Source organism: Cyclopterus lumpus, chromosome 13 (genome assembly GCF_009769545.1).
Source record: "Cyclopterus lumpus isolate fCycLum1 chromosome 13, fCycLum1.pri, whole genome shotgun sequence".
Classification (NCBI taxonomy): Eukaryota; Metazoa; Chordata; class Actinopteri; order Perciformes; family Cyclopteridae; genus Cyclopterus; species Cyclopterus lumpus.
In genome coordinates this window covers 3,920,743-3,992,831 of record NC_046978.1, presented here as the reverse complement: position 1 = coordinate 3,992,831, position 72,089 = coordinate 3,920,743, and the positions used below count along the sequence as shown (strand labels likewise).

The 72,089-nt window shown below is 40.0% G+C and overlaps 2 protein-coding genes across 3 annotated transcripts in view; one reads left to right on the top strand and one right to left on the bottom strand.

Moving 5' to 3' along the window:
• The window catches only part of ankk1 (ankyrin repeat and kinase domain containing 1), a 9,263-nt gene extending 2,894 nt beyond the window's left edge, over window positions 1-6,369 (top strand). For both annotated transcript variants that reach the window (XM_034549275.1, XM_034549274.1), the window contains exons 5-9: window positions 344-499; window positions 1,366-1,487; window positions 3,064-3,109; window positions 3,564-3,804; window positions 4,145-6,369. In XM_034549275.1, coding sequence (XP_034405166.1) covers window positions 344-499; window positions 1,366-1,487; window positions 3,064-3,109; window positions 3,564-3,804; window positions 4,145-5,183 — 1,604 coding nt within the window. In that variant the 3' untranslated portion in view covers window positions 5,184-6,369. The remainder of the gene's footprint in view (window positions 1-343; window positions 500-1,365; window positions 1,488-3,063; window positions 3,110-3,563; window positions 3,805-4,144) is intronic.
• Window positions 6,370-20,248: 13,879 nt separating this feature from the next.
• On the bottom strand, window positions 20,249-36,844 carry drd2a (dopamine receptor D2a). Its single transcript, XM_034548545.1, has 7 exons — window positions 36,566-36,844; window positions 30,708-30,817; window positions 27,640-27,776; window positions 25,340-25,548; window positions 21,662-21,748; window positions 20,982-21,369; window positions 20,249-20,445 (listed from the first exon to the last, which is right to left on the bottom strand). Exons 1-7 carry the CDS (start codon window positions 36,842-36,844, stop codon window positions 20,249-20,251), a joined length of 1,407 nt encoding a protein of 468 aa, XP_034404436.1.
• Between the last annotated feature and the right edge of the window lie 35,245 nt (window positions 36,845-72,089).

Genomic DNA, 72,089 nt, shown 5'->3' with positions numbered 1-72,089 from the left:
CTGTGCACAGGTAATTTTAATATGATGTAAAATTATTTGCTGTTCCTTGATTTACTGTGACCCAGTAATATATATATATATATATATATATATATATATATATAAATACAGATGCCCACGCCTCGGCATAGTATATCACAGTGTTACATTTATTATGATTAAGATTGTTCAAACAGACCTTGTAATTGCAGAGATATTCTTTATTTATGTTGAGCATGCCATATTCCTAGAGTTAACATAACAAACAAGTGAACTGGTCTGTTGAATCCACGTTTAATATCTGTCTTATGATTGTGTTCATCTTCATTGAACCTTGAGTCTTATATCTGTTTTATTGGCCCAGGGAGCAGTATGACCACAGTACTCTTACAGGTGTCACACGGTAAGAGACCCTGTGTGGAGAAGATGCCCGAACAGAAGCCCCAGGAGTGTGAACAGATGATCGGCATCATGAGGCAGTGCTGGAACCAGGACCACTGGAAGAGGCCTGAGTTCTCAGGTGCAGATGTCAAATAAGTTCTTAATGGAACTGCAGCTCTTTGTGTCATTTGCTCATTGTGATGAAAAATAACACAAATCTCATGTAGACGATACACATAAAAAAGTTAAGTAACGGCGAAGGTTTCTGGTGACTCAAAATCTTGCAAATGTTGACACATTTCAAAATTTATTTTATTCTCTAAGCTCAAGGAATTATATTTCTCCTGTATCCTAATGTTTAGGTTTATTTATACAAAGACTGTCGCCAGTCCTCCCTAAAGCTATTACAAAATACTTTAGAGAAAGGATCATAGCAAGCACAATATCTTGACTAAAAAATCATGGGAAAATTGGTGTTAAATTTGTCAAATTTGTCTGGTGTTCTGTGATATTGCAGTTGTCAATTTAATATCATATTAAAAGTTTGAGTGTAAATTGATGCCAAGTAGTTTTCCCTCAATGATATTGACATTCGTGTTTTAATCTGCTACCATCGAAGGCATTTGGCTGCTGTCCCTCTGACATTCTTTTACATGCAAAAATGATCAAACAAAGCAACCATGTACCCTTTGGTAAGTACAAGTAAAGTAAAAAACAATTATCAAATTGCTTAAAAGAAAACACATTATATTTCGTGAAATGCATACATTACAAGTGGGTCATCTTTGTGTCGACAAGACAGCAGATATTACAATTTGTGATTTTCACAAAAGCTTATTGCTGTTACTTTATATATCAAATCTGTAATTTGTGCATGGCTGATCATACTCTGTATGAAATTATGAAATGATCCCACTGGGTTTTGAAGTTGGGAGTCTAGGAAAACATTTGTTTGATTTGATAAATGAATAACAGTCCATTCCTTGACTGCTTTTTTGTTTGCAGACACTGTGAGGAAAATGGAGGCTCTAAGCAAAGTCCTGAAGATCCCAGGACCAAACCAAATCAAAAACGGGGACGAGGGACAGAAATCAGATTATCCGTGGCTGGTTTCCCCGATACATAAAGTTAGTTTATACTTTATTTGAATGTTACTGTAGAATCTACCGTACGCTCCCCTTTTGGCAGAGTGAATAGCTCAGGTTAATAGTATAATAAGAAAGAGTGGAAAAGGGTAATGTCGTTTACACAAGAGTCCTGCGGCTCTGAGGATGTAATTAGGCTTTGAACCTCCAATAACTAATTATTTGGTCACCTGGGGGCAGCAGAAACAATCTGTGAACACAACATTGACATATAATCCCCTTTTTAGTTGATCTCGCAAACTTGTATGAAAATAGTTGATTTTTTTTACATATCCAGGAGTTACGGAGCAGCATTAACATTTGTTTGGAGTTGTGTTTCTGGCCCCCTGGCAAATGTAAGTCCAATATTCACACTCCTTTAGCTCTCTACTAACTCCTGAGGGAAATATCTGGCTCTTTAGATACTAAATGCTTCACTATGTTCACCAATTAGCTGCTAACTGTGTCTGTCAGCCATTTTGTGCTGAACAGATAGTGAACAGAGAGTTTAGAGCTATTTTACTGAAAACAGCTGCCTGCTGCTAAAAACGACACAATGAGAGTAAGCCAAAAAAAATTGAGACTTGAACAGCAAATCAATAATCTGAATCTCACAATAAAGCTCTGCAAAGCCAAGGGGAGCTATGGGTGACCATTCACCCATAGCTTTCAACACTTTCACTGAGCCATATTATTTTCAAATTGCCATTTGATACATGGTTATAAAAAATATAAATTATAGCCAGTTTTAGGCAAATGCTAGACTGAGCATCCTAAAATGACACTATGTTTACTAGGTATGCCATTCATCATGTTGAACATCTTAGCTTAATGTGTTAGGATGCAAACATTTTCTAATTAGCACTAAACACAAGTACAGTTGAGATAATGGGAATGTCATTGGTTATGCGCTACATGAAGTCAGTGGATCTTCAAAGTTTTTAGGGTTCATCCTCCACGCACCATGGATTATCTATACCAAATTTCATAGTAATCCATTGATTATTTGTTGAAACAATTCAAGAAACTAAAGTAAAACCCAGGGGTCACCAATGTCAGTAGGTGTCATCCTGTCCCATCAATGGAAATGTTGGTTGCTGGTGTAGTTTGAAACACACATAGGAACCATTTCATGTAGTGAGACCATTTTTTCATGCATTTCTTACAGAATTCTCGAAGATGTCAAAAGTTTTTGATATCATGGCATGGCTTTTTCTCAACATCTATGTATCTCAATGTGAGGGATTGTTGATATTTTTTTTACCAATGTTTAAGTGGTAGAACATTGTTAAATTGAGCACCAAATCTGTGAAACGGACAAAAAATAGAGCATGCTGTCCATCAAATACTTTCATTATAATGTTCTAAGATCTTTAACACTTTTTCATTTAATTAAATTAAATTAATTAATTCTACTTACTACCTTCTATCTCCCACTAAAGATTCCCCCGCTAAAAAACACAAATACAGACATATGTGAGTCTCTTTGAGTTAAGTGTTGAATCCGCATGCTCACATATTGATTGATATGTGCTTATTAACCACTTTTCTTTTGTCCGTTCTTTCTTTTCCATTTTAGATTGCTTTGCCTGAGGTGCCTGACCTTCCCTTAGGAAAACACAAAGGTAGAGTAGGATGGGAAATCATGTTGCAGTACAAGGCCTGGAGGGTTGACATTTAAGAGGTGCTATGTACAGTGCTGTCATATTTATATATTCTATTACCTTTAGTACTGAAAAGAGTAAACTATTAATGGAAAGGTAAATAAAAGAAACATCCACCCAGCCTTAAATTTCCTCTGAAATGTTGACTATATAGGTAATGCACAATAATGATCTGCCACTCTCTATTAACATATGCATCTATAGCTACATATGTTCAAATACTAATGCTCAAGGCATTGACTGAGAACCACACAATCCACAGAGATCTATCCTGATCATGTACACATTCACTTTGAAATGAGGAAACTCAACTGTAATGCAGGAGGATTCATAAACATAAAGGTTCTCTGGGTACGCTAATATTCCCATTTCTGCTGCTATGTTTCTCACATAATGCCCTTTGCTGTCATTTCAGATGACCATCCTGGAAGCGACAGCATTCTCTCACTGCTGTACAAAAAGGACTTTGATAGTTTCAGACATTCGGTGAAAAGAGACCATGTACGCATACAGTTTCCGAGTAAAAACAGCCTCCTCCACTACACGGTAGCCAGCGGGGATGCAGAGAGTGTCGAGCATGTCCTGAGACTGGGTGCTGAAGTCAACTGTACGACTGCCAGAGGCTACACTCCTCTGTTTGTTGCTGTTATGCACAGGTGTGTATGAACATACAGTATATTTTAAAAATCTGTTTTTCAAGTTACAAAAGGAAACATAATTTGTGCTAGCAGCTGGGTATTTACAAAAGTGTCTGCAGTTCTAAGTTAACCAAAGACCTAGTCTCCCTCCATTCGAAGTCAACATTTTGGGAAATACACTTGTGTGCTTTCTTGCCAAGAGTTCAATGAGAAGATAAATGCCACTCTCATGTCTGTAAGGTAGCCCCAGAAGACGGTTTGCTTGGCTTAGTAGAAAGATTGGAGTTTCTACTGACAACCAAATGGTGATGACGAGAGTCAGTAATATTATATTATAAACTGAACTTCTTTTCTACAGTCTTCATGATATCATCTTATTGTTGCTGGAACATGGTGCAGCTACCACCCAAGAAGATGAGGACCTGTGGACAGCTCTCCACTTCGCTGCTCAGAGCGGCGATGACAGGACTGTCCGTCTACTGTTGGACAAAGGAGCTGTGGCGGAAGCTCGGGAAAAGAACGGTTGGATGCCGCTCCACCTGGCCTGCCAGAATGGACATGAAACAGTGGTGCGCCTGCTGCTATCACGGATGTCGGAAGAAGTAGTCGGAGAACGGGAAGCAAAAGGGAGGACGCCGCTCCATATAGCCTCCGCCTACGGGCATCTGAGTATTGCCAAGCTCCTCCTCTCTCAGGGAGCAGATCCCAACGCGACCGACTGCTCTCTCTCCACTGCTCTTCATATTTCAGCTGAGAAAGGCCACAACCGAGTAGTCAGACAATTGATGCAGAGTAAGGTGAACATTGACAGTGCAAACAGCAGAGGATACACTCCACTTCACCTGGCCGCTCTGAAGGCCCATACAGGCATATGTAGGCAGCTGTTGACAAAAGGAGCCAGCCCCAACTGCAGAACCCTCCAAGGGTGGACACCCATGCACCTGGCCGCCCTAAGGGGACATGAAGCCACAGTAGTCCAGCTGGAGAGTCAGGGCAGTTGTGTGAATGCTGGTGGTGAGAATGGATGGACCCCACTCCACCTCGCATGCCACCAAGGCGAACCAGAAGTGGTGGCAAAGCTCCTGGCAGCTAAAGCCGATCCAAACATGTCAGAGGACAGTAAAGGGTGGACGCCACTGCATGTAGCTTGCGCCAGTGCTAGTTACCCAAGTGTCCTCCACTTAATATCACATCATGCAGATGTTAATGCTGTAAACTCAGGAAAGGTGACACCTTTACACCTGGCTGCCCAGCATGGCTGCATATCTATTGTAAAGGCTCTGCTGCTGAATGGAGCAGACAGGACTCTGCTGGACTCTTCTGGATCCACAGCTCTGAATGTGGCCCAGAGGTGTGAAAAATTGGAAATAGTGCAACGACTGGAGAAGTTGTCGTGAAAACAATATGAGTGTGAGGATCACAACGAAAACATCGATGCCACAGCTGGAATATTATCCTCCATTTGACTGGGGCTTTTATTAAACAACTTTAAAGGAACAGTCTGTAAGTATCAAAAAAGTACAAATTAATAGCATTAGTAACGTTGGAGCTTATCAACACCCCAATCTTTATGAATTTAGCATCGTGGCACGTTTAAAACCAAGTTTCGGAAGCTCATCTCCACCTCAAACTTGAACGGCTGTCGCTAGAGCCAGTGTTAGATTAGCCTGTTCTGGGTTACTGTGGAAACACGGCGGTGCTACATGGCAGACTCCGTGGAAGAGTATATCAATATAAATGGCTTTTTCTTAGCCAAATAAAACACCACAAGTCTTAGTTTCAGGTCATCATGCACAAATGAAAACATAGTTTTGCATATTATATTAAATTTCTGCCAATTAATTCCCCTAAATGTAACAGAATACAGGTTAAGATTTAAGATATAGATACACAAAGTTGTAGAGTCATTGCAGAGTAAGATGGATAATTTTTATGATACATTTTAAACAAAAATTTAAATGTATTTGTTTCACTATTATAATGGAAATGTGAGGGAGCCGATACAAGGGGTCAGGATCAGGTGAAGTACCCTACAATGACCAAACACATATTGATTTCCTTCTTTGACTCACCTTACTTGCTTATGCTTTCCTGGTGAATGCAATTATGGCTGCTGCCTGCTGTCTTGTGAAAAGGAATATATAAAAGAGTTGCTGTTATTATGATTTACAGAGGCATTCATTTGATTAAATCTGTCAGACTTTATGATGGTGTTATCTGTCATGATACTGGAGTAGTGGATCACTGTTACTGGCATTACTTGGATGTGTCTATTGAACTCTAATATGTATGCTTTATGACAAAGCAAGGTAACTCTGATTATCAGCCATTTCCAGGCTTAGGGCAGCACTGCCCAGTTTATGCCATACTCATTTACACAGTGACACCTTATTAAATTGAAATGAAATGGAGGGAATCAGGAGCTGTATTGACCTGCACCTTCAAAGGGTTTTCACTGGAACCACAAGAGACTGACTCTGGAGGGTGAGCAGAATCAAATTACTGTAAATAGACAGAGCAGAGTTAAGTTGGACTCAGATTGATCTTGGATTTGTTTTCTTTTTTTTCCGTTGCTACATAAGTGTGTGCTTTTTTTAATAAAAAATGTTTTTAATAGTTATTTTATTCCATGACATTGCGTGTTTAATTGTGTTGTCGACCACTATTAGTCATTTTTCAGTGTTGGTATGACAACACAGAACCATCCTTCCATCCTCTTCTAATTCTCGAGGAAATAGACAAATTGGAAAAGGCATACTGTATGTATGTATTGAAGGTTTTATGTTCACTAAAATTAGGCTACACCTGTGGTTATTGACCAGTGCACTGCGTAAAACATGCCCACCGACAGAAAACGCAATTTCTTTTTATAGACTTACATTACCCTCTCATGTCAACTACAACCTACTAAAACTACTAAGCTGTGTACATGACATCTGTGTACATGACACAATAAAAGACACACCGGTACACTAAAAAGGCTTTCCTTTGAAATGGTTCATTTTTAGACAGCTGTCAGGAGGCGGCACTCCCTTGATCGATCAGGGATGCTGTAAAATATCTGATGACCCTGCTCTTATTGTAATTTGTCCACTAGTTTGAAAAGTAGCTATCATATAATGAGAACAGGCTCCCTAAAGAGGGATGTGTATTTCAGATTGGCTCAGATGATTTATAGTTGAAAGTGTACTTTCTGCTGCGGCAATTCCCATTTTTTAATTTACGAGACCCTCAGTGTCTCAAACATGGGAAGCAAACCACATTTGTGTGAATGTTATCAACAGTAAACCTACTGTTGTCAAGTTAACAGATGGGAATTACATACATCTGTGGACTCCACAGTGCGGTGCCATTGTTTAAATGTCAGTGTTTTTGTCCTTCTATCGTTGAAACAAAACAAGCCTTTGTGTTAACTACAACATTGTTCTACTGACAGTTCCTGAAAAATGTAACTCACTTTTTTAACAACATCTAATCAGGCCCGACCTAAATCAATGGTGCTGCCCCACCTTTTTACAAACATGGTGACACATCGGCTTCTTTCTATCAGCCAGTAATTGGGTTTGCTGGGCCCTAAACTAATTGTATTGTCTAATTGGGAGACAAGCAGGAAGAAGAGAATGTCATGTAAGTTGCTGGGACAACAAACACCACATAAAGAAAGAAGAAGGGTGCAACGTTGCTTCACTTTCTTTAATATACCCTTCTAATATTTTTAACTGAACAGGTAAAATGAATATAGTTCACATTTTGGTTTGTGTCGCGCAATTGGCCGACATAATAGCATTTTCAACAACTTGCACAATTTTGTAATTTCGAGCCTTCTCTGTGAGAGCTGTTTGATCTTCTTGTCTAATGTTGGCTAAACCCCTGTACACTCTTCACCCTGTTTAAGAAGACATATTATATGTTTGCATAAAGATTTTTTAGTTTGTGTTACTCACAGCTCTCGTCTTAATGATAGGATGTTTTACAGTTATTTATGGATATTTAGCTTCTCAGAGGAGAGCCATTACAAGCTTTCTCCAGAGCTCCTCTTGACTGGCAGGGTTAATCTCGCCAATGAGCCGCTCCCTGTGGTGTTAAGCAGCTGCAGTCATGACTGATGCAGCTCTGTCTTTCCAGGTGTGCCGGCTCAGCAGCGCCAAGCAGACATCTAGGCAGGCATCTCTGGTCCTTGCCCTGGTAATTGATTGAGTGATCTATTATCTCTCCCGAGGGATGATTTTTTTCTTTTGCAGAGTGATGATATGGGAAACTTTTTTTCCCCTGCCATCTCTCTGTCACCTCTTACTCTTTAATATTACAGTGGAGAAACACACAGTCCCCAAGGTTGCTGCTTGCTACAAGTGCTCTTTTTCCACCTCAGTGATACTCCATTAATGTTATTGAGTGTAAGCGTTTACTTCCTCATCACATAAACACTTTTAATAGCCTGTACATAAAGGTCAGACATTGGCTTTAGAAATATTATTCTTAATTATTATTTAAAAATCATAACCTCTTCCTATCCTGCAGAATGTACTTTCAAAGCTATTGACCTTTTGAATGGCCTTGTTGTCTACAGTGTATTCTTATTATCCTCTCAGCTCCTTTCCTTGGTGTTGTCATATTCCTGTAAAATGATTAATGGTGGATCTCACTCCTATCTCCCTAGCACAGAGTATAAACCCCCAATACTTTACACTATTTAAATACCCTAGATAGTACACTATGCATAGCTTAGCAGTATATCCGAAGACAGGTGGTTAGATAAATCAAACACAGCATCTTGGTCAGGGTCCCTACACTTCAATCAATGATGCTCTGTGTGGCCGTAGTTATCTGCATATGAAATAATCAAGTAGTTAGTAGACCTGTAAACACAGTTTATTTAGAAAAATCTGTGAATGCATGTAACAAGCAGAAACTGACACGTGCAAAACTGATGCTAAAGGGGTACGTAGAGCATCATAGTTTAAGCATAAAGCACGTCACAATACAATCTGTACATCCTGCCTGAGATAGGAGTGACATTGCCATAAGGCTGAGCAATCGTTTGAGTGTTTATAAAAATGTAATTACCGAAGAAATTATTTTTAATGGTATATGATTGTGTTTTTATTCAGACAAAGAAAAAGACTGGATGGCTGCTTTTAGTGCAGCACCGACACTGTGCAAGTTGTTTGTCTTCTGTCTCAAAGGCTCTAATCAAATTTAATGGCGAGGTTATAAATAGAGGTTACACAGAAAAAAAGAACACAATTTACTGTAAAACATGAATTCTCTCTATAGCATATTTGTTTCATCATTGGTCTTAGCCTTTGAGCATTGCAATTGAAAGGTCTCTGCAACACTGATGCACTTGTATGTGGTAGGTGTGTGGGCTGCAGTCTCCAGTTATCTATGAGGCATTACCAAAGACAATTAACTTAATTTACCACACAGCTGGCAAGATTTTATTGTATATTGATTATCATACACCACAGCACTTAATTTACTTTAGTTATTAATAATCAAAGTTGTGAGATATCTAAACACATAAATGTGTGTCAGCAGGGTTTTATAATTTGAGGGTAATTTTCTTGAGGGGTGTGTGTGGTGGGTTAGGAGGTGAAATGGTGTGTCATGTATAATATAGATGTTTTTTGTCTCTGAGTTTATTTGTGCACCAATTTTACCATTAATAAACAAAGAGAAAGAGAAAATGTCCAGCAGGGCACTTTGAGCAACGTTGACGAAACTCTTTAAAAGTTTTAAGCCGCAGATTAATGACTAAATGATATATTGATGATGTAGCGCAAGTGCAGTGGAGATGAGATCATAATATCATAACGTCCAAACACTTCTCACCTTGGACAAGCTGAACCGACAGTGAATCAAACACCACTCAGATATGTATCTTTCATTTCCCCCCTGCCTCAACCTCTTGTCCTTCAGTGAAGATTACATACCTTTGCAGATTAACTCGAATTGAAAAACAAGCCTCTCTTTCCCTTCAGCCTGAAGAACACACCTCAAAGCATGCTGCTTGCTGCTCACTTCCTGTCACTCGAAACAGGCTTCTGAGTCACTTACTTTATGCATTATTAAGAAAGGAATGGCATATCAAAACGCATACACACATGTATAGCCTTCAGACTGTATTGTTACTATGCATCTTTGTTTACATTTGGGCTAGAAGCTAATGCAAGATACCTCAGAACAATAAAAGACAGTAGATTAAGATAGCACAAATTAATTATATGTTTGCGACACGCAAAATATTTATTTATTGAAGTTTTAGGAAAAGTACCGGACAATGCTGCTGTATCTGTTTTCTAACCTTAAATTCTGCCTTCTTTGTTTTGGTTATTTCAGAGTGGCAGAAGTTTTAGACATTGTATGCATGTGATAGCATACATTAGCTTTATTTAGCTGTGTTGTTAACACTGTAGGCCCCAACTTCACCTTCATCTATAATACAACATGTTAAATGTCCATTAAAATTTGGTCTTGAAGTCAATTTGGAAACTTTTACCAGTCTTAAAAAAGGCTGTTGTTAACAAGTAGCTCAATGAGACGACAAAATGTAATCATACCCGTACAACCTGGTTGTGTATACTTGTGCTTAACATTAGCTTTGTCCTTATGTCGATTGCATTAAAAAATCATAAAAGTGGAGTTCATTTGTGGAAATTATCTTGCAAAACAAAACATGTAAGAATCAACAATGTTTTTCTACCACAGAGCATAGCCTAATTTCTATGATTTCAAAATCCAATGCACTGAAATACTTCTCCTTTCTCTGATTTTTAGAGGGAAAGAAAAGGAATAGGGGGGAGCGGTATGCATTTAACAAGGCTAAAGTCTAGACAGAGAGAGAGAGAGAGAGAGAGAGAGAGACTCATCTCACAAAGGATGTGATAATGACTATCTCCACTAAGAGAGCTCTCCAATCTCTCACTTTTAGCCCCATCAAAATTAACAACACATCCTATTACTCCTATATTAATTCCAGGCTTCTGATTTTGTAGATTGTGTTAATATTTAGATAGATACTCTGCCTAGAGGATAATTGATTTCAAATTATTTGGACTAAAGCAGGCAAAAGCCAGGTGGAATCAGTTAAAGAGAGGAGGGAAGTGGAAGGAGGCTTAGTTGAAAAGCTCAGCTCCCTGAACTCAACTTCAATCATTTTTACATTACATGTCATTTAGCTGACGCTTTTATCCAAAGCGACTTACAATAAGTGCATTAAACCATGAGTTCAAACTCAGAACAACAAGAATCAAGCAAGTACAATTTCTTCAATAAAGTTACTACAAAGTGCTATCAGTAAGAGCCATTTAAGTGCTACCAAAGTGCTACTACGGCTCTACCTTCCCTATTCAAGGTATAGTCGAAAAAGATGTGTTTTTAGTTTGCGACGGAAGATGTAGAGACTTTCTGCTGTCCTGATGTCAATGGAGAGCTCATTCCACCAATGAGGAGCCAGCACAGCAAACAGTCGTGACTTTGTTGAGTGTTTAGCTCGTAGTGACGGAGCTACAAGCCGATTGGCAGAAGCCGAGCGAAGTGAACGGGCTGGGGTGTACGGTTTGACCATGTCCTGGATGTAGACCGGACCCGATCTGTTTGCAGCACGGTACGCAAGTACCAATGTTTTGAAGCGGATGCGGGCGGCCACCGGTAACCAGTGAAGGTCGCAGAGGAGCGGAGTAGTATGGGTACATTTCGGGAGGTTGAAGACCAGCCGAGCAGCTGCATTCTGGATGAGCTGTAGAGGTCGAATGGCATAAGCAGGTAGACCTGCCAGGAGGGAGTTGCAATAGTCTAGCCGTGAGATGACCAGAGCCTGGACCAGAACCTGTGCCGCCTTCTGAGTGAGAAGAGGTCGTATTCCCCTGATGTTGTACAGCATGTACCTACAGGAGCGTGTTATTGCGGTAATGTTGGCAGTCAGGGAGAGTTGACTGTCGAGTGTCACACCGAGGTTCCTGGCAGTCGGAGTCGGAGCCAACACTGAGTTGTTGAAGTTAATAGTCAGGTCGTGGGTGGGAGAGCCTTTTCCTGGAAGGAGGAGAAGTTCAGTCTTGTCCGGGTTAATTTTCAGGTGGTGTGCGGACATCCACTGAGAGATGTCAGTCAGACAGGCAGAGATTCATGCTGCCACCTGTGTTTCAGATTGGGGAAACGAGAGGATCAATTGGGTGTCGTCAGCGTAGCTATGGTAGGAGAAGCCATGCGAGTGAATGATAGAGCCGAGAGAGTTGGCGTACAGAGAGAAGAGAAGAGTACCAAGGACTGAGCCCTGAGGGACCCCAGTAGTCAGACAAGGCTCAGACACAGATCCTCTCCAGGTTACCCGGTAAGTGCGGTCGGTGAGGTAGGATGAGAAGAGTGAGAGTGCAGTGCCTGAGATACCCATGTCCTGGAGGGAGGAAATAAGGATCTGGTGGTTCACTGTGTCAAAGGCAGCGGAAAGGTCTAGAAGGATAAGGACAGAGGAGAGAGAGGCTGCTCTAGCAGTGTGAAGCTGCTCAGAGACAGCAATGAGGGCAGTCTCTGTTGAGTGGCCTGTCTTGAATCCAGACTGATGGGGGTCTAGAAGGTTGTTACTGTGGAGAAAGGAGGAGACTTGTTTAAAGATAGCTCGCTCTAGAGTTTTGGAAAGGAAGGGGAGGAGAGAGACAGGTCTGTAGTGGTTGACTTCAGACGGGTTGAGAGTGGGTTTCTTCAGGAGAGGGTTGACTCTTGCCTCCTTCAGAGAGTTAGGGAAACAGCCGGTTGAGAGGGAGGTGTTAATAAGATGGGTGTAAAAGGGAAGAAGGTCAGGAGCAATAGACTGGAGAATGTGAGACGGGATGGGGTCAAGGGGGCAGGTGGTTGGGCGGGCAGAGGTTATCAAGGTAAGAACTTGATTGGGAGACAGGAGGGTGAAAGAGTAAAGCGAGGGGGAAGAAGATGAAGTTAAGAGGAGAGAAGAGATTGATAGGCGAGCAGGTCGTCGGCGTGTTTGGATTTTCGCCACTTCCTTTCCGATGCTCGCATAGTGGCTCTCTCGGCGCGCACTGGTTCGGACAGCCACGGAGCCGGAGAGGACTTGCGGACCTTTCGAGTCGTAAGAGGACAGAGAGAATCAAGAGAGGAAGACAGAGTAGAGAGTAGAGTGTCAGTGGCAAAGTTAGGCTGCATGAGTGCGAAGGAATCGGTTGAAGGGAGGACTGACAGAACAGACGAGGCCAGAGAGGAGGGTAAGAGGGTGCGGATGTTGCGCACCCTCTCACCCTCCTCTCTTGGAGTTGGCAATAATTAGTTACAGCTGTGATGAGCCCGCCCACAGGTCGTTGAAGGAATTGCCCACTTATCGATCGATACTGGTAAGAGTCGGCACTCAGGCAGGGGATCCTTGCCACCAGTGAAGTCTCAGTTTGCTAGAATGTGAAATTCTTGCCAAACTGATTAAGGACAAAGGTCTGTTTTACCTCAAGGTAGAAAGTAGAATATAGTTTAGTCCCTAGTAGATTTGGATTACAGAGCAAATACTTAAATCCTAGCTGGTTTGGTTGACTTTTCAGTCACTTGTGTAAAAAAGCAAGAAATCGCAGCTCAAAATGTTCAAATTAGAAAGACAGTACAGACTAGCATTCTAGTATACCTAAATACAGCAGATACAGTAGTAATATAGCAGAGAAACCTCTTTAAAGAATGCTCAGCAAGATACAGGAAGTCCCAGAAGTCAGTGGACACACAGTGTGTCATTTGCTTTAAACATTTCATTCACATGTCATTTTTATCACGCCAAGTTAGCAGAATCAGAGAAGAAGAAACTAGATGTGAAGCATATCCAATCGATCAAATCATTGTATTTTCCTTGTCTTACAATTTCTCCCCCTCAGATACTTGAACTATCCAAACAAACTGAGGCATCAAGATAATCTAGAATTAGATTGTATTTTCCTCACCCTTTATTTTCTCTCATAATTATTCACATCTCATTTAATCCATTATTGTGAGAAAACAACAACATTCACTGAAGCACAACGATGCTCAGTTGGTACTAAGGAGCCCAAAGTGTGCCAAGAACATATCCCCCACCCCATTTCACCACCACCACCAGCCTGAACCGTTGATACAAGGCATGATGGATCTTTGCTTTCATGTTGTTAACGTCAAATTCTGCCCCTACCATCTGAACGTCGCAGCTTAAATCGAGACTCATCAGACCAGGCAACGTTTTTCCAATCTTCTATTGTCTAATGTTGGTGAGCCTGTGCTGCAGCCCGTCTGCTTCAAGGTTCCACGTGTTGTGCATTCAGAGATGGTATTCGGCATACCTTTGTTGACCTCTGACATCAACAAGTAATTTTCCGCCACACAACTGCCGCTCACTGGATATTTTCTCTTTTTCAGACCATTTTCTGTAAAACCTAGAGATGGTTGTGTGTGAAAATCCCAGTAGATGAGCAGTTTTTTTAAATACTCAGACTCAGCCCACCTGGCAACCGTTTAAAGTCACTTGAATCCCCTTTATTGCCCATTCTGATGCTCGGTTTGAACTTCTTCAAATGCCATGTGAGCTCCTCGACAATTAGTGTGAAAAGGCCAACCGGATACTTCACTAATAGTGATTCATGCTGCAAAAATGGTAATACTGAGCTAATTCGTGTTAATTAAGTTATTAGATGCTCCAAATATAATGTTAGTCAATTATATTTTCTAGTTGGGAGCACACAATAAGTCATGCAACTTAAGTTCTCCCTCCAACACTAGTGAACACTCCTAATTGCTTATAATGGCGCTCATAGATTTTGCGGTAATGGTAGTCTTTGACTTAGGTGCAATGTCAAAAGCTCATAGGTGGTGGAGTGTTGCAAAAAAAGAAAATTAAACATTTTTACAACACAGTCTGTCTTAGCCTACCAGTCAAGATATATTTTTGTCTTATAATGTGTAGTGCTTCTAACGCAGGATACAGGTCGTTTGTCATCACAGGTGAACCGAACAGTGAAGGTCAACAACCGTAATTCTCCTCAGAAATCATTAAAGTCTGACAGTTTCCCTTATTTGATCTGTGTGCTCCAGCAAGGGGTCTTTACAGCCTTTATGGTTTAGTGTACACTTGGTAGATTACCTATACTTTAAGAGGAAAACAGGAAAAAACCACAGTCATATTCCTTTAAGGGTAACCACAAAAAAAACATACTAAATCTTGGTAGTTTCTTTTGTTTTCCATGCTTTTCTTACTTGTTGAACGGATGGCCAGCATGTAACACAAACCAGCTGTGTCTTAGTTAGCTATGGGCCTAAAATTATTTCTCTGTATTTCAGAAAAGTCAGGCTTAGAAATACTTCAGAAGCCCAACTCTGAACCAAACTTACTATTTCACATTCAGAAATGTATTTGCAATTTCACAGATTCCCAAATTAAAAATGTTATTGGAAACAGACATATCTCAGAAAATGAATAGCAGGTTCATAACGTATTTTAACCTTAACCACTGCGGCCAAAAGCTAAAGCAAGTGAAGAAGTGCATTGATTTGTGTTTTACAAGCCATAATTACAAAATGGTATTTAAAAATGTGGGAAAAAAAGTGATAAACAATATGCAACTATAATTTAAGCAAACATGCAGTAACGCTCTTTTAAAAAAAAGTCTCTTGAGAAAGCAGAACAACTGAGTTTGTAACTCTCTGACTTTTGAGGTTAAATGCTCTGACGGTATTACCATATTGTGCCGCTTTGTCTCACTATGCACATTGTAGCCTGCAGGTCCTGGGCAGAGAATAAATGCTGCTGGTTGATAGTCCACAGTAATCAAATTTATGGACTGAGATCCTTGGTATGAGAATATTTTAATAATTCAGGAAAGCTATTGTGATTCAGTTAATTAAGAGTCTCCCCCATTGCTTTAATAGCAGTGGGTCCCACCTCTATTTGAACTCTCCTTCTCCAACCTCTGGCACTATTTTTAGAGATGCCTGTCACTGCGCTCCATCCAGAAGTGATGTGGGAAAACACCCACTGGAGACTGGAGAGGGACGAGAAGGGGCAGACATGAGAAAGTCACTCCTCAGAGACCCTCTGTGTATCTCCTTGTGTGCACAGCTGACTGCCAAGGTTACTGTTTTTGACATTGACATTTGATATTCCATACAACAGAATCAATGAGATAGTGTGTAACATTATAAATCAGTGATGAATAGCACTGCTAGAACGCGTGTCATGTCAGACGTGGTATTAAAAGACAGGAGACTGACAGCTTCAGTAAAGCAGGAGTGACACTGAGGGCAGGCTGGCCAACATTCTAGAGATTTCCCCTGATGTAATCAGAAATATAATCAGAAACGTGGAGATGCCATGCAACAACAATATAGGGATCAAAACCACCAGCAGTTTTTAGACTGACAAAAGAAGAATGAGAACAAAACGATTCCATTACAACTTACTCTTTGTGAGGAATAACCATGTAACGTGTTTCTGCAGTATATGTGTGGCCATGTGACTTTGTCTTCTTCTCTGTTTGTCAGTGTGAATAAGTCTTTGTGATTCTTGCAATCACTGTGATCGTACTTATTGTACTCATAATCTACTGTATTTATGAATTCAAATGCAATTCTGCGGTAAATCTCAGGGGAATTTATTACTGATACTAAATTTAGATATATCGATGACAGTTATGTGTTAATAATTTACATATCCAGGAAATACACGTACATGTTCACATTTCAAAGGTATACATTGCAAGAACCTAAAGCATACACAAATTAACATTTAAGTGCTCTTATACTATACTATAGTTTTATGCATGCATGTTTGATTTCGGCTAACTGACGGGACAAGATATCCTTAAATAATAGTGTACAAATTGTTAACCAGTATAGCTGCTAATTAAAATGATTCAGTAGCTATTATGAAGGCGGGAACAATGTCAACACACAGTATGTGCCAGAAATGATTGGTGCCGGTCCACGTTGGTGTGGGAAATTCATGCTTAGGTTTGTATTATGGGAATACCATATACATACAGTACATGTGTCACACAGGGCTATGGGAGATCCATATAGTGAATAGATATGGATCATATATGGATCTGCGCCAGGAAAGTAGACACATAAACCATGCTATATGATTGCTTTGGACTGAATAGTACAATAGGACATGCTTTCTACACATCACTATTTCAGACAGGTTGGAGCTAAACCTCCTGGAGTCCCAGTGTGAGTCCCTATTGTGAAATATAAGGCACATCACATATTATTGGCTGTGTAAATATACATTATTGTTTTTCTTTGTCATCCAAAAACCTGTGTCCAGGCTCTCCTGTAACCAGTTTTGCTCTGATGGTGCTTGTCGGGGGCAAATATAATCCAACTGTCCTCAGAGATAGTGCTACTACATTAAGATGTGTCATCAAGTACACCCGTCAGCCGCTGCCTGAAGGGACTCGGAGTAACTGACAAAACACCCTCTACAATTCTGTAGAGAAATTAAAGGAGATAAGACCCTTTTGAACTGCAATCAGGAATTTACAACAGTTTGTATTCCCTGTATGTTGTTACTCCGCTGTTACAGTCACAAGGACAGATACAGGAGAACAGTCCTGCCAACTGCAATAAGACTTTATAATAAATCACCTCTGGACAGATCCTCTTCAAATTGAATCAATATCAATAACCCTCGCACCGCTTTCACTTTATATACTTTATACACACTTAAATACACTGTATATACTTGTTTAATTTCCTTTATTATTTAATTTTCTTAAATGTTCTATTGTCCTGCTCTACTATTTTATTGTATTGTTTGTATTGTAAACATGTTTGTTGCTGCTACAAACAACCCCCCCCCCCTGGGCATGTATTTGATAATTTATGTTACTCTGTAGATTGAGACTAATTAGACACAAAATATAACATTCACTAGCTCCTTGGTAGATGAAGTTTGTAGTTCAATTTGCTTCCCTTTTATTAGCTTTAACAAAAAAGTGCTTTACACATTAACACACCAGTAATTATAATCCACAGTGTGCATTATTCTGAAATGGGGCATTTTGATTAAGGAGTTTATTGTTCTTTGAGTTTTTCTGTACCAAACGAGTGTCGTGACTGGCGCCAAATGTGACTAACAACGTTTACTTTTACCACCCCTGCCACTCTCTCATTGTGGACGATGTTGCTCTTTGTACAATGCCAGTTGCACTGACTAATAATTACATATTTTATGATGAGCAGTACTGACCAAGCATCTACAATTGACCAGTTGGAAGTGAGACTGGTTTGGCACTGTCGTCATTTGCTGCGGTCATATTGGAGAAACACTGTTAGGTCTTCTGACCTCCATTCATCAATGTGAAACAATTTAGTTTCTTTCAATTCATACGCAACATCACAACAAAAAGAGGTGACGTCTGCCTTTCCTCAGAATCCATCTCTGCAGCAGCAGCACTCACATAGTGATATATTGCCTTAAAAAGTTTCATTGTATTACTTTTGTCACTGTGGTTGGAGTGATTGTTAACAAGAACTTCAATATCATGTTGTTGTTATTTGCTCTTGCCCTGCTGTAATAAGGATTTTTCCTGAAAATGATGCAACGCAAGACTGTCTTTGGTCATCACCCAGACGAATGTTATGCTTGAGTGAATATGTATCAGTGATGTAAACTACTCGTGAACGAATGCAATTCACAGCCACTACTTTGGCATCACTCCCTGTCCAAGGCATGATACCCATCCACTGACCGTGCACTCTGACTCTGACTCCTAAAGTGTACGCTGTGTCCACATGATACCAGATTGTGAAGAATTATCTTTAAATTTGTTGACCTTTATCCAGAAATATTTCCAAATATCTGTTCAATACTTGATACTTGTTGTTTACATAAGGAACCTATCAAAAAAGTGAATAATACAAACATCAAGGAATCAAGTCAAATATTTACAAAATTACGTACAGAATCACAAAGAAAATCACTAAAAGCACAATTACAGGAAAAAGTCATAGACGATCAATTCAACCAATTTATACCAACATGTATCAATTTAAATTGTATATTTAGCTCCCAAGGTGGAACTTCCAAGACATCCACCTGAGTCACCTGCTTGAACCATTTGGGCTTGAAATGTTGTACCTTTTCTATACATTAGAAAGTTAGTGTCTAACTTTTTTCTTTTTTGTCATGATTGGCAGGATGTTTACCTATGGTAATTAGAATAATCTGGCTCATGCCTTCATTTTACAAAGACAAGGGAATTCATCATTATAAGAACACTGTTACAAATAATTCTGCAGATTTACAAACAGTGTATCCAACGTGGACTTTCTTAAGAACAAATTTAGGAAGATATTGGTGAATGAGGCCTAATGTCTTTATTGTTGAATTGAAATGTAATGCAGGACTTCTCCCCCAAAACAACAAAAAGCTGTATTGCTGTATCCGTTATTTCAGTTCAGTTTCAGTTGTGGCCAAGTTCACCTCATTCTTACTTAGCAAAGGCCCCTGGGAGCTGCTTCAGGGGTTGCACACATCCACATGATTATATCTGGAAGCTGCACAGTCCACATACAGTACAGGTCATTAGTTTGGCCTGGAACAACTCAGAGTTATTTGGAGTAAACACCATTACTCAAGCTGCAAACCAGTCCTGGGAATAAGAAAGAGGCTGCAGACCAATGTCAAGTAATTTATGGGTGTATCTGTATACACACAGCAAACACTGATATTCATGTGGCACTTCACAGTGTCTCATAACTTCATTTATTGGACATCTTTTGTAACGTTTTGTTAAACACACATTTCATGAGAAGTCAAGTAGAGGAGCAGTGTAGCATGCATCACTTTCCCATCGCAGGCATATTATCACAGTTAATGTTTGAATAAAAATGATGTACAGACAATAATAATAATAATAATAATAATAATAATGCAATTTTTAAATTCATAAAATTGCAAATATGTGGATATTAATATAGCCACTTTATACAGCAGGTAAAGCGTCTCTTGTCTTTAACACACATTCCTATCAGTGGTTTTAAGATTAAGAGCTCACGAGTCAGTTTTAACACTGCAATGAACACTGACTTGATATCTATAAGATTTGCAGAAAATTTCCATCATCAAAATGTAAAGTACATACACACAATAAATAGCAGTTTGCAACTTGTATGTGTGTGGTATACACAGATGGCTCCTTATGTGACAAATACAATGATTTTACATTTTAATTTTCTCTATGAAACAGATCATTGTTACAGACATTTTTTGTTTTACATTCAGTGATTTGGAGAACGGGACTCCACAAACAATTCACATATAGAGCCAACATGCCTTTGAATAAGACACTGTCAGTTTTTCAGTCACTCAGCTCCATAACTTTAAAAAGCAGAACGCAGTTTCCCCCTGTGGTGAGTTTTCCTGAACAGGATGAGGTATTTGCCAGAAGAGATTCCTTTATTTAACGCTCTTCCCTCAGTCTGATCTGACAAGTGAGGCTGCAGTTTAGCAGTGCAAGATCTTAATGAATGCCTTCCTGAACTCGACATTAAAGGTGGTGTATATGATGGGATTTATGGCACTATTCACGTAGCCCAGCCAAGTGAAAGCATTATACATCTCAGCGGGAACCTTGCAATTTGTGCAGTGGGTATTCAAGATATGTGTAATGAAAAACGGCAGCCAGCATATGATGAATACTCCTGAGGAAATACAAGAACAAAGGGGAAAGAAAGAGAGCTTCAGAAAAGTGGAGAAGAAGCACACTCTTATATTGAATGCCAATATACGTAGTGGTAGTGGGTAATATGGGAGTCGGACTCAAGTATACAAGTATAAGAACAATTTATTTGTGTTGCATCACTGCCCTTGTTTTCAAGCTCCGTTTTAGGAAAATAAAAACACAGAAGCAGCTTAGAACAAAGAGGGCTTGGGGCTTGTGCAAAAGAAAACATTGCATATTACAGGATTAGTTTGTGATAAATTAGAAGAGAAAAAAATATTTTGTCTCGATGAATTTGAATTGAGTCGCTCAATCTTATGTTGTAATCGCTTGCATGTTGTTTTGCATGTGTAAAGATAAAAACAAAAACACATTAGTTATTTGATTACGGTGTCAGTTCTACTTTGATGTGCATATTCACATAAACCGTCATTTAACTTTAATGTCACTGATTGTACATTATTAATATAAAAGGTGAAATGCATGCAACATTCAGTTACAAGTAAACCTACTTACCAAGGACAATGGCTAACATCTGAGTGGCCTTCTTCTCCTTCTGCTGGGAGATCTTTCTCTTGCTCATGGTTTTTACAGAGGTCTGAGTCTTGCCATTAGGTAACGCCTGCGTCTGGAAGGCTTTGGCAACAACGGGTGCTGGAACCACGAGGGCCTCCTTGGTAGGATCTCCATTCTTTTCTGCTTTCTGGCCTTCCTCGTGGGGAGTGGGAGGTGTGGAAGTGGGGCTAGCGTTGGTCTTGTTGGGCATCAGTTGCTGATGGCTGGTGGCCGGAGTGTCTCCAAGAGCACATTGTGGCTGCTGCTTCTGTTTCTGGCTGCTTCCACTGTTGTTCAGCTCATCCAGCTCCAGATCTTCTCCCTCATTAACTACATCTTTAATGAATATCTAGGCAACATCGGGAACAAGGATTCAGATGATAATTTCTTATTCAGGTAATAGGTGGCATTTAAAATAACAGGTAATGAACATATAACAAACAACCACGCTTTTAGTCTTTAACTTAGGTTTGCTGTGTTTCCACAAACACTTTGCAAACTCTATTTTCTCTTGAGAAATGGAGTACAACTTCAAGGCGACACCTTAATAAATCTTTTGCTGTCAGAACAAAATTGTTTCCAACAATTAAACTTCTTAGGAAAAAAAGCAGTAAAGAAAAGGACAAAAAAAGAGCACACACCACTTTCTTCTTGTTGACAGGAAAACTCCCATTAGATTTAACAATCATGGTGCATAACCTCACATCCTCTGGATGAGTGCACTTATCCTGAAAAGAAAACAGCTGTGTCAGGCAAGGAGAGGTTGCAATGTCAAAGCACAACTGACAAAAGGGCCCTCTAAGCACAGGCCTATTGGGTCAAGTGAGGCAATATCGAGCTCTGTAAAGAAAGGTGGTTAAGCAAGAATCTGATCTACAGCTTCTATTTATCTGACAATGTAAGAAATTGGTGGAGGTTATTTCATCAAGACGATGCAAACTCATCCAACAATTGACAGTATAAGTTCAACTTTATGTAAATGATGTTCTTTTACTCCATAAATGTTATGAACATTATCAGTCAATATGCTGCCATACCACCCCCTTCACAGATTACATGTTTGTAATAATCTGTATTCTATATTCCCTGTAAACTCCTCTAAATGTCCGTTGTCAATGCTCTCCCTGACCTCTTTCTTTAACACACACACACACACACACACACACACACACACACACACACACACACACACACACACACACACACACACACACACACACACACACACACACACACACACACACACACACACACACACACACACACACACACACACACACACACACACACACACACACACACACACACACACACACACACACACACACACACACACACACACACACACACACACACACACACACACACACACACGTGAAGCCTTGAATGGACAAAATTATTACATTATTAAATTGTTACTTGACTTCCTGTGCAGAGCAACTTGAGCTGCACTTAGTAAAATCAATTGTTTGACGGCTTTCAACTTTGAAAACCTGCCAATACATGTACCAGTGAGATTAAAATAGGTCTCCTGGATGGAACTTGTTACAGAGTACTCATTTATATACAGGAGGAAAGAAAAAATACTTAAAATGCCTTAGGTGTAACAAAGTTTTAACCCTAGTTGTATGAGCACAGGCAGAGCCCTCCACTGGACTCAATGGGTTATACTAGTGTAGCTGGCCCATTACGGCGTGTCTAACCTCTGCTGTAAAAACTGCAAGGGCCCCTTGGTATACAGCTCTGCCTGTGCATATAAAACTAGAGTTACAAAAATGTAAACTTTGATCTAACACACAAAGAGTGCGGTCAAAAAGTATTTTTAGCTTCGGGAGGTTCTGGAAAAATCCAAGTGGCCACCATGATAAGAGCTGTTTGAATTCTCTAAATGCTAAGGATGTGCTTCAATGCTTCCTTTCTTAAGATAAGATAAGAGAATCCTGTCCCGGAGTGGGGAAATTTACAGGATTACAGCAGCAAAGGGATAAAGTGCACACAAGAAACATTGTACAAAATGTAACGTAAACAGTAAAACAGTAATACAAAAACATTAAGAATCTTCAGTAAAATTATATATACACAGGCAGAATAAATAAATATATATATATATTTTTTTTTATTTATAAGGGTTTTTGTGTTCTACTTGGAGCTCAGCTGGTTGTGCAGCCTGACAGCAGCAGGAAGGACAGACTTGCGGTACCGCTCCTTCACACACCAGGGATGAAGGAACCATTCACCAAGGCCTCAAGCAACAATAGCAGTTTCCACTGTGTGGAGAAGGCAAGCATCACCTCGCCCTCTGCAAAAACCTCTGCCTTGAGGGGTGTCTATTGTGTACACTTGCAATACACATGTTACACATAACAGTGGCCTGAGACAAGTCTTTTTCCACCACACAATGCAAAAAAAGAGAGACTAGACACCACTACACAGAACAGGGGATGTAGCCCCCTTTACTATCCCCGGTGCTGACCACTTTGCCTTGTAACCGGCAATGATGCATCCCGCTCTAACCACCTGGATGGTGTGCAAAACTTGAGCAGACAGATCAGTCCATTTCAGCCTGTTCTTCTCAGGAACCAAGCCTGGAGAGGATGGCACAGAGTGGGCAGCGTGCCTGTTGACCCTGGACTGAGGGATGGTCCAGGGCTGGGCCGCCATCATTAGAGTCACTTCTGTGTAACATTCAGCAACTTGGAGCTTCCAGAATGACCACTCTTCTAAGGCATTTCGCCTCCCCAACCCGTTAAGGAGGGAGGAATGGTAACCAACCAACCTAGCTTGTGCTTCCTTGCATCCAAACAAAGGCTGACAAACCACCTCTGCAGGCACAGAAGATCAGGAGATTAGATTTAGGTTGCGAAGATCCAACACAGGCCTGAGATTTCCTGTCCTCTTGGTAACCAGGAAGTACGCTGAGTAAACCCGTCGTGAATGGGGATGACGGACACTGCCTGTTTTCTTCTGGGAGGATAGATTCACCTCCTTGATGCCCATGAACAGATGGGGAACCTATAGGAGCTGGAGAAAATAACCCAGTGTCAATGTCCTGTCCGTCCATTTCAATAACACGTAGTCGTGTCAATGAAGCTCAAGTTCAGTAAGGAAAACTCTCTTTACACTCTTCTTCATTCATAGTCCATCTCTAAGTCTCACAGCGATTACTCCATCAGTGGATTGGGGGCGTGTACGATGAATGGACCAATCAGGATTCAGCGCAGCTTCTTTAAGCCAATCACAGGTTCTCCTCTCTGCTGCTGTCAGTTGTCATTTCAGCTCAAACCGATGTAACCCTCCTCCACTTTAGGCTCTTCCAGGAGTCATGAGCCCATTGTGGGACAAGGGAACAGAGGTAAAGAGGAAGACCTCCTGGATCCGGCTGGGTACGAACAGGAAGACCTCTTCGCACAGGTGAGACCCAAGGCTCAACACTGGACGGCAGGAAAGTAGAAAGCAAACGGGTAGCTGGAAATTCAGAAGGAGAAAAACGGAAAACTCACGGGTCGGAATACCAGGTAGGTACACGGACGGATTGAGAGCTGGGACGAGGATGACCGGAGTATTTATGTCGGTTGGAGATGATCAAGGGGAATGAGACACAGCTGTGCCTACGGAGGGAGGCGGGATATTGTCTTTTATACACAGCTTTTTTTTTCTTGGACGTCGTAGGCTCTTCTTCTGTCTCCTCATTAGGCCTTTTCCCCTTTTCAAAGAAGCTCTCCAAAGACATTTGTTTTTTACAAATTTGTACTCGCTTGTGGGCTTCATTTTTAGGGTAACTGATCACGTGACGAGCGTCTTGACATGTGTCGAGAGGCACAGACGCACTGACGGATGTATCCGGTTATTTTTCAAAACATCTGGACCGGTGGTCGGGGACCACTGCTCTACGTCACAACTCCCCAGTCCAAATGTGGTCACTTCCGTTCACTGGTTGCAAAAAGCCAAGATGGCGACAGCTCTCCTCCAATCATGAGTATGTGTTTACCCAACCACCCATATACGATATAGACTGTATATAAGAAGTGGACGTAGTCCTCATAACGTCACCAGTTGGTTTGTGGACTGCTGAAGATTGTTGATTGAGGTCATTTGTTTCTTTACAAAACTGCCAACAGAACACTGTTGTTTTATTCCCACACAGGTCGTAAAAGACTTAAATAAAAAGATTTAAATGCAAAGTAGAGGTCTATATCTATATACGGTATAGAAAAGTGAAGACCTCTTGTATAATAAAGGTGTAAGATAATCTTAGTTTTCATTTTGAAATTGTGATCGCGTTAGAAGTGTGATAAAAAGCAGCTATACAGCAAGCTCACCTTCAGCGAAGCGGCCACATCAGGCGGGGCAGCCTGACAGATGCGCTGCTTCGGTTTGGTGTTGACACGTTTCCTGCGCTTCCTCAGTACCACATAAATTTGCACATAAACCAGGAGAGTGATGATGAAGGGAACATAGAAGGACACTATGGAAGAGTATACTACGAAGGCCGGATTGGCGATCACACAGAGAGACTCATCACGAGTAGCTGTGGAGATAAGCAAAGGGTGAATAAAGGCCCCTCAAAACCAAATTTAAATTATTTTTTGTTATAACTTTTTAACTTTTTAGTTACTGTGACCCTTGAAAAAATTGAACAATAAAATGGGTAACTTTGTTTGGCCTGAACTTGCAGCTAAGAACAAAGGGTTGATCCTTGATTTCAATTTCTTGAAAATAGGCTGAGTCACTTCCACCATTAAAATCTTTTTTATTCCAGCTGATGAAGGAGGCTACATCAGGGCTTCTGTCTGGTGCCAAATGTACAGGTAACATCACCCCAATTTTAAACTGGCTGTACTGGTTAATTATTTTGCTGATTTATTTTTAAAGCCAGCAAAATTTGCCCTGTGCTACATCAATGGCTTTTTAACTCCCTACGCATCAGATCTCACACACCCACAACCCCCACCACAGTATTATACTTTACTATATGCAACTTTCATGACGTGCAAAATTATATTTCAAATTGACAAACATCAGATGTGAAATTATGGCACAATTTAAACGGGATGAAAAAAAAAGGTCTTTTACCACCATACATATTTATTTCTGAAATAAGGTCCCATGGTGGTGCACCAGAAAAGGACAGAGCTTCACCTCTCTTTGCCAAAATGGACCCAGTAAACTCCCTAAAGGGCAGATCCAGATTAGGCAACACACAGGCTTAGATAATAACTAAGTTGTCATGGACACTGTAGATGTCACAGTAATTGTGTAGTTCATGTTCACAACTGGCTGTCTTCACACTTCAGGATTGCTGTGGCTTATGAGACAGAGCGGGTTGTCCATTAAAGGGGAAGCCAGATTTGACATATGACATTATATTTACTTGTCAGTAAGATTCCTATTCAGCCTGTGACAACATTATATATTCTAAGTCTGAACGATAACCCTGTTATTTCTGTGTAATTTATGTGTTACACAGGTGGTAGGCATTATGGGAATTGTAGGATCCAGTGTTTTTAGTGCTTGATCCCCCAAACTTGGAAGTTACATACTAAATGGCTCAAATATCCCTTTAATTCTAAAATTACCCTCCAAATGTACACTCTTGCACATGCATGCAGCCAAGCACACACACTTGCTTCACCCACGCACACACAGTCACAGAAGGCACATTAGAGGATAGAGTCTGTTTACACAAATAGGAAGTCATCGTAATCTGCGGCTGTGGCTCAGTAGGTAGAGGGTGGTCCTATAACCACAAGGTTGATGGTCAATAATGTCTGCATGTTATAATAGCCTTGAGTGAGACACTGCATTACAAAACCCCACTGCTCCTCTATGCTAATGGTTAAATAAAGAGGTTCAGTTTTGTCAAGTTTTTGTAGTGTTTGAAATGATCGATGGTGACCTCTGACAAATTTGCTCTCCTGCCACAGTTTAACATTTTTTTAATACAACTCTTAAAAAACTACAACAATATATTAAACATGAGTTGATGAAGCATAATTAACAAATTCAGCTTCAGTTTTAGCGGTTCCTGCTGGTCATGGTCCTCTGCTTTCAGGTTTTTCTGGAAGCTCACAGTAGTAAGCCCTTCACATAAAAGCGGGTTTGTGGCTCACAAATCCAAATGTCTGAGTTCCGGCAGAATCAACGTCACATCCAGGCACTCAAAGGGCTGAGTGGAGCTTCAAAGAAACCAGAATCGAGCCACAGGAGCCGGTCAGCAACAGGTCTAAGAAGCCCTTAATCTGCTTTAACTGTAATCCTCTGCAAAAGCCCTCTTGTATAATAAGCAACCTAAAGGGCGATGGCTCTTTTGTTACTTGAGATAATTATTTGCTGATATGGGTAACTTATATTCACTTATATAAACATAATGCTGCAATGTACAGTGTGCACTGCTGTAAATGGGCACAGCCACTGACATTCCTTAGTGCAATGTTAATGCAAACATGGGCAAGCATTTCAAAGGTACATCAGCTATATCTTTACAATGTGTCTACAATGAACATGCTGTACTATGCTGTGTAGGGGATGCAGCTATGAATAATACAGTATAGCACTGCTATTGCTCCACCAATTAAGTCACACAAAAAACATTTATGGTATGAATTGTACCCTTTCTTACCTGTGTTATTTAGGCCAAACAATAGGGGGCATGATATGGCGAAAGATAGTACCCACACCACAGAGATCATGACTGTTACCCGTCTCCTGGAACTGTAGCGGGTATTGTACAGCATTGGCATTGCAACTGCGGTGTAACTGTAAAGGGTGAAGAAAAAATAGCCACTTCATTTCAATGTTGCAAAATAACATCAAAAAACACCTTTTAACAAGACAACAGGGAAAGTATTAAAACAAATCTTTGTTGCACAGTTTGATTTATTCATGTTCGATTTAATGAATGTATTCCCTTTCTCTTACTAGTTCTCTTTCTTCATCAATGGATTTGAGCTTAAAAGAGGAGCGAGAACATGAAGCCTGGTAAAACCAAGAGATCTTGCCTGTCATCCTTGATCAGGACGTGTTTGATGTTGGCAGGCGCTTTAGAATCAGCTGTGTGCTGTGAGCTGCAGTTTACATGAAGAGGAGGAATTGTAAGGTAGTGGTTTTTTTCTTCTCAGGAAAGACTTTATCATTTAACCTTGCTGCAAGATGACCTTATTAGTAAGCTTGCTGCAATCACCAGGAAACACATAGCTTTTTACAGTGTGTCATGCATTTCATTTCTGTGCAATTTGGTTTGAAAGACTTTGGCCAAAGAGACTGTTTTGTTTGGGTATCTTTATGGAAACACACAAGATAAATAAGAATACATCTAAAGGAATTGTATAATGTGCAATTTTGCATGGCACATCAAGTGTTTGGTACAGTACAGCTTTTCATCCAAATTCATTGAAGGGTTGCCAATCACATATAGTAGTACAATCATAAAAATGACATTCTCTCATATTAAATCGTGCTCAGGCAAAAATAAGTCCACAGATGTCTATGTTTTTCTGCACACCGAATAGGATTCACAGGTCATAGAGCTCAAATCATTGGAGAATCTCTCATGACTCCAGACCCATTTATTTCAGGAATATCAGTACAGTTTAAACATAAATATATTCTTTTCATGGAATTTGTAGTGCACTGTTTGTAAACACATTCAGATATGCCCAACTGTATTAACACATTGTATTGGCAACGCACAAATTACAGAAAATATGTTGCCTTACGTTGTGTCACTAAAGTTGAAGGCTAACTCCTCTGACATGTTTGATATTTAGGGGGGACATTTTGACTAACTGAGAGTGTTATGATAGTTCGGTCTTGTGGTTCAATTTAAAAAAAGGTTTTCCTCTTGGCAACATGATTTAAGTTCTGTTAAATCACATTTGTAGCTTTTCTCCAGATACGGGACATTTGCATTTGACAGTAATTCATTCACTTTAGAAATAGTTGAAATTGTGTATGTGCGTGTATATTTATTTTGCATATGGATTTAAGATTTAAGACATAGCTCCCACACTTTAAATACATATTTGGGTTGCCAACATTACATGATTACTTTCCACAGATCTTTATTAAAAGCGTGTGCTCTTCGCTCCCTTCGGCAATTCGGGATGCACTTAATTGTCTGTCATTCAATGAGTCATCATGCCAGTTGCACAACTAAAAAAGTCGATGTATTTTTGGACACAGCATTACTGAATGCAGGATGAGGAGGTGCTTCTTTGGAATAGAACTCTGGCTAAAACTTTGCATCCATCCCTGTGATAATCAATCCACTTTACTCTACCTGCTCCGCACCAAGCAAGCAGACCGTTACAGTTGGTGAGTTGTTGGTGAACACAGTGAAGCATTGAAGCTTTTAGAGACCAAAAACAGAGCTATGGGAGAGAGCACATTTTGGTGGCTGTAGAGACAACTCTAAATTAATGCTAATGTTGCTAATTTGAAAGTAAGCTTGTTAACGCAATTAACATATCAACTTGACACGTGTTTTTATATGCATATCTTCTTACATCTAACAGTTGTTTCCATTAGGGGTTAATGGAGTTGGACCTTAATAAATATAGATCCCCCCCTCCCCCCATTACTAAAACTAACGTCAGGCTGAGAATTAATGTTTCACTGCCCTCTCTGTCTGAAGGTTTCAGGCCTGCTGCACTTCTGACCATACCCATCATCACTGATGGATGCAGGTGTGGTCAGATGTGTGCTCTGTTGCACTTGTAACTACACCCAACAGGGACTACGTTCACATGCACATATTCCACTATAATGTTAACATCACATTCCATTTGGAGCATTTCAAGACGCGGGATGTGCCGATATAATTTGGGTTTTATGACTATGAATTTCAGATGTATAGGCTCTTAAGCATTATGATGAATATCAACTGTTTTTTGAAATCTTCAAATATTGCAATATCAATCTTTTCAAGATGGTGGTTGAAAGAATGTAATTGGATGGCTGTGGAAAAGTTTGAAAAACACAAAATTGCACAATTGGCTCTTGTTCCACTTTTTTCGACAAGATAAATGACATGTTAGGGCATCAACTCTGTCAAATACAGAGGAGAGCGGCATGGAGAATTCACCGCTCCTCAAATGGACCAGAAGACATTTTATTTATAGATATTTAAAAGACGTAGCTGTATACACTATACTATAAGATTGTATATTTTTTAAGATACATTAAGTGAATACAACGTCCCCTGTTCGGCACCTTTAATCTTTTTGTTAAAGAATATATTTTATAGAAACTTTTCCTCATCAGAGGTTCCTCTTTTGTTGTTTCGGGTATTCCTGTGATTTTCCCACTTCTGCTGGAAGTCCGTATCTAAAAGTTTACTTCCTTATTGTTTGTGTTAAACAAAACATTGTCCAAAAACTGAAACAACTGCTTCTTCATTCAAGTTTGTGCTGTCTCATTATGCACACTTTTATAGAATTTGCAGCAATTTGAAATATTCACAATTATAACTCTGGAACACCTGGCAGTCAGTAATTAGGATGAGTGCTCACTTCCATATATTGTAGATATGAAAGAAATAAAGGTGTTGTGAATGGTGTGAAATAAGGCGTTTAGTCTGTATATAACCGTGTGAGCTTTGATGGTCATGCTCTTAAAGTTTCCCCTTTGTAAATCCATGAAGAAAGCATGACAGGCAGCCCTAAACAATATATGCAGTGGTAAACTCACCGATCAATGCTGATTGCACAAAGATTGAGGATGCTGGCTGTACACATCATCACATCCAGAGTGACAAAGATGTCACAGTGGATCTTGCTAAAGCGCCACTCTCCCACTACCTAGAAGAGAAGAACATCAACAGCATCGGTTTACAGCAAGTCAACAGAAAAGAAAACGCGGCACATTGGCAGAAACGATATGTATCACTTATTCAACAAAAAGCAATCCCGACAGTAAAGCGTCCTTGTATATATTTTTTTAATTTGATTTCCACACCAATAACAGCAAGAGAGGGATAGAACATTAAATTAAATGAAAGCATGAAAGAATGAATGAGTGTAAAATGAAAAGGCATGATACAAATCTGATGTTCTGAGTTGCGAGTGGTGTCTGATAGGAATATGATTAAACAGGCCCGAACAGCTTGCATAATGCATTTTACAGTATACACAGAATATACAGATTTCAAATAGTCTATCAAAATAATGTTAGACCTGACATGGTGGAACAATTATCTGATATTGGATTTGTTTGTTTGGAAGCACATAATAACATTGACAGTAACAGAAGCACTGACTAACGTACTATATTTATAGTTGAAGCAAATTTCCAACACCACTCCCTTGATGGGCATTCATAGTCTAATTAATCATTTACATGCCACGTTACAGTTCAACATCTTAAAATCAGTGCATGTATCAATCTAAAACAAGCATCTATGACAACACGAAGACACACTTTAAAACTGACAAATGAAATATAAAACAGAACGCAAAACATTTCTAGGATTTATTCTAGTACACAAATAATTCAGTGACTTCATAATATCTTTTCAAGTACAACAGGCGGAATAACACAGGTTATAGCAAAACTGTAAGCATCCTGGTCTGCTGCCCCAGACGGCTCTCAATCTAAGACATAATCAAAACCTTTTTGTACTCAAAACTCGGTTGCTCTCTAATTTATAGTCAACCCCGAAGATGAAACCGCGATCATCGATGATGCTGAGCTGTCCGAATCCACCCACCTCGTCTGACAATTCTGCTTCCTCCCACACTCTGAGAAGGATAAGAGATATGAGACTATAGCGACTCCTACCTCTCCGTGGCAGATTAATCTATGTCCCTAGGACATGTCTGCATTAAATAAACGACAGCTATACGTTGTTGCTATAGGGACCATGACACTCGTGGTGATTATGAATCAACTGACAGCCTAATGAGCGTCCTCCTTGCTGTCACAACCTCTCCTCTCTTCTCTTGTCTTCCTTTTTGGCATTTTTCCAACCTCTTCATGTCTTCATCTCTACACTATCTTCTGTTTCTCTCGCTCCCTACCATCACTTCATCTTCTTGTTCTTGATCTTTACAGGAATATGACGATCCACAAATAGCTCCTCTCACCAGCTACACCGACTCAACCGTGCTTTTTTACATCCACATCGGTGCTGCAGCCCGTAACAAATTGAAGAGCCTCACAAAACCTGAACACCATGACAGACCCTTGTGGCTGCAACACATCTCTATTCCCATCAGTGTGGATAATAATATGCTCGTCTCCGGCAATAAAATAAAAACATATGCTACAAGAGGATAATTATTATGAAATGTTGACTGTGGGACTTTTCAAATTTCATTTATAACTTCACACTCTGCATAGCTATGATGGTGTAGAATGTATCAGCACTCTGATTTAATTTGCAAAGGAAAGGTGTTGGCGAATTGAAAATGCAATAACAGAGACCGGGGGAACTGAGAAAGTGGTAAAAAAAAAAAATGCAATTTGAGATGCCACTTAAAATCATCAGGTTGAACGGAAACTGACGCTCTCTGCTCTTTCATCTGAAATAGGCTGTTTTTTTATAATAATAAACAAGAAACTTTATAAATATAAGACTATTGCAGAAATGTTTAGGAGTTAAGAAAGAACATATTACATATCAAATACTACTCATTATCACAATGTTGGATAAATGGAATAATCACATTATGACATTCATCAATGGATAAACGGTCATCTTTGTTTCATATATGATGCATTTCTTTTAATAGAATGAACTGTAAACTGATCTTAAACTGGACTTTTTTGTATTTCCCTTAGAGATGTTTTAAGTGAGTGTGTTTTGTAGTCCACTTGTTGGTTGCCTGGCTTTACATGTGTTGTTTTTGTAGTTGTTTAAATGTAAATGTTTATTCTTAGGTCTCTCTTTATCACAATGAAACTACCTTAAATATGCTAAAATTACTGTACGAGCATAATACATTTAAAAAACAGTTCTGACGGCTGTCCAAAGGGGAATGACTACGAAATCCACGAATTAAAGTTTTTTTTTACATTTTCTTTCACTTTGATTTTAAACAAGCTCTGAACCTCAAGCCATGCAGTTTCCTCCATATGCCCTCTAAATCAGTCACACTTGACAGAGAGAGAAAACTGTGGCAATTATTGCTAATTCAGCATTTAATAATAAAGGGCAAGTAAAATGCCTTGCCCACACTCTGTGACTAAGCTCTCAGTAAAGTTCATGCTGATACATTATTAACACGAGAAACTGAATAAAAGGCCACGGTCGTTGACACTAGATTAAAAAATAAATAAAATGTCTGCCATAAATAAAGAAGAAAAAGGAGTGTGTTCAGTGTGGAGGTTGTTATGTGTAACAAAGAAGAGACACACAAAAAAAGCAATATTGTTACCAAACACTGTATACTGCAAAGTGTGTGTTGCCATTATCTGAAGCTGCATGCTTTTTGGCTGCGTCTCTGATGGGAGAGACTTGTCCTGAAATGCATGAAATTAATGAATCAAAATTTCCCAGACAAAGTAGTTGCAAAGTAGTTGCAAGCCAATTCGAGTCTCAAACAGCAGATATATGGTCACCTTCCCTTTCACAAAGCATATCTAGAGATTCATATTATACACCGGCAACATTCCCACTTCTAGCTAATATTTTCCTTTTACCAAGGTTTTATAGTCTCTTTTTATATTACTTCACATTAGCAGGAGGCCTGAAGTACAACAATCTGTTAGTTTTGATTAGAAAACTTTATTTCCACCAAAAACTCATACAGACAATAATATACACATGCACAACAGACAAGAAACACATTGCAAAGAATAAATGACACAAGTTGAGCATCTCACTCCAAACACATGCTGGATAATCCATTGTGATAGAAGACGCCAGTATTTAGTTCTCAGCATATTAATCGGAGGAGGATTTCACCCAAATTGGTGTTATTAGAGTATAAGGATGAAATACGACAGGTTGGTATCTTGTCAAAATGAACTGAACTGAGCTGAATAGGTGATGTTCTCTATGTTATTATCACACAATCATTTGGCTGGAAACCATACCCTTCCCCCAACAGTATTCAGGACAACAGCATGGAACTGCAATCAATTATAATGTTAGCCCAAATAAATGAATAATCATGACACTCTAATCTAGATATGGATTCCTGTGGCTAACATACATAATGTGTGACAACATTTGTAACTTAAATGTGTCATGTACATTCAGACCATAAATAAATAAGCAGAACAATAGCAACAACACCAGTCTACCAGTCTGGCAGGTCTACCTGCTAATGCCATTCGACCGCTACAGCTCATCCAGAATGCAGCAGCTCGACTGGTCTTCAACCTCCTGAAACTGTTTGCTGTGCTGGCTCCTCATTGGTGGAACGAGCTCCCCATTGACATCAGGACAGCAGAAAGTCTCTACATCTTCCGTCGCAAACTAAAAACACATCTTTTTCGACTATACCTTGAATAGGGAAGGTAGAGCCGTAGTAGCACTTTGGTAGCACTTAAATGGCTCTTACTGATAGCACTTTGTAGTTTAACACTTTAGTAGCACTTAAATGGCTCTTACTGATAACACTTTGTAGTTTAACACTTTAGTAGCACTTAAATGGCTCTTACTGATAACACTTTGTAGTTTAACACTTTAGTAGCACTTAAATGGCTCTTACTGATAGCACTTTGTAGTTTAACACTTTAGTAGCACTTAAATGGCTCTTACTGATAACACTTTGTAGTTTAACACTTTAGTAGCACTTAAATGGCTCTTACTGATAGCACTTTGTAGTTTAACACTTTAGTAGCACTTAAATGTCTCTTACTGATAGCACTTTGTAGTTTAACTTTATTGAAGAAATTGTACTTGCTTGATTCTTGTTGTTCTGAGTTTGGACTCATGGTTTAATGCACTTATTGTAAGTCGCTTTGGATAAAAGCGTCAGCTAAATGACATGTAATGTAATGTAACACTGTAGCTCCACCCTCACTCTGTCCAGTGAGCATTTCAAATCATGTGTGGTCTTTTTTTGTTCAAGGGGCACTAGGCAGATTTTACACATGACTGATAGTTTACTCATTAGGAGTACTACTCAGCCTGTGAAAACAATTGAATGTGTCATCTGTGGCTCTGGTGGGAGTTGAGAAAATGACCTTGACGATGTCATAATGATGTTGTGGTTATCTCGGCTTGGGCTCGGAGACCAACAATTTATGCATGTATGTATATTTGATGAAAGCTTCAAAACGGCTCCAGCGATCACCACACAATGTTTGGTCCAACTGGGCAGCAATAACACCTTCAGGCTTACACCATCAGGGATCTGCTCTGATCACAAAATTAATATTTCATTGAGAATGCTTAATGCAAAAATGTGGAGCTTTGATGTGTTGCAATTTATAATTTATCTCGTTTCCAAAATCGCTTAAATGTCGGCTCCCCTCCGTGTGGACCCAGCTGCCCACATAAACAGAGAGAGCAAGTAAATCATTCTGATGAAAAACAAACAGTGTGCAGGTTGAATACTTTATGGGCAAACAAGCTTTTGATCAGAAAAAAACATTTATTTGTTCATTTGAATGGTAATTTCTAACACTACCCACAAACAGTATTACTATGCCTGTAAGATGACTTTGATAGATTGCTAGTCACCACTGTGACTTACAGTATGTACAAACATACACATACATGGAGACCGGCAGACACCATAGAAGATTAGAGTCCCTGTAGTCATAGTTTGCCTTTCTCGACATCAGACAGCGTGACCTAAAGCTCGGTGGTCAGAAATAACCATAGGAGTGAGAAGTTAGACAAGAAATTACAACGATCGAGAGAGAGAGAGTCGTCTGAAAGGAAAGATAGCCTACATCCTGCTTGCCATTGATTCAGTTGATTAGAGATTATTGTATGCGGACCAGAGTATCTGTTCTGTTTTAGGTTGCACTGGTTAGCAGCATTGATGTCATAGATGCTTTAAAAAAATCGGAAACCAGCAGCGCTGCATTATCCCACACAGCAGTGAATGCAAAATGATGTATCCCAGAATTAGGGGGAAAATATTCATAGACATCTGACCTTTGACTGAATACACCAGTCTGACATTTTGATGTTGTCAGTGTTGCTACATTACAGGCCTTCAACGCACTGCAGGTCTGATATTTACAATGCTGATGTGAACATATCAGCCGTCACCCTTGTGTCACCTTAAACCTTTGACCTGCTGATAACTGTGGACCGCTTGCTTGGTGAAAAAAAACCTTCTCACCAGTATTTCACTGGCCCCAGATTTGATATAAATGCCTGTTGTTTGCATAATAGACTTTCCTATTTTCTAACGCCAAATGGTATTTTTATCTTGAAAGCTGATCATTTTGTGTTTCTTGCTTTCAGAGCCTACCTTCTGACGTGTTGTTGAACATTCATTATAATGGAGATGCTATAAAAACAGGAATCTGTTCTACTGCAAGTCAACAAATCACTTTATTATTTATTGTTGGCTGCTCAGAGCATATCAAGTCATTTATGTGCAAACAGCAGACTGTATGTGTGTGTAAATGTATCCTACCTCTAAGTAGACAACCCAGGGCATAACCAGTGTGGCCACCAGGAGGTCAGCCACAGCCAGGCTGACAATCAGGTAGTTGGTGGTGGTCTGCAGTGCCTTCTCTCTGGACACAGCAATGCACACCAGCACGTTGCCGAAGACGATGACGAAGATGAGCAGAGTAAGCAGCATGGCATAGTAGTTGTAAGGGTGCTTCTGCTCTTGATCCGTTTTGTTGAAGCCCCATGTTCCATTGTCATTGAAACTGTCATTGTAGGCATACTGGGTAAAGACATCCATTAGCTGTGAGTGACGAAGGCCAAGAACGGGCCCTACAGACACAAAGAGAGAAAACAGCATTTGAATGTGATTTTGTTCATGTGAATGTTTGCAGTTTCCAAACGTGAATTAAATGATGTAGAAGGCATTAAAAGATTTCCCTCTAATAAAATGATAGCTATAAAAATCCTTGAATCAACCTAATGTGAAAAAATCAAGACTTTAAAAGTTCCTTTATTGAACTTTCAGAAATCCAGTTCAGCTGCTGGCAAGTGTCTATAAAACGACTCAAAAGCCTGACGTGTGCATTATCCAAAACATATTGTGATATATTAACAGCATGTATTTCCCCCCAGTGCCAAATGCTCTCTTTTACAACTACTAAAGAAGCTGTAACACAACACAAGAAAACACCCTCTCAGATGTGAGCAGACGCACATCACATGCTCATGTCACAGGAGGGTGTTTATACACTTAAATGTGCTTTTACATTTTATTATTTTTTCAGGAAAAAAAAGGGGTGATATTCAAAAGAGAATTCAGAACATTTTGAATAAAGGAACTGTGTGGAGTTTTTTTTGTATACAAACAGTTGGGTTTTCAAAATCCACTGTCTATCCTTGAGGCCGAGCAAACATGCTAATTGCTTTTAAACTTTAAAGGTAAACCGTTTGTTTACCTATAGATTTATATGGCATGCTTGTAGAGTCTGAGATGCAAACACAACGGGACATGCTCATTCAAATATTGCAACGTGTGACTTAAAGGGAAGTGGTACTTTTTATGGGCTTCAGCATAGTATCAGCAACAGGTTTATCTTTAAAAACAGCAATTAGTGCTTCCAATGTGCCAGATCTGATTTAAAAAAACTACAAAATGTATGAACAAACATTAATGGAGCTGTCGCTCATGTAATCCTTGTGTCGACAGACAGATACCCATGACATCAGGACACCCTCATTACTGGAAATGTGGGTCGAAAAACAGAGCTTTTGGTTTCATCAAAGTAATCACTGCCGCTGCACATTTAGGATTTACATCAATTTGAAACTGCAGTAAATATTCAATTATCATGGTATGACTTGCATTGTCAGAGAGGAAAAAAAAATATTACAATAATATTTTTGCAAACGTGTCACAAAGTAGCCACAATGCACCATTATACATTATTACTGTAAATCTTTTAAGGACCTTGGGACAGTGAGTCCAACGGTGGAACACGTTATACTAAAGCTATTGCGACATAATTCTCAACGCCACTGATAATATTTGACACTACATCATCCTGCTCTCTGATTTACCACCTTTACTGTTTAGTGTATGGACCACTGTTGCAAACTTAATGAAGTTATACGTCTCATCTTTTCAGAATAACATAAAACATATGCAAATGCATCCTATTTCACAAAACCCTTCGCAGTGCAGCTCCCTCATACCTGTCTAGGCTAATGTTTACGTCATCTGACACTTCCCGCTTACTTACACCATAATTGGTGCACCAGCCTTTTAGGCTCCTGCTCTTGCTGACTAGCATCTGCTTCACATCTTCATCTTCATCTAACTACTTTTATCACTGCACCTAATTCCATTCCCACACCAACCAATTATTTTCTTACCTTTGTAATTGTTTCTGGAAAATGTCTTTTTTCATTGTGATTCTAGCTTGTTATACCTTTTATCTGCCCCTGTTACCAACTGCCTCTTGCCAAGGGAGAATTACTCCACAAATCTGAACACAGTTAGGAGTGAATGAACGATGAGGGTAATTTTGATGAGGTTTTTTGGACGCATTCTGTGTGCAAACTGCACTTGGCACAAATATTCTTGCAGAGAAGGTGACATGTGAAACTTTAAAGTCTTGCTTTGATTTGAACACTTTCAGTGCATTTAATGTTCGGTCTCCACTGGCTACGTACAGATGATACCACTGGGCTGGGTTTGGAGTCATTTTCATGATGTTTGACCTTTAAAAGACAAACTATTTACCCTGAAATGTTAACATGTTCTACTTGAACTAGAAATGTATTGATCCTCAAGTATTACAAGGGAAGCCAAGTCCAAGATGCTCACTGGATTATGCTTTGTGATTTCTGTCCATTCAAAAACAGAGAGAGATTGCCTCAGAATGTGATTCCAATGTAAATGATTGGAGACCAAATATGGTCCTTGTTCTGTGTAAAACACATTTTTTTGTCTTCAGCAGACTGAATCAGACAGATCAAGAGGTTATCTTCCATAGATACAGTGCTTCAGTAGAATATGTGGGGTTTTATGTTGTGGCAGTGGGGTGTGGCTAGGCTCAGCTGCAGAGTGGGTGGAGCGGAGGTGTGGTTCAGGGAACAGTGTCATGATGTGTAAATCAGCCTCAGCTGAGATCAATTGTGTGTGTGTGTGTGTTTTGTTTTCCATATAAGAGCAGGAGTAGCTGGAGAGGAGAGCGGGTAGCGGATGCCTGTATCGTTCGCTACCAGAAGCGAAATAAAACCTGTTACTGCCCTCACGATTGTGTGTGTTGTCCTCTTTGGTGCCTGCCCGAGACTCAAACCTGTCACATATAGGTTATTATTGTCCAGCTCAGAAAGAAAACAGTCTATGAAAACAAAGGGAACTACAAGGGCAGTCATTTTGGAAGAGATCCTCATTATTTGGCTAAATCTCTTCACAGCCCTGAAGGAGGAAGAATTAAAGCGGCAGAAAAAAAACTAGTGCAATACAAAAACGCAGAATTTTTGTTCTCCATTTGTAATATTCACCTGGTTAACTGTTGACTTGTGAAGGGCAACTTATTTAGAGATCCTTTTGTGCTCTTTACAGCCTAATATGAGTACACAGTGTTCTTATTCAGAGGTACTTAAAAATATCAGATTTTTTCAGAGCATGTTTCACTTGCTAAGGACAGATTATGTTGTGAACTTTTCAATAGAGTTAGGTACATCTAACCTACAATACATTTGAATGTCACTGCACTGATTAGATTACCGTACACTTTCAAAAAGGTTTGCCCATTTGTTCTCGCCTTGACTGTGAACGTTAAGACCTGAATTTACCCTACGACACCAAAGACATTAAGCATTTTTTTTATTTTTATTGCCTGCTGCAATTCCTCCTCCAGCACCTGGACTCCCCAGGCACCTTTGTGTGAGGATTCTCCTTGTGCACCTCGGCTCTGCTTTTAACACCAACCAAAGGCTACACCATCTCAACACTGCTTCCCGTCTGATCCATCTCGTTCATATTTCCCTGAGTGACAGGGTGCACGTTGTGTGACTGGCCACAATCGCATCACTCCCCACAAACACCAGAGCACCACAGTGTTGTGCCCTTTCCTGTACACACACTTTTTTGTTTTTTGTCAACCATCACTGGTTACCTCAACTACTCAGATGACACGCCCATTCCTGCACTACTCACCACTCTGCACCAATTGTCTTCACCAATGTCAGCAAACAAAAGAAATAATAATTAATCCTTCCTCAATAACCAAAGAGTTGAAATTGACAGTTTCAAACCTCAGAGTGTCACGTGACAATAGACTGAGTTTCTACCAGTGCACGTACGACATCCAAAAAAGGAGTCAGCAAAGACTTTCTTACCATCTTTACTTGTTGTCTCAAATCATTATTCATCCAATTTGAATGTTCGGTTCCATCTGCTTCTTCAACGTGTTATCTGTAATTAACCAGGCCAAACGTGCATGTATAGCCAATGCTGCTGCCAGGATAATTGTTCTCCAAACACTGAACCTCGCAGAGCTAAACAATAAGGCACACATTTCTACCTCAATAGATTAGGACATAACTCATTTACTCAATCACCACCTCAACCTACTGACCTTAAGGTGCAGGTGCAGAAGGGCTCGCTTTAGGAAAAGCCGGGTCTGTGCAGCCATAACCGCTTTAACTTAAACAGCACACACCTGTACATAGTGTGTACTGTTGTCTGTTACAGTGTGATGTTGTACATACTGTATATATGTATTGTTGTCTGCCATGCACAGTGATGTGGAGATGGATTACTACCACACCGTCTTGAACAATGACCAGACCAAGGCCAGGATATGTAAGGACATTAATACTTGAGGGTTATATTCTCTGATGACTACTTCGAAGCCAAACACCTGTCACCATTTTGACCAAGGAAAACACCCAAAATAGATATTTGGCCAGGAAAGCAAAATTTCTTAGACAGGGAATGTCCGAGGAATTGGCCTTCTGCCAAGTCTGGTGGCATTTTGTCTGTGTGATTCATTCATGTTTCTGGGCCAACTAGGCATGAAACAGGAACTTAAAAGAGCACAAACCAAACTGATTAGAAAGGAACTACGGCTCACAGCTTCAATAAGTCTCATTTAAGAGAATATAAGATATGTTCAGTTTTAGAAAAATCCTTCTTTACAGCTACTTTGAGACTAGTGAAAGTTTAAGTACTGTGCGACAGAACTAGTGAAGCAAACCACAACCTTATCAGACCAGGAAGAGTCATTTTCTGTGTGCGCCAGTGCAATGGAGCAAAAAACGACCTCATGTAATTACAGAGGTGCCAAATCATGGTCTTGAAGACAAACTGAGGCTGTTTAATGCCTTTTTTCAAATAAAGGGATACATACTTTACACTATGTGGCATCATTTTATATTCATATTTTTAATAGATTTACTCTCACACTGCAAATTGACCTTTCCATATCTGCAAAGGTTTATGTGTTGATGATCAATACCCGTTTGTCTATAATTACTTTTCTAGGAGCTGCAACTTCCTGCTTTGAGAGCACATCTTTCACTCCGTGCTCCCTGCTTTCAAACTAAAATATGCACTTTGTGATTCTTAAAGAAAATGGGATTAAAAACAAGCTAACTGTGTCACAAAACAATGTTGTACTCCATTTTGGTATATTCTTCTTTGAAGCTCCCCAGTAATTAGCCGTCACTCTCACTGCTTTTGTGAAGATGTGACTCTTAAATGCGTGTATTGTTTTAGTTGACTGTTTGAGGCCACAGAAAGCACCGCCAAACACCTGTCAGGAATGTTGCAATGCTTCAACATCCTCTCGGCTCAAAAGCTGTGCCATCGTGGGAGTGTAAATAGCAGCAGCCTTCAGTAAGTTGGTAGAAAATAAAGCTGGATACATAAAATGACCAGGATGCAGTTGGCAGCGTTAACTTCAAAGTGGAGTTTACAATCACAGACAGTAAAGTAGCCCAGTGGGTGTTCCATGTTAAATAAACCTGGCAACCAACAAAGTAAACTAAGTGTGAAAGCAATGCTAAAAATGTATCAAACAGACTATTCTAGCTGAAATTGTGAAAATGATTGCATCAGTTATTTGACTTTTAATAGAATGGTGTGTGCGCTTTATTATTTTGGCATTGACTGTTTAACAACTTTTCCAGGAGTTGTGCTTTTGTGGAGTAGATCAATGCTTCCAGTAGACTGAGAACTGTAAAGCCGTAATGTGAAACAGTCTGACAATACAATCAGCTTGAATAACCAGGCCATCACGCACGCCCAGTCAACCCAGCTGCTTTCCATCAACTCATCACTCAACAGTACATCTACCCTGGTTCTTCATCCACTCTTCGCCTGATCGTTGTTACAACCTCAGTGGTATTTTGCTCGTTCTCGACCACTCAGTTTAAAATTCTTATTCGGAGTTAACCCAAGTGTTTACCCTTACATTTACTTTGTTCTTCCTGGGCCTACAGTTTGGATCATCCTCCTGGTTCCCCATTCTGCTTGCCCTGCCTGGTTTCCACCCTCGTCCTCCTGTTCTCGCTGTTGACAGTTTTCCCTGTGTGTCCTCCCAGAAATAAAAAACGTTAAGTGCATACTGTCTGGTCTGTGTCTGCGATTAGGTCCGCCACCACACCCCGTGACACATACTTCTGCAAATATTAGCAATGCCCAGATTCTTTCCTCCAGTAATAACCAAGAATCACGCCAAAGAGCATATTATAAGCACACTGCAGTATGCAGAGTCATAGGTAAAGTTACACAGTTTGGGACTGGAACTGAGTGTGTGAAAGCCTGTCCCAGATGCAACTATAGAGTTTAGATGATCATTAGTGCCCTGTCCTCTCCATTGGACATGGGAAAGCTTACTCCAGACACCCTAGTAAAACAACCCGAGACAGCATTGCATTAGTCACAAACTGGCTCAGGAAGTGCAAGGTTATACTTAAACATTTTATTCATCTAAGGTAAAGTCTTATGAATAATGGAGTGGGCAGATCTGCAATGAAAATGGTGTATGGGTGTTAAGGTGCCGGACCAAAAGACACACTGCAGACTAAATGGCAGTTGAAGGGGGAAGAGACAGGTTGAACATGGACAAGGTTTAAGACCCCGACCCTCCCTTGCCACCTCGTTTAAAACAAGGTTCCACCTCGACATCTGGAACACAAAACAAAGTCAAACCATACAATGAGATTGTAATCAAAAAGATGATGAATTGGGAAGCAAAAAGTCACATAAGAAAACTGCTTATGAGTCTATGCATGAAACAGTTTCCGAACTCTCACGATCAGTACCTAAAAGTGTAAAAAAAGAACCTAGCTCAACATGCAGATAATTTTTTGCTGAAACATAAGAAAGCAAAAAGCTGAAAAGGGAGAAGTATGGTCAGCAGGAAAAAGAGGAAAACAAGTTCCATCAACACAGCTCATACAAACAAAACAAAACCAAGCATGAACTATATCATTTCCAATGGTCAATAGAGCCAACTTAATGCAATTGAATGGAGAAATTGCAAACACTTTCAGGCAGAGAAAGGTAAAAAACAGGAAGGCAGTCAACAGGCAAACAAAGCCAAGGGGGCAGGTGGGATATTGAAAGTACAAAAAATCAGGTAGAGGTTCAGAACCACCAGATTACATATTTCAGTAAAAAGACTATTGAAGCTGGGGGGAAAAAAAGCATGAGGCAAATGTCAACTAAGACAAAATTAAAGTAACTGAAGAGGCTGAGCTAATGAGTAAATGAAACGTGCTTAAGTGGGGGGATTGGGGGATGGGCGGGGAAGCCCAGGTGAGAGGAATGAGGCGATTGATTGCATGGCAGATGGGAGGGGCCGGATCTGGGATGAAAGGGGAAACTTCTGGACACGTAAAGAATAACACTGATTGGAAAATGTGTCTGAAGAGAGTTACAGAGAGGCAGAATGTGCAGGAGTGCACACAAATGATGTGAAAACTGTGAAAGTTGTTACAAATAAAAGGAGACTTTACCATGAGGATACGATCTTTGAGAGTCTGCATGCATTAACTGGTGATGGATCACTATGCAATAATGTATTCACACCACCATTAAAGAGACAATTATTTAGGAATTTGGAGTGAGTTTAATAAATGAGTGGGCACTGGAAGCTTTATAACTTTGAAAATGCCCTTTTCTTACTGTCACATACTCCAGTATAAAAAGACACGTTGAGATACTGCAAGCATGCTGAGAGCTGCTCATGATATATTTAAAAGGGAGTCTTTCGTTCAAACTCATATTCATGGGAAGGTTTTACATTATTAAACAGATGGATTAAGAGCAGCAGCTATATATCTCATCATTAAACAGGTTAAATAGCGCTGTCGCCAACTAGGAGATCTATTAATTGTGAGCAGTTGACCTGTCCTGGATATAATCCTTAAATAGCCTGATCTCACTATCCATCACCCAGTCTCATATCCAACTGCATTCCTCTTATTCCCAGGTGACCCCAGCTCTGATCTATGAAAGTAGAGGGCATTATCTGGCTATCCTGGATTTCCACAGTATTGACTAATGACAAAGCTTTTCTCTGTGGATCCCGGTCCAAGCTGCCCAGAAAGAAACCAGATAAGAGGCACAAGTGAGGGTGTTTGTCTTGTACCCAGGGACTAAATGTCTTCCATGTAGGGTTGGATGCTTTCTTTCTTTCGTCAGATAAAGTGAAGAATTACATTCCAAGAGTAAATAGCCAACATTGCAATTTCTGACAAAAACATTAACAAAAGCATTGGCAGGTTATACTTACAGAGGTTACATCTTCTGAATCTTCCATTATGTGAATAACAGTATGAATATGTTGGTTTTGTTATAGTTTACTTTCCACCATGTTGTTTGAGATTAACATTTGGTGGAACCCATTACATTTGGAGTTGATCTGAATACACAGCTAATGTTTTACTTTCATTAACGTTGCGAGATAGAGCGTGTCCTTGGAGGAGGGGAGAGGTGCCCTTCTAGTGACTGAATAATTCTCTCATGAATAGAAACATTGTTCCTTTTTTGCATTACCCATGAATATATTATTACAGCATTATTTTAGGGTTGTGGTCTTATTGAGGCAGTTTCATACACAGCAACTGTTTTAAACATAACATTTCGAATGATCTGTGAACTGGCATCAGCCAGAGAAAAACTAATAAGCCTGTTCCTTGTTGCTGTAGAGTGATACTCTCATCTAATCATGCAGCAGCTATGCAGTCATCAGTTTATTATTAATCTTACAATAAGCCCTATTTAATCAACAATCAAGTTGTACTGAATCACAGCTATTCTCGACCCCAAAAATGTGACTATCTGTCAAACGCCCTCAAACCCACAGACACACACTCAAGCACAGACCCAGTTCCATATGCACAACACAAACCACATTTGCATGCACCAGAACAGATACACACCTTTTCCGACAGTACCTTCATCGCCCTTCTACAGTACACGATGCATCCAATTAGTCTTATTTTGCGCTCCATTTTCCATGTTCCCTTTATGTTCTTGGGCATCGTTTGAAATGCTCTGATAAAAAAATTGAGAATTTGTTATCATTGTGAAAACCTCACATTTAGAAACCGGTTTCAAAGAGCAATATTCTTTCTAACTAAAACCAACTGAAAAAGTCTACTAATAACGGATTCATAAATCAAAATGTCTGTCGATGAAATGTGAATCCATCATCCACACTTGATTTTTCTCAAAGAATTGTTTGTGTTAGAAAATGGTACAGATAGGGTATTTAGTTTGCTAACCCTCTCCAGCTCTTTCAACATTCAATCTTTTCCTAATTCCAAGTATCACCCAATTGAAAGAGGAAGCAAAACCTCAAGCTGATACCACTCGGTCAATACTGTCAAAGTGTTTGATTATAACCTGAGATAGCCTTCATCCTAATTCTATCTGCCACATCCCCTATTAGATGCAGCTCAAAATCATTGATGGTGGCAAAATCAATGACTATCTACTTTTCTTCTGGTGAAATAGCTTCCTTTTGTTGCTCTATGAGTGAGGTTACTCATCATAATTGTGAAGCCGCTTTCTACGGACTGTCTGTGTAGGTGGAAGCTGAGAAGACTTTTACTATGTTAAAAATAAACCTGCACATTCAGAGTAGCAATTACAGTGTCATTATCTTGACATTGCAATTATGTCCCCTTTCTCTCCGTACTTTCCATACAAACTATTTTTCTTCTTCTGTAAATGTGCATTCAGTTTGATAGGGTGATAAATAGTTAACATAACATAATTTGGAATTGGTGAAGGATTTATAAGAAATATACTGTAGGTTGCTTTTCCTTTTTTTATATGAAACGTAAAAGAGCACTTTTGCAGCCACAATCGTCTGTGCTCTTGGTAAACTGACATGTTCATCAAACAACCAGTTTTTGAAGCATTGCAGTTTGAAAGAAAGCTTTTGAAATGATGGTGATGAATCAAATCTATCTTTTCAGACAGCAAAGAAGAAAAGAAAAATACTCTTCACAACAGTTTGTTGTGTCAGGAATGCTGAACCTCCTGAATTAAAAACAAAGTAGGACAGGGACCACTGTGCAATAAACCGTTTCTTAGGAAATGGCATTCAGAGTACAACTTTTAACTCTGTCAAGGGATGTTTCACTTTGTAGATTCTGTCAGCAAGAAGCAAAATATTGGAGACCATCCAGGAAGCCTCAAGACGAGACCCATTGATAGAAAGAACAATGGAAATAAAGGACCAAATAAAAAGGCACTGATGCATCATCCTCAGAGACAAAAGCCCTCGAGGTACGAATTCCACCTATGCATCAATGTTATTGAGACATAAAAGGTTATTGGCGTGGTGATTTCAGCCATTACCTACTCAAATCAAGCCATAAGGGTAAAAACGGTAGAGCGTCCACCCACTGGAAGAAAAGCAGAGGGAGATTGGTAACAAGCCTCCATCGACCTCATCAGGTCGTAGGGACGCTCCAACCTAACAACCGGTCTCGTCTCTTGTGAACACACACACACACACACACACACACACACACACACACACACACACACACACACACACACACACACACACACACACACACACACACACACACACACACACACACACACACACACACACACACACACACACACACACACACACACACACACACACACACACACACACACACACACACACACACACACACACACACACACACACACACACACACACACACACACACACACACACACACACACACACACACACACACACACACACACACACACACACACACACACACACACACACACACACACACACACACACACACACACACACACACACACACACACACACACACACACACACACACAGCGTCATTCCTCAACCTGACACACGTTGCCTGCTCAACAGAAGCTTGTCAGCCCCAGGTAAAGTGTTACCGTAGGCCCCACTGTAAGTAAATATAACTGAATATTTCCTGTCTGATCCATGTTCGAGCTGACAACACAGTCATCTCACACCGTTTATAATCTTGCATAACCCCACACTGACCTTGACAGAGCTGTTGGCCATGGTGTGAAAAGAAATGCAGTGAAGCAGGCAGAATCTTTGCACTAGTGATTAGCAGATGAATAACAAAAGTATGGCCAGAGAGATGCAGTAAGTTTAAGAATATGTTTGGTTAAAACGTGACCACACCATAGCATTACCATGCCGAGATTAACATGAATGAACTTCCAAGCCCTCGGTCTCCACAACTGTTACGTTAAAATGATGTATCATTTGGTTGCTTTTCTTTTCTAGTCCTGTAATAAAGCTGAAGTTGTCTTTTTCAATTGCATTCAAAAAGGAGAGGGGAGGGGGAGTATGACCCAAACTAATTTCAGTGATTAGTTAGTTATTATTAATGGTAGCCTGTAATAACAGTGACAACATTGTAATGGTAATTTATTTTTTAAAATGTATAGAAATCTCCTCCATGCCATGAAAGAAGAAATCTAAATCAGTATCTGCATCAGTATCACTAAATTGCACAATTAAAGCACACTACAAGCTAGTAAAATATAATGTGTTAAAATATGTGAGGCCTTTTAGAAAAGGCATTTGGAGAATAATGTGTGTGTGTGTGTGTGTGTGAGATTACATGTCCACAGTGTCACCCAAGTTGTGAAAGACCGATTTTGAGCAGATGCTTCCACCAGTTTTACATCCAGAAAATCAACAGTAGGATGAGATGAGTCACGTGGCCAGATGGACTGAAACGTAGAAATGTGTTCTTGTAGTTGCCACTTTTGCCAGGTATTGGAAAGAGATGAGGTTGTTTCTGTGATTGGTGTGCAACCAGCAATCACAGAAACAACCTCATCTCCAGAGAAAATCCTGAGAAATCTCTCCCCAATTTACACTTCCAAAAGGTTGTAATTGTTGATTATTGAGGCTTTGGCAGAATATAAAATAATGCAACTAATCAAAGCTCCAGCTAACATATACTAATAAACGAGTAGGTTATTTTCTAAATTGTGTGTACGATAATGTTGGACATACTATTGTTCTGGGTCGTGTCTAGATGGTAACTCTCCATTTGCAAAACTCTTCCGAGATGGTTGAAATTAGGCACTGACCTCAAAATTTAGGAAAGGATTTGTCAGTTTTCTTAAGGGTTACAATTTAGACACAATGCTTGTACTGTGCTTCATTGTATGGTAAATATTATGAGCACAGTATGATAATAACAGTCAAAATATTTTTAAAACAGAAATGACTAATCACCCTGTTAAATAGAAGCCTTTTCTTTAATCAATTGAAAAGCTGATTATTTCAAATGTGTGGCGTCTGTAGGCTTTGCTATTTTCAGACATTAACAGATGCTATAAGAAAGTATGCGATTGAGCAATAATGTATCAAAGCTACTACCAAAAGGTCACACAGACATGGGGATCTATGCTTGCTTTGTTCACCAAACAAAAGACTCCCAGACTCTTGAAGAGAATGTCAAGGATGCTGCCACCGAAAGGCTGTTTAGTACAACCCCAGGTTTCATTTGGCACTTGACACAAGAGGTTGGAAAAAAAGTCATGAGTCATGTCATACCAAGCTTAAATGTGACATGCCACTTCACTTCACCCATTGTTGGCCTTTTAAAGGCAGAGGTTCAGATCCAAGAAAGAGCTTGTGAGTGAGTAGTGTAAATAATAATTCAACACACACCTTGAGGTTCCGTGTGTGTCAGGCACCACCTACTGGTGTTGGAATAATCTGGAACTAGTGCTACTAATTTAAAGTCTGCAGGAAGACACTCCGGACCACACATTCCCATTTCAGGGTATCCAACCAAGAACACCACACATCAAGATAATTGGTAAGAAATCTAATTCCTCAAGGGAAAAGTCAGGTCTTTCTTTAAACTTGCTATTAGGCCTCATTGATCCCCTCTCTTCTAATATTCACCCTGTCAATCACTGCACATTGTCTGGTCCAGATTGTTCACTGGAACATTCAAATGATCGACTCCCCGGGGGCCTAGAAGTAGTCTTTAAACCATTTAGCGCTGGTATTTTATCAAGCTCTAGAGCAGCCACAACCAATTAGGACATGTCCTGTCCAATGACAGTTGGTGTGTGTCGGTATGAGATGCACATACACACTTATGCAACCATAAAGTGAATGATGTACAAGAGGGTGACTGGTATCACTCAGCCTAACTGTAGCCAAAGCAATTTCACATCTCTCTGGTAAAAAATTGTTTGTGTTTGTGTGTGTCTAGCTCCCCAGTGGATCAATGAGAAGGAGAATCGTGGAAAGGTTCACTTTTCTTCTTCTTGACTGCCTGCTGCTCATCATGCCTCAAAAGACCAAGACCAACATGGTCTTTTTCAAATAAAATATGTATTATGCTGCATTCTCATTCAGCAGAGCGTTGGCAGCATTTTAAGTGTTATTTTGGTCACTTTAGCAACTTTGTGTATTTGCATGTGCATATATTCTAAATATAAAGATGCATTTCTGATGTGATATTGAAATGTAACTGCGCTATGAAGGCACATAATACAGTGCTGTGTGTGTACACCTCACCATGAAGGCACCACTAAAAGCACTCAAAATGAAAACAAAATATGTGTGACAGCCAATATAATCAGAGTTCATATTGAATATTCTTTGAAACAAAACAACAAACAAAGCCTTCTCATTGGAAAAAAAAGAACTATCCCCAAATACACATTTAGGTTACATGTATTACTCAGACATAATGCAATCTACTATTTGTGTACACCATTCAATCAATATATATCATGGACACACCATTATTCTACAACTGACAATTCTGCCAACACATCTTTCTCAGCATATAACTGTAACCAGCATAACCAGATGGAATTTCTCTTGGCTTTAGGACCTAATTGGCTGAGGCATCCTTTCTCTGATGATGCTGGTCCCCGTGATGTTGACATATTTGACATGCTGGGGAATGGGTTTCAGGAGAGAGAGTATTCATGCCAGTCATTTAATTGACTAACTGGTCAAAACACAATGCTGCAGCGCCACATGTAACAGATACAAGAACATGTAAGCCATACAGGAGGAGCTGCATAAGCCTTATGCAATATTACTGAGGCATACAAATACTCCACTGCGTGTTAGAGGAGTCGATGTTTATAATGTCTGTAATTCGGAGGGCATTTTGAGATTCCAGTTAGTGCTTTATGTTCTGCTGTAAATGTAAATATGTATACTGCATCTTAGTTCACTCATGTTTCAGAGAGGACCTCACACACAAAGGTCACTGGAGCTCACATGTCCATTACTTAGTTTTTTGTTTACTCTGGTCCAAACAACGTGTCTCGGATTTTATTCATTCTCCTCTAGTCACACAAGCTGTAAGAGACGTGTTTTCATGATTAGAAGGTGTTTTTATAGTTTAACTTTTCTGAAAGCACAACATACACTCATGTTCAACGCATGCAAGACACCAATTTATAATACTTAACTTGCATTGAGGCATGTAGAACTTTATAACATTATAAAACATTGACTTTACTCTTTTATCTTTTTCCTAAACTGTTACATCTACAGAAAAGAAAATTAAAGATTTAAAGTGCTTTAGCTTGTTTTAGCAATTTGTTAAACTGAAAGTAATGCTCCTATTTCAAACGATGGTACACCCCAGTGCATCACATAAAGAATTTATCTGGAGAACAAATTTCTTCTGGAGATTGTCTATCTAATAAATGAGATTGTGATTTCACAGATTGTATCAAATTTGGGTGCTAAAACCCTGTAAACGTTTGTAGTCTACCTGAGGAGAGAATAATGTCGCTCTCATATGTGTATTGTTGTCACAGCTTCTCCTTGACTGTTGTCATAGATGGCTACGCCTGAGCCAAAGGCTGCGTGTGCTTTTAGTGCATGTGAGCGTGCCCCACTTTTTGACTCAAAACTGTCGCTCTGCCCTGCTCTCATGCAGTGATTACAGCTGATAATGCCGTGCTGACCGACAGCGTCGTTGCTGAAGCATAGCACCCACCCTCTGGTTCCCCCTCACACTGTTAGCCTTTGGCTCAGGCGTAGCCATCTTGAGAGCCATTAAGAAGCAATCAGAATGCTCTCATGTTATGCAGCTTTTCACTATTATGCTAATAATCCACTTTAATAATGTCTACCACCTTGATGTAAATCCCCTCACGTAAGACAATCTCTCATAATGCAGAGCAATAGCAGAATCCTTTTTAGCAATACATTTTCCTGATATTAACTATAATTCATGCGCCAATAAATATACATTTTTAACTTAAGTTGTTTTGAAGTATTCAGGATATTAGGTTGAATGGAGCTGTGTCAAACAGCTGGACTTGACAAGTGCTGCATGAGGCAGATCTGAGGATGCTGTTTTCTTTACAACTGTGACAGATCAGAGACAGGAAGATGTAAAATACATATGCATGACATGCACTGTGTCTGGAGACTGTGTCTGGATGGACAGAAAATCGTGAAATCATCCAGTCTCGGAAAATATCTTGTTATCAAACTAAAGATGCTTTCACTTGGGATTAACTAATTTACTTTCCTCTATGGAGGAGGGCATTCACATTGTTAATTCTGCTCAAGTTGACACAACCAACTTTCCTTCTCAAATAGAACCTGTCAGTGTCCTTTTTAGTGACAGCATGCAATTTGGCATCCGGCTGTTATGACCAGGGTTGAGCTTTCCAAAGATCAATAACCGCTGATTTACAGCAGCTGCTGACTACATGTCAAAGCATTTTCTATAAAAAACATTTTTTACCGTATCGGTATAGGGATTTGGTAATATTTAGCAATTTCCTATCACATTCTTTACCCTGTGTTTTATTCATTCTTTTTTTGTTCATTCAAAAGGGATATCAATATCAGCATCATTTTGATCAGCTCTGCCACATGTTATTTGGAAAATGACCAAAAAGCACTAAAATACTGTAAATGTGCTGTGAAGTTTGAAGAGGCCACATACATATAGTATAATTAAAAAGTGCAGACTCAAGCTAGAAACAGGCAATTATATAAATCATAAAGAGGCCACTACACTCAGTGACAGGTGAATATATCTTAGACACGCTGTTAGCCCACACAGGTTTATCATGAGAGCTGCAGACAAACCACCCTGCCTCGTTCTTTTCACCTCATTTATATGCCTGCTGTTTTCAACTTGTTCAAGCTGCTAAGCGAGGGTTGATAGGATACAGCCACGCAGGTTGTGCAGCCAGCACAGCAGTCAGTCACCTGCCCTGCACAAAGCTCCGTGTCGAGGACGCGCTGCCTCTGGAGAACCCAGCTAATTACAAACTGGAAGGTACAAACAGATCTGAAATCAGCGCTGTGTGGGTTGGAAAGGACATCTTGACACAGGCACGCTGCCACATCTCAAGAATTAAACTCGACTACAGCTCACTTGGAGCACTTTTACTGTGTTGGATTACGCCACAGAGCAAATGTTTGCTTTCAGTTGTTTTACACCAAAGGCCAACCCGGATCAATACTGTAAACAAACAACCTGCTATACAAATAAATCAACCCTGATGCAGATGTGTGCGTTAGACATAGCATGTGCACGCGCTTTCACGGTCTCACTCATTCACAGAAACGGACTCAAAGTGTTCATTTGGAAATAGACAAATAACACGAGTGGGTGAAGCGGAATAATCTGGCTACAGCTAATTCACCTTGAAAGTTTATCACAACCCTGCTGGCTGGAAATTATTTAACATTTATGGCATTCAGCTATATCTATAGGCCTATTGATCAAAGCGATAGATTACTCTACATTTTCTTTGTCAAGTTTAGTACATCACACACACTCACCAACAAATAATGCCTTACCTTCACGCCATAAGTTTGACTGAATCTTTGTTTTTACAGGTACCGGCTGTTAAATCCAAGAGCATCGGCAGTTAGCTCCGACGGTATAATTTGCTTTGCACATTGTTTATTCTTTATAATTTAACCGAGTTGGTGCAGCGGCTCGGGGGCGAGGCATCGGGACAGAATGTTATAGCGAGCGAAAAAAAATACACAAAAGTCAAACATAAATAAATCTGCTTTCAATCATTAAATGTGTTCCGTCTGTTGAGCGGAAACCTCAAATGATTTCCTTCCGTTTCGTTCCTTGGAGAAGAGAGGCAGAGGTAGAAACTGTACGGTGTCCAGAAGCTTTACGCACGGAGTTACCTTCGGTACTGACGGAGGCAGGAGACGCGGCGGCTATAAAGAACTGGGGGAAATCTAGGCGGGGTTATATCTTTTTAAATCCTGGCAGGGACGTTTATTTCCTTTCCTGTCAACTCCTCATCACCGTGTGTTTTTTCTTACATCTTCCGTGTACTGCACTCTCCACTTTGCGCCACGAGCTGCACTTTTTGCTGATTAGTACATACAAATGTGGGCGGATGTGAATGATTTGAAAGAGAACTAGTGTTCTTATAATTAAGCGCACATTAATGTCAGAGCTGCAGAATGTATTAGTGCAAGACATGTAAAATGGTGTTTAAAACCCACTGGTGGACTAATGTGTATTCACAAATATCTCTCTGTGTCCCTCTTAATCCTAAAAAAAACAATAGCAGCCACATGGCTGGTATTGTTTTCACCTTAAAAGTCTGCCTGTGAGTCATCATTGCTAATTGTGATACTTGAGACACATCGGCTGTTTTAAGTACTTTGCCAGGTGTTTTTTATGTATGTCTAACTGAATGTGGACATATGTTGTGAATGTGATAGACTCACACTCATGCAACTTTAGTGAAGGTCAAAATGAAGGTTGAGTTCAAAGATGGGTGTGGTCTGACCAAGGGTGCCGGAAGTATGGATGTAGAAAGTGGGGAAAGGGCCTTAGCCCCGACTTTACGCTCTTGGACTGATTTGGTGGAGCAGCTGGTGGAAACTCATAGTTAACAATGTTTTAACCTTGTAAGTGTGAGTCACCAGGTGTTTACATGTGTCTGTCTGTGGACAGATTTAGTCACCGTGATAGCGTGAGCTTCACAAAACATTACAGGTGCGTATTTGAAATCAAGATGAAGGCCTAAGATGGATGGGGGTCCGTAACGGCAACCACCTGCTTGATTTTTATTTATTTTTTCCATGTAAACAACAGCAAATGTACAAATGTGATGCTTTTTGAATGCAATTAACGTTTGGAAGCATAGAAAACCCCTAGTATTCTGTACCCTGTAAGATTCGTGTTCAAAGCTCCGGGTCCCGTGGCCGCAGGAAATTCAGGATTGAGTTAAAGTTTAACAATATTTAATGGCAAAGATAATACTCATGTAGCGTTCACGATCGTGGGGCCAGAAAGGAGGAACTCTCCACAGACGAACTGCAGCTCCCAGGGAGCACCAGACCGGGGCTGTCTCGAGTCTCCAGACCAGTAGAACCATGTCTCCAGACCAGACCAGTAGAACCATGTCTCCAGACCAGTAGAACCATGTCTCCAGACCAGTAGAACCATGTCCCCCAGAACAAATGCTCGGTCGTTAGTCTGGTCATGCAAATGAATTCACACCTAAAGGTTAGTTCCATTGGTCAGTTCAAAGGATGCAGCAGTTCTGTTCGTTAAGCCAATGGGAACTTCCTGTCAAGGACAGGACAGGAAGTTCCCCATCAGAATAAAACCTACTATCCTGCCTTCAGAATAAAAGCAACACATTAGGTTTCAATCGGCATCCATTTTAACTATTGTCTAAACAATAAAACATTCATTCATTCTCATGCATCATACAGTTAATCATTACATTTGTCATTAAAACAGAATAATAAAACAGTGATCCTCTCTTATGTTTCATAATACATTCCTCCAGAATATTCCTCATAATATCCCAAATTAATTATCATATCTTTCTTTATGTATTACTTTAAAACATAAACTTCTCTTATCTACATGTGCAAATATATATAAAATCCACTACAACCCAACAACCCTGAGGACAATCATTGAGGAACAACGGACCTTGAATTCCTCATCACGTCACATGAGAGAATTATTTCAACTGATAGATTTGAGATGCTTCCAAAACACCAACTACACAGAACGCCCGCCTCAGTCTGTGCAAATGAAGAATAGTACAAACCAGGAGCTGTTTGATAAGTAACTTAATTTGCATCATGACCAACTCTTGTCTTTGCTACTGAGGAGAGCAGACAGCACTGATCAAATATTAGGCAGAATTTGATTTGAGGTTTGAGTTGGTTCATATCTTTAACAATGGAAGTGTGCTTCTAGTTATGGCTCACTAGTACAAGTGCAATATCATTGCTGGTTTAATTGTTTATGGTAAAGAGAATGTATACGTGTAAAGTAACTTGAGATATGAAGTGATATTAAATGTGAGATGCATCATTATACCTGTAATGATTACATTTCGATAGTCTGGCTTCAATTCTTCACTTCAATCAAGCTTGAGTGGAAGTTCAGGAAGACTCTTTTTGCACTCCTTTTCATACATAATCTCACACAGGGAGAAATAGTGACTATCAGCTGAACGTGGGCGTTCACTTCAAATAAACCAACCAGATTCTGCAGTTTCCTGAAGCCAATCACATCGTTGCTGTCAAACTTTAAAAATCTTCTCCTCTCCGCTGGCGTCAGTTTTCATTTCAACTCAAATCAGATGCGACCCTCCTCCACCCGACACTATTCAAACATTATGCAAATATAATACATTATTGTTCATTTCTAATAAAGTCTCTCCTGATTGAACTATCTGCATCACCAATTTCCCCCTGTCCCTAAAATGTTATATGGTTCAGGGTTTCCGTACAAGTGCGCACATTCTCCCGTCAAGTATGTTTTTATAGATCACAATTTTTCCGTCGGAAGTGTCATACGCCTCTTCCAGGCCCAGGTGTGAGTGAACAGACACAAGGACATATGATACAATCATCATGAAGTACGTCAGAAATTGCACAAGAAGATTTTCAAGTGCCACACAAATACCTCACAGGTAGCTTTGGGTTTTCAGAGCAGTGTGGTAACAGGAAATATAATATAATTATTTTAGAGCTAGAGTTATGTGTCTTAACTGTAATCCATTAGAGTGTAATTATTATTTTCATTATTTTCAATGAATTTATGAATGGTTTTACAATATAAATTCCTGCCAGTGTGATCAACATTTGTTAAACTGTCCAGTTGTTTCACATCAGCTTGTTCCTCTACTTCACACAGGAGAGACCTTTGCTACAGCAAAACCTGACTAATACACAACACAACACAATATAATCAATCCAGCACCTTGTTGTCATTCAGACAAAGAAAGCTCACTTAGAGTAGTAGAATTTTTTTTTACTTTATCCATTTGACATGAATATACAATATTGATCAAAAACCATAGGCACTTTAAAAAAAAACATTGCTGATATGAACTTTTATATTTCCATGTTTTACTTTCTTCTCCACAACACAGCAAGGAGGAAATACAGTTTTTAATCCAGTGTAATCAGCAATTGCAGACATCAGGATGGCTGTAATTACCCTGCAGATAATAATGTCAACTAACAGCAGGATTTAAAATATTTAGTGAATAAGAGTGCAGCATCAGAACACTGTTTACACAAATATTTCAGAATAATTTATTTTACAGATTCCATTCAATTATTTGGGCGACTGTGACTCAGCGGAGAGCAGGGTCGTCCTTCAATCAGAGGATCAGCAGTTCGATTCCCGGCTCCGCTAGCCCATGTTGATGTGTCCTTGGGCAAGCTGGAGAACCCACACCAACACACAGAACACTCCTTCCGCAGATTAATGGGTCCATTGTCTGTGCATTGCTGGTGAGAATTAGCAGTTTTTTTTATGGCAAGCTATAATTTCTAACTGGATTAAATTAAGGATCTTGTTCATTATTTTGCATTAATTTACATTTTATTTAGTATCATTCAAAGAGAAACCAGCACACATCTCTGCACCCTAAATCCCCCATTATACGAGACAACATGCCAGATTAATTTTGTTTTGAGTATTGCTTTTTCCTTGCAATCACTCTCAAGCCACTCTGTCAGTCACCTTAACTAATTGCTCAATTTTCTTCTGTGCAAAACCCAGCACGATGCAACAATCACAATGGATGAAATATCATAGATTAATTATACATCCTGAGTGGACAATATTCTTCTGTGGGAAGTTGCCCTCTCAAGTAATTGCTTCTCACAGTTGTGTGCTCTTGTTGCACCATCTGTTCTTAAGCAAATAGCCAAATCACAGTTCAGTCTTTCCTACTCATACACATTTAAACCCCCTCAGATGAATACGCCCAAACAGTTCACACAAATATGCGCAGTCCCCAGGCTTGTTGTGGGAGGCACACCCACATCTAACTGAAGATTGCCATAAGGCAACACAGCAGCCTGGTACTGTCTGATATGACCTCTATTAACTTGAGTTGAGTAGTGTATGTTGGCAGCGAGCTGAATAAATCTCAGAAACTAAGAGGACGGTGCTTAGTTCATGCTATTTTACACAGAGCCTTCAACCTTGTGTAAAACTATTGAAAGGTTTTATAATCCACCAGCCAGGAGATCCACAATATTATATGTCAGGGGTAAGTTCACCTCAGGAATTGGTATTCATTATAGCCTCATGTGGAACAGGACTTAAGGAGATAGATTGTAGATTCTATACACATACTGTACGCTCCTGTAAGCCTGGCTGAGGCACAGAGCCACCGCCAGTGAGCGCATGCCGACTTGAGGTAAGCCAGGTAAAGGCACACGTCTGGAAAGAAGGACACTACTGAAGGCCATTCACTCCCTCTTTCACACACATGAACACATACAGCACACACGCATACTCAATCCATTGACTAATCCTGAAAGTGAATCATATTTGTATGCACTTGCAGTCATCGCTGTGAAGTTCACCTCATCCCATAAAGAGTTTACTGATTAGCACTAAATAAGCATGTGTGACATCTTATGCCTGAAACTGAGGCACGTCCCCTGGTTGCTACTCGCTGTACGAGCTGACACGTTGTTTTGGATGAGACAAAGACACAAAGGGGGAGAGCGTTTTGTTATTGCAGCCATTTTGGAAGATGATGGTGACAGCAGACGCACCACCGAGAGAAGTGGGAGATAAGGAAGAGAGAGAGAAATGACTGGGGCGAGGTATCCCGGTATGAGAGATGCAGCAGCGGCTGCTTTTCCTCCAAGGAAAGTTGGGTCATCGGACAATAAGTCTTGCAATATTCTCTACTTTGGTTATTCTAAGCACATCACCACAAAACAAGCCAACACCTGCAGCTCCCTAAAGGGGCGGGGCAGTGGCGAAACCCATGTGACAGAAATCTGACTCTCATAGAGACGTCTCCTTTCTGATCCATCTCTGTATCAACTTTCAGACATAGCGCACCATAATTTGGACAGTGAGCTGATTAAGTTTACAGAATAATTAATGTGTGGATGCACACTAAACACTAAAAGAACAAAGGTCTGGTTGGTGGCAGAGCAACAGAGCAATGTTTGCTCCTTCTAGATTTAAGAACAACTGATTCAGGGCACCTGTGTCTAGTTTACTCAAGACAGCACCGGTGAGTCTGTCGCTCCTCCCAGAGCTCATTAGGGGCAAGACAGACATCTGCTTAGCAGGTGTATCTTGGCATCTATTACACTAAATGGATTGGGGCTAAATGTGCTACGGACGAATAGTTCCCACCGGCAGACAGTTTTGTGTTGAAAGTAAAATGCCATGGATAACGTCATCGATAAATCCACAGAAATTGTGTGAAATACAAACCCTGTTATTTGCAATAGGTTGTGCGATCACCTGACGTTGCATCATAAGGCAAATCTTCTCTTTTAACATTTCTAACCAATGACACAAACAAACTGAGGAGAAAATACAACAATCATTTATTTATTTTGAATGGATTATGTCATGTTTAGTTGTAATGGGTTTTGGATTGAGTGCCACAGACAGGTAGGGAAGTTGTCAAGTAGGCAGACAAACAAATTGTTTATTTTGGTCTTTTTATGGGAATATGTTGACAACAAGAAACATATAATGCCAGCCTATATCCTTTCATAAGAACATGATGTAAAACTGCTGCCTTTCTCACTGAGTGCCCCACTGGATAACTCACCACTATCTTCCTCCCATTGGAGATGCTACTTAGTCTGGAAAAACATGGTTGTGGTTTAAGAACATTCACAAAGAGGTAAGGGAAGATACAATGACAGAACTAAAACTAAAGTATAAAAATGGCGAGAGTTACTATATGAAATGTATACTGTGTGCGTATAGATATACAGCATTATACGTCTTGGAGAAAGAATAGGAGAAATGTAAAATGCTTATGGTAAAGTATAGGTAAAGTTTTTTTTAAAGGAAAATCACTGCCTGCCCAGCAGATTAATAATAGAAACTGATTTAGCTTGTACGCTCAGGCCAAGTAAATATGCATTTATTTATTTCACAAGGTGTTTAATTGTACTATTTCCTGTGCTATGTGTGATTTCATTTTGCTCATTGCAGTGGAGTGGAGCTTTACAGTGTTCATGGGAACTTTACATCTAGTTTCATTTGTTACATTTTATCAGATGGAGGTAGAGGGAAGGAGGAGGAAGCGAGAGACAGAGATGTCCTGAGTGAAAGGTAAATCATTGATGATAGATATTTAAAAATCTTATTCAAGTTTATTTGCTTTATGATGGCCATGCACAGATTATTTGTCCATGAAGGGAATCTGATGCAAATTGTCAGAACAGGAAAATAGAGGCGGGTTAAGGCGGAGAGAAGAGAAAACAGTCTGTTTAACTGTAAGGCTCAAGGTCACTCATTGCTGGAGCTGCCGAGCCCAGCAGCATGTGGACAGTGTGATAGGGAACTGTGGAGTTGCCTTTGCATTCTCAAAGAAGCTTGTTGGCCTTATGGCTGCTCAGGACTGAGTATTAAGAGGGTCCTTTGGCGATGAATTTGTCAGGATGCCTTAATGTATCCTGTTCCCTCTGTTTGATACTGATTGCAGACTAATTTCAAATGTAAAAAGCTTTTCCCTGGGTGAGTTCAGTGTGATTACACACAATGCAGAGGACAAGTGGAAAATAAGCTGTTTAACGTTTGATTGAATCCAAAATCAATTGTTGTTTTTCCCTTTGTTTTCACATGCCTGGATGTTGTTTTTCTTTGTGCTCACATACACTGTTGTGGATTCTGTGTAACCTTTTGTTTCCCCAATTGTATTTAAATGATGGGACATAGATGGATCTGATGGATATATCAATATATAGATAGACAATATATGGCTGTATATAATATGAGGAAATGAAAATATGGCTGATGCAAGGGAAGGTTGAATTATAGCTGAACCTCAAGATAGAGTCCAAAGGCTTTTCTACAGATAAACAGCATTTTAAATTCAAACCACAAAAAGACTGCAGAGCATAAACATTCCAACTTTGTGGACCATATTAATGTTAATGGAACAGCACTGTGGCATGTGACGGACATTATTGGCTATTGTGCTGCGGACTGGAGCATTGTCTCCCTTCAGATGCCTCACTGGTGGTGTTATCAGCTCAATGTGGGCACAATACCACAAAGAGACTTTTAGTTACCACCCTGTTCTCACATGTGTTCTCACATGTGTCATTAATAGCTCATTCTGCATAACAGGAGGCAACCACGGTTGGTTTTTGTGGCTTCATTCACACATTAAATACATTTACAATCACATACCTAAGCCTGCCTCAACTAAAAATAAGCAGGACAATTTTAGCTGCAGTGTATCAGCGTTCTTAAAGAAATAGTTTGACATTTCAGGAACTAGCTTATCTGCTTTCTTGCAGATTGCAGATAAACTAGTTCCTGAACTATTGATATCATGTTAATAATATACATACGGTAATGTTGTGTAAAAATACAAAATGCAAAGTCAACTAAGTTAAAGATGAATTTGACTGGTAGTATTTCTTTTTTAAATTTATTTTCTATAGATATTGCAATACTTGTGTTACTGTTATATTGACAGTCAAACCAGCTGTTTCCAGTCTTTATGCTAAAAAATAAGCTGAGCTAACTGTCTTCGGGATCCAGCTTAATTAAAAAATATATATAAATATATAAATATATATATATATATATATATATATATATATATATATATATATATATATATATATATCAGTGCATTGATCTTCCCATCTAACTCTGCAAGTAAGCAAATAAGTACTATCATACTATCATATTGTATTGCATATTCCAGCAGACACGTTGTTGTCCAACACACCTTAATGATATTAAGTTTAATAACATAGTTCGGGAACAAGGACCACATATCTTTTATCCGCACAAAGTATTTAAGCACAACTGACACGTTGACTTTTGCTTTGACTTCCGCTTTGACTTCCGTTCAGCTCCAACATCCTTCCCCGCAACAATATTTCTTCTATATTTCTTTCTATCTGTCTCCCCCCCCCACCTCTCTCTCCCTCTCTCTCTCTCTCTCTCTCGCTCTCTCTCTACTTGATTACAGGAATCACAGGAGACTCCGCATAATCAGAGCTTCCGTAGAGACAGCCCCCACTCAAGAGTCTCCACTCCCCCAGTTTCCACCGGAAGTCAGCGGCCCATCATTGCTCTCCTCCATCCATCATTCCACATTCCCTTCATCCCTTCATCCCTTACCCTATATCACTTCATCCTATGACCCTCATCTCTTGATTCCTTACCCTACATCCCTTCATCACCTACCCGATCTCTTCATCTCCTACCCTACATCCCTTCCTCCCTCAACCACCTTTGGCTCCCGAAGTCCATCCCTCTCACTTCAACATGCAATAAACCGTTTGAAACCCATATTGTTATTAGAGAATAATCAAGGTTTTAACACAAAACCACTGCACAAGCTTTTCTTCTTTGCCCTTGTTAATAGTGTATGCTTAGTTGTGAGCCTTTTCACCCTTCATACTATTACATCTGCTGATGCCTCTGCTGCTACCCACACAAATAGAGAGCCAAATCTTTTAATTTGAAAGTTGTTAACTCCAGTAATGTCTTGCTTGAAACTGCCCTCTATATCCATGCTAATGGCCATATTGAGTCATTATTTTTGAAACTCTGCCTGAAAAAGTTAGATTTTCTTTTACGGCTGCATTAGCTGAGGAACTTATTTCATTAAGTCTTTTACAACAGTCTACGCAGTATGATGCATTTCAACATACGGTCCTGACAACAATGATTAAACTATAAAGCCTCAAACTAAAAAGCTTGTTATATTTGTTGTATCTGCTCCCAGCTGTGGCCATGCAAAGAATGTGATGAAGCTTAATTAACGCTAGTTGCGGTTCAACAAAGGTGAGTCGGGTCCAGCACTTGATGAAGAGGGAAAAGTTTGGATTAAGAAGTTTCAAGTATTCAGGAAATACCAGGCATACAAAATCCACGGGTAATGGAGGCAGCAGGAGTTAAAAAGCCCTCAGTAGCAGGAGGATGAGGATCTTTATTTTAAAGAAGCCAACTCTCGACTATAATTGGGACCTAGTGAGTGCCAAGAAGTAAGTCTGTGATGTGTTCATTAGCCCAAGGGTGGAGGTTTATTCTGAGTAAGAGAAAGGAGAGAGGAGAGAGGAGAGAGGAGGAGAAAGGACAATGAGCAGAGATTAGAGGTGAGATAAGTACGGTCAAGAGAGAGACTTTTTCAGACCAACTTAAGGTACCAAAGTGCAACACTACTGGATTGAGAGGTGGCGGAATAAGGAAGATAACAGTCAGACTTGAGAGAGATGGGAAATACCCAAGAATAATCGGATTCATCTCGGACCCTAGCTGCTGCTCCATCCACTAAACTGTGAGGAGTAAAGGTAGAGCACAACAATTCATCTATGTCATAAAAAGCTGAGGGGAGCATCTGGTGCTCCTTGCGTGGGATCGTACGGCAACATGAGAAATGAGGCATCCGGTGTTCCGTTGCTATGCCTGGCCCCAGCTTGGTGAGGGCAGTGGATGGATATAGTTTGAGAGATGGATATCTGAGTGCAGATCAAAGGGATGTGCTTTCAGTGTGCCAACTTCATTTGCTGGATTAGTGGTACTTGCTTTAATCGCACCACAAAAGACCGAATTGCATTACATCTGTTATTATACTGCTTGTTGCATTGCTCCCGTGGAATTGATATGCAGGACGGCACATTCAGGCACATTCAATTACTGTCTGAAAACGTGCGTATTACAGGTTTGCCTCGGGTCCTGACAGAACAGTTATGGGCCTGGTAGTGGATACTGAAAAAGGCTATTATACACTGAGACCACTTGATCTGCTGGGAGTTTCTACTGTTCGAACAACGAACAGTTGCAGTCTCAAGGTAGCCGTTGATGGATAGTAAAAAGAACCAAATGTGGACTGGCTGCTTGTTGAACCTCAATGTCTCGTTTTTTATTTCTGCAACTGTTAAATACACAAGAGGAGATGTGTCGATCGGAGGCTTTGAAGTTGCCTTTGAGGGAGCTAAGCTGAGCAACTAATTACTTTTGCTGTTGAGTAATCAGAAAATTAAGTAATTTACTTTGTCAAAGACTAATGTGTAATAAGCTATTAATATGAATTTCAAGTAACTCATAACACTAAACATGTGATACTGAATCTCAACGGCCCTCACACATATTCTAAACTTATTCTATTTAATTGATCTTTTTCAAACGTGAGATCCTTTGGCCTTTATCGCATGGCAGTGTCGCAGAGTGTCAGATCTTCCCATCTGACCACATGGCCTTCCTTAATTAGCTAAGAGTGGATCCACCGCCTCAGCTAAATATATTTTATTTACAAGTAAAGGTCACAGCAGAGCTCCTTATAATATTTGATGATTTGTATTTTGTGCAATTAACAAAACCAGGCACTGTGACCAAAACAGGCCTCACTCTGCATTATTTAAGGGGAAACAAGAGAAAGGCCCTGGCATACAGACCTATATGAATGTGTCATTAAACAACAAACACATGAAAGATGGAGAACTGAACCGTGTCTAAAACACGGTCCCTCTGACACATGTCACACCGACATCACAGGAAGTGTAACTGAAGCCGCACTGTCCGTGTCAAAGGATACGCATTGATTTTCATGACTAAGAGTAATGGCTGCAAATGCCGGTTTAGACATACCTAAGCTACAATGTTGCTCTCTTCGGCCTCGCTCCTTAAATGTCAAGGGTTGGGACCCTGCATATTCGCCACCTCCCAGCAGCAGGAGTTCACTGTGCAAACATTCTCCTCATCTGCATCTTTCGGATTATTCATCACCACAAAATGTTGATAAGCTGTGATCTGTATTTACATAAGGAGTCTGCACCAGGCAAGAGGTCTCCTTGCCCAGGGTGTGTTGGTGTTCCAGAGTCTCCTCTGACTCTCCACACACATCCTCGGGCAACCTATGTACTGCTTGTATTTGTCCATCAAGCTTGTCATCTTCAAAACTGTCATGCCGTCTCTCTCTGTCTCACTCTCCATCTATTTCTTTTCTCTCTGTCTTTCTCCCCTCTCACTTCATTATGTGGGACCTCCACTGTCACTCTAATCTTTGAGCAGAAAGTTGTCTTTTTGTGTCTTGTCTCTATCTCTCTCCATCCTCCTTATCCTCATCTTCCTTTCATCTTCATCTCAATAGCACTGCACTTTATATTGACCGCATTACAGTATTTCTTCTCACATATGAGCATTTTCTGTTAGAAGTTTAATGTTGCACTGAAGTCTACATTTGCACAATTGCATTGAAGCACCACAGCTCTGCTGCTGCCATATGAATGATGTGAGGCCAGAGAGGATGGGGAAAAGAAGCAGAAAGTGGAAAAAGAGATGGGAGGAGAAGAGCAAGGTGAGATAAGAAGATGGGTTGAGCAAGGGGCCAAGGGAGGAATGAAAAAGAGACAAGTATGGAGGCTGGGGCATGACATGAATAATATGAAATGACACCACAAAGGAAAGATCTGAAGTACCCCACTGTCTCAAGAGCCACGGGGATTATGTTTAGAAAAAAATGATTTGCTTTTATTCAGGCATTTATTCAGTTGTAATCAAGTACAATGGGCCTCCACCAGGAGTGTTTTACCACAAGGAATTACAATTGCTTAAGTGTGAGTGTAAATGTATGTTTTGAATTTTTGCAGCAGGTTCAATGAGCATTTCCCGAAACGAGTGCCTTTGAAATATTTAGTAATGCAGTATAGTACAGAGCACTTGCAGCCTCACAGGTCTGCAGGGCACAGCGGGGGTCGCCTGCTCTCTCTATCCATCTGTGATAGTGCCATTTGATTGGCATGTGTGTGCATGTGTGTGTGTTGCTGTGTTCATATATTTACGAGTGAATACGGTATGTGTGTGTATACACATGGTCTGCATCTGCTGGAATTTAATGTGTTATTGACTGTCACTCAGTGGGGACCTTCACAACCATCACAATCAATTACTGTAATGTCTTATCATATATAACAAGTTGGAGGAAGTGTCTGCGTGTGTTGATTTCAAAGGCAACATAGATATGAGCAGAGTAATCCACCGACACAAGAAATATGAGAAACGTCAAGGGGGAACAAATAAATACTGCTGAAGAAATAACCGCTCTACAATCATCTGACCTGAGTAGGAAAGATAATCAGTTTGGGCATCTGGTATTTTATATACAAACATGTGTTATCAGACTCAGAGACAAATAAATAAGTGACAGGGGCTTATTTCACATACAGAATAAAAGAAAGACAATGAATCAGCAGAATATAGGTATCTACCTTCCATAATGACTGTTCATTAGCATGTGCTTTTCTCCTTATGCCAACACTCTAAGTTCAGTTTCAATTCAGTTTATTTTATATAGCCCAATATCACAAATTACAAATTTGCCTCAGAGGGCTTTACAATCTGTACACATACAACATCCCTGTCCCAGGACCTCACATCGGATCAGGAAAAACTCCCCAAAAATAACCTTTGACAGGGAAAAAAGGGAAGGTACAGCAGACCACAAATTATAGCTAATGAGTTCATGGGGCTGCCTGGTGGTGTAGTGGCTAGCACTGTCACAGCAAGAGGGGTCTGTATGGAGTTTGCATGTTCTCTATGTGGCAGTGTGGGTTCCCTCCGGGTTCTCCGGCTTCCTCCCACAGTCCAAAGACATGCAGCTCAGGTTAATTGCACTATAAATTGCCCGTGTGTGAATGTCTGTCTCTATGTCCGCTGAGATCAACTTTGCCCAATGTCAGCTGGGATCAGCCCCAGCGCCCTGCGACCATGAATAGGATAAGCGGTTTGGATAATGCAATGAGTTCATATGTTGCTGAGGTGCCGGTTAAGTTTAACGTTACACTTAATTATACGAATGATATGGCTTTCTCTCTTTTAATTACCACTGCAAAGTTATTTCAAAAATCTGTGCGAGTGGTAATGATTATAAAGAACTTTGGAGAAGATTCAATAAAGAGCTGTACTGCTTGTTCTTTTCTGCAAAGTTTACTTTTTGACATGGGCTGCTTACTTGAAAATAAGACCTAGATAATGACCGGTTAAAAACTAAAAGGTCAGCTACTGAATTGCTTTATTTTCTCAACAACATGCAGTTGATTAGATTACTCTGGTTTAATTTAGATTGTAACTTTATACAAACAAAAAAAAGAAAATACAGTGTTATGCTGGGATCAGACATTGGCATCAGGTCATAGTAGAAGAAAACTGTCTTTTGCTGCTGACATCCAACGTCAGGAGGATGTAGGATTCCCATTCCTCACCCAGGAGGCGGCCTAGACTACTGCAACTTCCTCCTGGCTTGTGTATCATTTGACCTCTGTAGCTTATCTAGAATGCAGCAGCCCTTCTGGTATTAACCCTTACCAAGTATGATTCAAATCCACACTGCTACTTGCCCACCGTGCTGTGAATGGCTCACGCCCATCCTACATTCAGGCTATGGTCAAACAGTGCAGCTTGGTCAACACACAAAACTCTGCCACTGCCAATCGGCATAAAAGTGACACACAGTAGAATAGAGCACAACTGTGCAATGATGGGCTGCCTCAGAGAAAGGGGTGTCAATCTAAGAGCGACGTGGTCAAATCAATCACAACACGAATGATGTACGACATTGAGCTGTGAGACAAATCCGCTATTTTCTTTGATGTTAAGCTTCAGCAACCAAAGACGTAATGTTACATTAAAGAGTGCCAGAAGTTTGGGACCAAATTCCCAGAATGTGACTGCTGCTACAATTAATGTTTATCAGAATGAAAATGAGAAATTACCCAAAATGTGTTGTCAGTGAAATATTGCTGCTGTTTTGGGCACAACTGCAGGCCAGTTGTTGAATTGCTCCACCTGTAGTTACTGTAGATGTAAGATGCTTTGCTCATGGGCACATGTGTTACTTGGCAACAGGGGGATGATATGCAACACCTTACCACCTACCCACTGATTCCTCTCAAGCATCAGTAATGTTGAACCCGTGCACAGCTCCTCTGCTGCTCAGTCTTGCTCTCCAACATTACGGCTACCAACAACCCCCACTGTAGGTTCTGCAAAGCTGTTGGCAATCAAGCAGGTATATTAAGAAGAAGACCTGCATTATCTCCAGCCATTCCTGTTTGTATATCTGAAAACCTCAGGTCTATACATTTGAATCCTATGTCCTTGTAGAGTTTCTAGCATTTGTTTATGTCTAGCTTTCCACAATTTCCAAGTGAACCTAATTTATTTTCAATTCAGCATTATTTGCACAAACTGGGAGAAGATAAATCTACTTGTAAACAATTGGTTTTCCATGATGATGATAGTTCAAACACCATATAGCAAATAAATGGTTGAGCAAATGTAAAAAAGTGTGTCACTGAAAAATACATGTCAGCACTCACAGTGAGAGGTTCCAAGAGGGTGAAAGCTTTGTGTGTGGTTTGAAAGGAGCAGCCACACCAGTTCACTGCAAAGAGACCAATTGATAATTTAATCTGAAATTGTGGATGGTAATATATATGAGCTCACAGAAACAGACAGTATTAGTAGAACGTAGCCATGTGTTGTCTAATAAATGAGCCATAAATGACTGGCATACCATTGTGTTGTTGTCACAGAGTTTGTTTTCAAAAAGCCATTCAGTTCAGCACAGTGACACTCATATCTGCTTCTTCATTTTTGCTTTGACATTTTTGTCAATCCTCTGGCTGCCAGTGGGGTTAGAAAAGTAAACAGTATAATTCATTACAGCATGGGGGGGGACTAATATATTCAATCTGCCTTTTACAACAAGATTGAAACAAGAAAAGCTCACGCATAACTCATTTTCCCCTCAGGAAAAACATGCATTTACTGCTGGACAAATGTGCGTGCGTGTGTGTGTGTGTGCGTGTGTGTGTGCGTGCATGCTTCCATCACTCTCAATTAAGGCAGCCTTTTACCAGGAAACCATTTTATTTAAAGAAAAATACTTAGACCTTCAGGAAATGTATTGCTCTTTTAGAATAAGTCACGTGTCAAAATTGAATTCCCTGAATCACTTAGCTGCACATAATTATATTCAATACAGGTCATATTCTATATTTGTTGAGATAAACCTAAAAGTCAAAATAATCTAAATAGACCCAAAAAACCGCAGCTCCAATGTGTCCCATTAGTCCTAATTAATATGAAGTTTCTGATCCAATAATACACTCTATGGCTCTGTAATAAGAGGTATTTGGTATTCACATTTCTCTAAATGTATGTTCTCTAGATGTTAATATGTTTGTATTCATATATTTACAAATATGGGAAATATTTATAAATATGTTTGTATTTATATATTAACACTTGCAAACTCATCTCATCAATTCGAATTGTCATCTTAGTGTAAAATGCATACTTGCAACCACAATTTGTTTACTATTATCAGAAAAGCCTTTCCTCAGTCACGGTCTATTCTAGTATTCAATCACACCTTTTCATTGCTGGTTTCCACGGTTGCACAACACGTAACTCGATCCAATACAACCTAGATCAAATTCACTTGGTTAAGGGATTTTTATGGTGCAGTGTAGGTCAAATTCACTAGGGAAAGTAAATTTGATATACACTGCTGAGTGGTGCGACAGGAAAGTGCTGTTAGGGAAAATGTAGTGTGTTGGGAGGAGAGACAATGGTCATGATGCTGTCTGGTGTCTTTCTGTCTTTTATATTGAATCAGCCTTGTTTACATTGTCTTTATTTTCAGACTCACATTTAGTATTGGTATTAGTGTAAGTATTAGTAAACAGTGAACTTAAAACAATTAAAAACCAATACCCTGTGCTGCACCATACAGCCCCATTTGATGCCAAGGGATTTATTTTGTATTGGATGTTGTCTCAATACAAAGAGATGGCAATGGACCTTTGGGTTGACATATAACCTGCATCTCAGTAACAGTTTCTCCTGTTTCTAAGCCAAGAGTCGAGGCAGATAATAAAGTCAGCTGCTCTCTCTGCTAGTCAACTGCTGTGCGTGGCTGTGATAGAAAGTCTCCAGTAACGGGCTATGCTGTGTTTTGCTATAGATCCTATGTTGCTGCTCACAATTATTCGTTAATACACATGCTGAGATTCACCTCTGCCAGATTTATAAAACAATGCTGTGAATTATGTGAATAATAGTAACTCACACAGAAAATAATCTACCACTTTACAGAGGTTACAACTGTTGATAAAACATATGTCCTGTGCACTCTGTATTAATTGGTCCCAGGGGATTTGTGGAAAGGAGCTTTGAGTATTTTTCCAGACTTGGGATTTATTGTTGAAATAAGGGTCTCCCACCTTGCATGAGACAGAAGCAGAGAAGAGCAGCTGTTATATATGTCACTGCTCATCTATAACTTTGTCTTCCACAGACGGAGCCTGCTGTCGTGAGGGTTGATTGAGGAGTTTAATTAATTGAGTTTTCATCCCCATCAATAGCAAAATAAGACTGTGGTCGTGAGACACGAGGTAACACTCCTAATGAGTGCCCTTAATTGAGGCATGTATGTTTCTGGAGGAAACAGCATTCATCAGACATTGTGCTCTCTCTGACTAGTGTCAAGAAGCCTCGGCTGCTGCACACAAGAAATAAAGAATCAAGCTTGTCACATATCTGATAATGTTTTAAAAGCTTCCTTTTCCCCACTATCAACGTGTGCAACACGGCACAATTTAAAAAATCTTCGGCAATCCGCTCTCCTCCACATTAGCTCAGTGAGGTTTGGCAATGTTTCATTGTCAATGACTCCTCACCCTGGAAACCATGTTGCAGTTAATCTAGCGACAGGCAAAATGTTTGAATCTAATGGACCGACCAGTTATTGATTGATTACTGGAGATCCCCCCCCCCCCCCAGGCACAGTTACTGTTGAATTCAGCCAGCCTGCGTTGTAATGTTCTGCTTTGTTTTATTTTGTGTGGAGAGCCACAGGTGTGTCTAAACACACAGCCGTGATTTAGCACTTCTCTGGCAGCCAGGTGTTCATTTCACTAACAATAGAGCTGCGACGTCATTGTGCAACGGGCCAGCTACATCCTCTCATCACAAATTGGAAAGCAGGGCCCAGTCACTGCCTCGCTTTCGCGCCTGACTTGTAAATGGTCTTTTTATTTAAGGATTCCTCTTTGTCTCGCTAATCAAAGATGCCACTTGTTTGAAATGCGGGTGAATGATGGGGGATGGGATGATGGATAGGAGAGATGGATGGGAGAGATAATAGGTGAAGGTATACAGAGAAAGGGTTCCTGTTTAATTCATCTATCCAGTTTTGATACAGGTTTTTACACAGCTGGGGTTTTGGATGTCATTTTTTTGCAGTATCAACCACAAAAACACTGCAACGGTTTGAGTTTAATGATTTATTTGTGACCACACACACAGGGATAAAGGAAACATCTCATATGTGCTGCAACATTTGACCAAAGCTATAGAGAAAATAAACACACACCTGCGTTCTCATATTACACACAGAAGGCGGACAGAAGTTTGATCCAATGTGGCTGACAGCAACAGTCAGTTATATTGTTGATTCTACACTTACAGGTCTGCTGCATCTGTTTGCATTGGATTTGAAGAAACATCTAATTCATAAATCAAGCTTCGTGGCTATCAGAAAAAAGAAATACCAGATTAGAAAAGACATGAAATGTTTGAGGAATCTTCTCTCCAGATATTACCCATCTGTGTGGAACGGCAAGAAGACTTAAGTGAGATATGTGCACAATGAAAATGCACTGCCAGAAACAGGAGCTGTGGAAACTGAAATACCTAACAGAACAGTTCTGTTGAAAAGCAGCTTTGACAGATTACATAACAGTAAATGAACATTCCTGAGACCATTGGCTTCTCATTCAGGAGTCAGGAGATGCGCTCTATTTGTCAAACCCATCTACCTCTTTGCTCTCTTTTATGCCTATGACACCAAAGGGGGATGCCAACATCTCTGTAACAGCAAGGTTGATATACTTATACAGACACTGAGGCATAATTCACTGGGTTTGTACATTGTCCCATGCCAGATTATGCTAAATTTAACTAGAAAGATTCTCCAGAGGTACTTCAAAGTTGTTCAGGTGCAATTTAACGGCTGACAAAGA

What these genes read in the sequence shown, in the direction of transcription:
- drd2a (XM_034548545.1), bottom strand. Translation starts at nt 36,844, where the DNA reads ATGGATGTCTTTACCCAGTATGCCTACAATGACAGTTTCAATGACAAT. An exon ending in TGTGCAATCAGCATTGATCG is followed by an intron (nt 27,777 to 30,707) that starts GTGAGTTTACCA and finishes CACCCTTTACAG; the next exon opens with TTACACCGCAGTTGCAATGC. An exon ending in GTTTGGCCTAAATAACACAG is followed by an intron (nt 25,549 to 27,639) that starts GTAAGAAAGGGT and finishes TTATCTCCACAG; the next exon opens with CTACTCGTGATGAGTCTCTC.